The 68625-nt window shown below is 52.8% G+C and overlaps 4 protein-coding genes across 4 annotated transcripts; 3 read left to right on the top strand and 1 right to left on the bottom strand.

Moving 5' to 3' along the window:
• The first annotated feature begins 2867 nt into the window (after positions 1-2867).
• S100A11 (S100 calcium binding protein A11) lies at positions 2868-4781 on the top strand. Its single transcript, XM_059832175.1, has 3 exons — positions 2868-3001; positions 4122-4259; positions 4501-4781. Exons 1-3 carry the CDS (start codon positions 2999-3001, stop codon positions 4648-4650), a joined length of 291 nt encoding a protein of 96 aa, XP_059688158.1. The 5' UTR covers positions 2868-2998; the 3' UTR covers positions 4651-4781.
• Positions 4782-4791: 10 nt separating this feature from the next.
• Positions 4792-26212, bottom strand: COPA (COPI coat complex subunit alpha). The gene is made up of 33 exons (XM_059832174.1): positions 26157-26212; positions 25845-25958; positions 25284-25357; positions 24892-24972; positions 24513-24589; positions 23941-24050; positions 19886-19995; positions 19213-19312; positions 18484-18619; positions 17955-18037; positions 17205-17355; positions 16714-16780; positions 16531-16606; positions 14393-14475; positions 13263-13402; positions 12269-12354; positions 11712-11850; positions 11197-11359; positions 10952-11098; positions 10472-10661; positions 10245-10340; positions 9796-9884; positions 9430-9553; positions 9057-9146; positions 8857-8966; positions 8581-8658; positions 8311-8379; positions 7948-8084; positions 7178-7364; positions 6983-7093; positions 6608-6769; positions 6313-6507; positions 4792-5990 (listed from the first exon to the last, which is right to left on the bottom strand). The coding sequence occupies exons 1-33, from the start codon at positions 26194-26196 to the stop codon at positions 5931-5933; spliced, it is 3675 nt and encodes a 1224-aa protein (XP_059688157.1). The 5' UTR covers positions 26197-26212; the 3' UTR covers positions 4792-5930.
• Positions 26213-26388: 176 nt separating this feature from the next.
• Positions 26389-39506, top strand: NCSTN (nicastrin). The gene is made up of 17 exons (XM_059832086.1): positions 26389-26518; positions 26832-26936; positions 28172-28295; positions 28821-28939; positions 30006-30151; positions 30344-30494; positions 30960-31069; positions 31875-32027; positions 33427-33531; positions 33706-33783; positions 33929-34098; positions 35322-35424; positions 35701-35796; positions 36316-36403; positions 36541-36692; positions 37019-37231; positions 38779-39506. Exons 1-17 carry the CDS (start codon positions 26389-26391, stop codon positions 38899-38901), a joined length of 2166 nt encoding a protein of 721 aa, XP_059688069.1. The 3' UTR covers positions 38902-39506.
• A 15383-nt stretch (positions 39507-54889) lies between these two features.
• On the top strand, positions 54890-55294 carry NHLH1 (nescient helix-loop-helix 1). Its single transcript, XM_009809649.2, has one exon. The coding sequence runs from the start codon at positions 54890-54892 to the stop codon at positions 55292-55294; it is 405 nt and encodes a 134-aa protein (XP_009807951.2).
• Positions 55295-68625: the final 13331 nt, after the last annotated feature.

Consider the following 68625-nt stretch of genomic DNA (forward strand, 5'->3'; position numbering starts at 1 on the left):
CTCCCTCGCCTCGTGACTGGCTCCCCTCTTAGCTTCTGCTGTGCAACGCAAAAAAAAATTAAAAATCCCAGTAGCTCAATCATACTTATTCTGGGGCCTGAATATCCTCGAGGCTGGGAAAAAAACACCACTTTTGTAGACTCAGTGCTTTTGGTTACACCTTTCTGCTCCCCTAAAAGCTGAGCAGAATCCCACCTCCAGCTTCACAGAGGCTTTGAAGCAGCTGAGTTATGCTGTGGTTACTGCAGGGTAATGGTGTCGGGTGGGGAGTCTCTTTCTTCTTCACACTGATGTATTGCATGAAAAATCAGAATAAATAGCTGATGACTGCACTGATTGCTGCCATCCTTCATCCTTGCATTTAATTTCTACAAGGGCCTCACCTGGTGGGAGGGTGTCCCAGTTCAGATCACACATTCCGCCTAACCGCAGGCATTTAATCCAGACAGGAGCTGCTGAAAATCCCACCAGATCCCCCCTACTACATGTCTAGGAGCCCACATACCTCTAAAACTCTGGCCCTCACTACTGATCTGCATGATTTCAGAGGCTCCCATCACAGCCTGCACGTGCTGCAGTCTGAGACCCACACAGGGACATGCGGATGTGCCCGTATGCTCCAGCTTTCATGGCAGACGTGCGCTACAGGGAGAGCCAGCAGACCAAAGCCATCCAGATGCACATTTTCCTGGCCACATGTGCCCGTCTGCCTTTACCCCTGGGCTGCCCCGTACCTGGGACCACTCCTGGATCCTCGGGCAGGAGAGAGGCAGCAGCACGGTACGGAATATGCACCGGATTTCACACATGGTGCATGAGGCTGGAGATGGAGACAATCTATGACCCTCCCTGGAGAAAACCAGATTTTATTCCCTTTTCTTTCCCTTAAGCAAGAGAGAACCAATTCCCTCAGCAGCAGATGGGGCTGCGATGTTGCAAGAAGACAGAGAGAGAAGCGAGGACAACCCCAGCACCATCTGTGTCCTGCTCTGAAACACAACCAGAGCCCGCTGGCTGGTAACAGGGCTGGCCGGGAGGAACTTGGGTATCTCTGGTCCACCATAGCCTGATGCAGCCTCAGGGGCCAGCACCCAGGGCTTCTCGCACCTCTAGGCACAGCCACCATCCTGTGATCTTTAGAACCTGGTGCCAGAAGGACTCGGAAGGGTCCAGGGGCAGGTGGATGCACGGGGCGATGCTCTGAGCGATGCCCTCTTCGTGCACGTGACAGTCGTACGTCTTGGTGACAAACATATGGCAGCACAGATGGTCCGTCTGCAAACAGGGCCAACGCCTTGACTGCAAACACACACACAGCGGCCGCAAGAAACAGAAACCTCCTGAAATCTGCAACCGGGACAGGGCCGGGCCACGGCCCGCTCTGGGATTTGCTCTTGCAAAGGGGGGAATAACACTCGCCCCTTTGACCAGCTCATATTTTATTGTTAAGGGAGCACAAAGAGGAGTTTGCAAAACGCAGGTGGGAGTGCAAAATCCAAGAAGAGCAGCAGTTTTCCTGCCCTCAGCTCCCAGGTTTGGAAAAACCTTTTGATTTACATGGATTGGACTGTTTCCAGTTTGAGAGGGGTTGGACAGGTGGGGGGGAAGTGCTTTTTCCCCAAAACATGGGAAAAAATGAGAGCTTGGGGGCAGGAAATTAGGGCAAGAAAGGAAAATACATTGAGGATGGCTGTCTTGTCCCCCCGATTTGCTGCTTCCTTTCTCCTGCTCTATGCTGAGTCACAGTCTGCAGCAGGATTTCCCGAAGAGTCCCATCCCTGGAAGCTGTCCCAGATCCCAAAGCACATCCCGGCTCCCGCGCACCGTGGGGACAGCCCGCGTCACCCCAACCTCTCCGCTCCAGGATCCCCCCAAAGCTTTTGGGGAAACGCGGCAGCGCCCAGGGCTGGGAGTCACAGGGAAATCCAGCCTTGGGCGGACGGATTCTGCGTCAGCGCCGGTCGCAAAGGCGTGGAGACGGGTGCCGTAACCATGGGACGGCTGTGCAAACACGAGTAAACACCACGTGTCCGAGCAGCTTCCCTGGCTCCCGACGGATGGGGAGCGGCCGGGCTGCTGGTTTCTGAGCGGCACAAGCCCCGCAGCCCCCATCCTCCCGGCTCTGAGCGATTTGGGCACATCGCTTGCCTTTCCGGGTGCCTTTTGGGTGCCTCCTGTCCCTCCTCCACCTCCATGTCTCCCTGTTTTCAGCCCTCCAGGTTCTCTCGCTCCGCAGCAGGAGGGTGGCCAGCCCTGCTGAGGAGCTCAGACCAGCACCACTGGGGACAAATCCTGGCTGCAGCCAGCTCCCAGGGCAGCACCCCGACCCCATGGGGCTGCCTTCCCCCCTGTTACAACATGTTAAGGTTACAAGGGCTTATCAGCAAAGCTCAGCAGGTGGGACCGGTCGGGGCTGAAGGGGACAGGCAGCAAATGGTCCCCAGGGCAGGGGACAGGCAGCCCCGGCTGTGGTGGCAGGGGAATGCTGCCAGCTCTCCTGTGCCTGATCGGCCTTTGCCGGCCTCGTTAGCAAAGCTGGGGAAGCCCAAATCTCACCGTAGCAAGAGGAAACGCTGGGGATACTCCGAGTAGCAGCGAGGCAGCCCCAGGGGAGAACTGAGCCCTGACCCTGGGGAAGAAATGAAGGGACAAGTGGCAAAGGACCGAGGGGCGAAAACAGATAACAAAGAGAAAATGTGAGTGTAAAAAACTGTGAAGAATAAAACTCAGGAAGGAAAGGGACGGAGAGTCTAGAGGAGGGGCCCAGCACATTCCTGAGCCTGAGCAGGGGACCGCAGGGGACCGCAGGCACGTCCAGATCTGCCGTTAGAGCTGACGATTGCCCAACGCAGCCCAGGGGGCTGAGTCAGGGCTGGGCGCTGGCTGTGCCGGGAAGGGCGGTGGTTGGGGGGTGAGGCTCATAACCGCCCCGGCTCTTGCTTTGCCACATCGCACCGCAGCCGTGCTGAGGACCGAGCCCCCTCCTCGCACCCCAGCCATGGTGAGTGGGCTGGGACCCCGGGATGGGGAGGGAGAGGCGGCTCCGTAAGGGCAGGAGGGCGATGGCAGAGGAGCGTTTCCCGCAAGTGGCCCCAGAGTTGAAGGCGAGACGCACTTTGGCACGGGAAAGAGCAAACAGCGCCAAGGCCTGAGTGAAATCTCTACTGGGGATGGGGCGGGGGCACAGGAAGAGGGAGCAGAGCTAGAGAGGGAGGGCTGTAGGTGTGGGGGAGCAGGGGGGTGGTATTTGTGTTGTTCCCCCCCACCCCATTCCCTCCCCTCCTTTTTTCCCACTGATGCTTCCGACGCCCATCGCCAGACTGGGGGTTGCAGCTCTGCCTCCACCCTCCCGTCCCCCCCCAGCACTAGGGTAGGGGGGCACAGAGGAGCCAAGAGCTGAGGACCTGTGGCTGAGAGCGGAAGCAACTCAGCTCCTCTCACATTAACCAAAAAAGGCTGAATTGACCCGCAGGCAGGGCAGGATGTGGCAGGGACTCCCCAGGATGCTGAGGTTAGGCAGGGAAGGGCGGACCCCTCCCAGCTCTCCCCACACTGCCCTTCCCCAGAGACCGGAGCCATGGGGAGGGGAAAGAGCCCCACATCCCCCCTCACCTTGCCCTGTCTGTCCCCACTGAAGAAGCCCACAGGCCAGCCCAGCTGCAGTTTGGGGAAGCCAACTCTGCTCGCATTTTTCTCTCATGACTCAGAGTTTCTCCTCTGTCCAGACAGGGCAGGGGGAGAAAAAGGGGGAGACTGGCTTATCTTTCCAGAAAAGCAGCTCCAGCCAAGCTGGAGAGCATGGAAAAAAAATAGCACGCTTGCTGTGGTTGCAGCACACTCCTCCAATGGGAGCCAACATCTTCCCCAGGGGATTTTTCCGTGAACCACACCCCAGTCCTCTGGGTCCTTCCTGCACCACAGTGCTGTGCCAAGGCAGCAGAGAAATTAATACCAGAGAAAAATGCAGCCAGACAGGTTGGGCATAGGAGACTCCTCGATGAAGGCAGTTGCAGGAGGCCCCCCCCAGCCCAGCCTTCCTCCCGAAATAGAGGCAGGTTGCCTTTCTGCGAGCCCAGAGCTCCCTGCGATGCTCGCCTGAACTTGCTCTCTTGGTCCCGCAGCCCACGGAGACTGAACGCTGCATCGAGTCCCTGCTGGCCGTCTTCCAGCGGTACGCGGGGCGCGAAGGGGACAACTGCACGCTCTCCAAGAGGGAGTTCCTGGCCTTCATGAACACTGAGCTGGCTGCCTTCACAAAGGTGAGCAAAATCCAGGCTAAGAGAGTCCTGTAGCATGCTCTTCAGCCTCTGGGACAGCAATTAAGAGCTCGCTCCCACCAGAAGCCAGAGCATGGCCTGCCAAGAGTCAGCCTGACTGAATTCTGCTTCCCTCTGCCAATCCCTCCCCACTGGTGAACGCAGCTGCAGTTCCATACCTGGGGTAGGGGGGTACCTTTGCATCGAGGCAGACATCAATTCCCATCTCTTTGGTCTTTTGCAGAATCAGGACCCAGGTGTCGTGGACAGGATGATGAAGAAACTCGATTTGAATAGCGATGGGCAGCTAGACTTCCCGGAGTTCCTGAACCTCATTGGGGGCATTGCAGTGGCCTGTCACGATACCCTGGTTGTTAAGGCCCCCCACCCCTAGTCCTGGCTGCTGTGTCTCCCCCACCACTGTGAACATTCCTCAAACAGGACCGACGCAAAGCTGGAAGCAGTGCCCTTAAGATAGGGACATCCCCCATTCCTCATTTTTATGTATAAAATAAAAGGTTTAAAATCCTAGTGTAAGGCATGGTTTTATTTCAGCATCATGCGTGAGAAGAAAGCACTAGGAAAGCAGTCCAGCCCCAGAGGGAGCAGGATCTCTAGGTCCTACCCTCCGCTTCTCCACTGATGCAAGAACACACGTGTCCTCATCCTTGTCACTGCTGGAAACTACGATCCGCCTGGCTTTGGAGCTCCTCCAGCCTGTTAAGTACCATGAGGAAAGGTCCAGTAATACTAAAGGGTACAACTACGCAAGGTAAATGCAAAGACAGGAGCATTACCAATTAAGGATAATTTAAGCACTGGCAACAGCAATTACACACTAATAATTAGTGGAAGCAGCCCCTGCTGGCATGATAAATTATTTCAGGACTACAGCCTCCATTTTCTGGAAACTTCAAAACCCTCCAAGTTTGGTAGCTTAAGAGTGCAAAAAGAGGGTGGGGGGAAGGTGAAAAGAGGAAATTAATCTCTCTTCTATCTCAGTTAAGACCAACTGAGCTACAAAACAGGAAGATCAAAATGGTAAATTTACTTTATTCATGAGAGAAGCTGATTATTTTGAGAAACGTTGCTAGGACAACAAAACAAAAAGTCAACACTAGCATTTGAATGCTGAGCTGCTCTCCTGCCACTTCCGAGGGGAGCAGAGCCGCCCCTGAGCAGGGAGAGGCTCTGCGCCAGCCCCGGTTCCAGACAGTGCCGCGCTCCTGTGAGAGCCAGGCTCTGCTCTTCCTGCCATACAGGCTGCAGCAGGGTCTTTGAGCTCTTCCTTCAGGAGCTCAACACTAAAAGAAATAAAGAGGCAGTTGCTGCCTCTCAAACAGTTTCTACAGAGTGCACTGTGTGGTAACCAGGGCTCCGCAAGAGCCACCCTTCACCCTCTGGAAGAGATTTGCCTTCAGACAATGCTACACAGAAACTTCACATCAGCTGGATCAGGAAACAGAAGCGCAAGTTGCTACTATTGGAAGCAGCTAAGAGTCTCACTACAGCATTCCTGGGTGGGGAAGAGCAGGTAAGACACAGCACTGGCATGACTAGTACAGCTACGGTGAAGACTAGAAGCTGGAATGGTGGGAGGTGAAAGTTTCCACACTGTGCTGTGAAACGGGACCATTTCCCTTGGATCTCACACCTCCCCAGGACAGGCATGCCCTAGCGGAACTGGAGCGGGCTGATCCGCAGCCCGATGACATCTTTGCCAATCTCTGTCACCTGAGGAATAAAAGGGAGATGATTAATGCTTAAAAGCAGCTCAACAGCCCAACCCCATATAGAGCATTCAGAGCCTAAATGGTTCTCAAGAACACACGCTGCCGATGGCTGCAATGTTGGTCCCTGAAGGTAGCACTTGAACTACATGGTATTTCACAGTTTCCAAACTGTTTCACCTCACGTGCCAAGTCCTCCAACATTCAACTTGACCCAAAACCTACGCCAAGTTAGGGGTAAGCATGGGGGAAGCTGCCGGAGGGGATTCTCAAGGGAAACATCACGGGTTAGGAGTGGGTGGTAACAGACGTTGAGAGTCCCTTACTGTAGTGACACGGCAGATCTGCCCGTGGAACTCAGGACAGTAGCAGGCTCCGCTGAGCGGACACTTCTCCACGGGTTTGCCACGATAGATGGGTCGGTAAGAGGCGGCACAGATGTCAAAGGGGTTGTGCATGTCATAGTTGAGCTGGTAGGTGTCAGTGGGATTCTTCTCACATGCTGACAGTATCTTGCGAGTCTGCAAAAAGCAACCGCATTGACCAGAGGGGCAGCTAGGACGCAGTCCAAATAGGGTCTGCCGTAGCAGATATTTCTGGCCATGCACCTCACAGACATACCTGCTGGGCCACCTCAGGCTTTGGACCCAGCTCCAGCAGCCGACGGGCAAAAGTAGCAGCTGTCTTGAAGTTTTTGAGTTTGAAAAAGAGGTTGAGAGCAGTACGCAGCACCAAGATCATGTGGACAGGCTGCAGGTTGGAGTGGGTGAAATAGGCAGCCATCTGCGTTAGGGAGAAGGAGGGAAAGTAGGGATACAATCACTGCCAATAACGTGAATAATTGGATGCCCTGAAAATGCTGCAAGAAACATCTCCCAGGCAATCACTGCCACATCTGCTTTAAAGCAGGAAATGGCAGAATTCAGGATTCTCAATGCCTTTTCAAACCCAAAGGCTATTTCCCCCTCGTAGTGAGGAAATTCACAGTTTTTGTACCTCGCAGATTCGCTTCTGCTGCTCCAGGGTCTCCTTGGGCAGCTTCTTCCGCTCAATCTCCATTGAGAGTCCTACAATGTACTCCCGGCAAATGGCTATCAGCTGCTGGGCCTTTCAGAGAGGGAGACAGAGTCAGGCATTCAGCCTCCTGCCCCACACGCATGCATACAACAAACGGATGAGTCTGCCTCTCACCTCAGCAATCTCCTGCTTGTTGTCCACCACCAGCAAGGGCACGCTGAGCAAGATGGAGCGGAACTTCTCCACGGCCTCCTCAAATTTGCCAGCTGTAGTGAGCTGGTAACACAGCTGCAGGCGCTGGATCAGGTCATTGAGTTTCAGTCCAACGGCAGGGAGGGCATTCTTCAAGCCAGCTTCTTTCCTGGGGGCACCAAAGAGGGGTTGGGGGGTACAAACGGGACCGCTGCAACCAGCAAGAACACACACATTGTCAGCCCAACTGCAACTTGTCAGAAATGTTTTGACTGAGGGCCACGCTGTTTTTCTTTGCCATTAGCGTAGCACAAAAGACATCTGTGCTTCCATAATTCTGCCACCCACAATGCCCAGCTCTCTCTGCATTAGCACAGGCTGGCAAGTCTGGCTCATTTTTCTACAGTGGCTTCCACGCACCACTGTAAAAACACACCTGTGGTTCTCTAGATGCCTCAGACCAGCTTTGTCAGAGGCAGAGCATTAGTGCTAGAAAACACAGCATCCCAACTGCCTCACCCTGGTTTTAGCCTCTAAAAAAAAATGAAAGCAGTTCTTTAGCATCTTTACATTTAACAGCAGAAAAATCCCACTAAAGACAGAATGCTCCCTATTTATATCCAATAAAGAAGGAAGGTTCCTCCCTTCACAACAGAAGGAGGAGACATTTCCAGCTACAACTGTCAAGGAGTCTGGGAGGTATGTGGCACAAGGAAAAGAGCACAGAAAAAGGAGCTAACCCAACTGCTTACCAGTTGCGATGTGGGTATCCATACATGGTAGGAAGACACGGCAGGGCTTGGTAGGTTGTACGGCCACGAGCATAGGTCTGCAGGAACAGCTGCTTGTAGGGTCCGAAGTTTGTTACTCCTACCTGGTCATGGAGGAGCTGAAGGAGACACATTGATCTGCTGAGTAAAAGTTGTCCAGGGCTGTACAAAGGCCGCAGAGACATCACTCAGGCTCACAGCACCTCTTATTTTATACTCAGAGAAAACAACGCACAAAATTATTCACAAAAGGACACAAAACAAAGTTTCAGACTGGATCAGAGACAAAAAATACATGGGGACAAGGGCACTTTTTCCCCCCTAGAAACTCCAGGGGAAACTTACTCTCATTGCTGTCTCAAAGGAGCCTGCCAGAATGTGGTCAACAGGAAGCTGAGAGTTGTTACACCACACCTACGAGAACGGAAGAGAAACATACACAAGAGGAATTGTGTATATGCACACACTGGTCTAATACCCTCATCACCCCTAACTCCCCTTAAAATTCCTATGGTGTGCTCACAGATGAGTGTTAACAAAAAGGGCTGAACCTGAAAAAAGAAGTGCCAAAGTAGAAAGTTTCTGAGAAAGATATTCAAAGACTTGTGCCACTACCTGAGCTGGGCTGGTGCCCTTGGTGGGTGGCACAAAGAATCCATCCTCTGCTGCTCCTGTTGGACCAGCCGGAACATCCTGGGGGAACACACAGAGCAGTAATTAGCGTGGAAGTTTCCAGCACCCAGATGAAATCAGAGCTGGCCACAGCTGCAGTAACCAAGTCTCTGAAGAAGCCCAGAACACATTTCCCCCATCACTACCACCACAAGCCGTCACTGCCCTCCCAAGTAACTACAACTGGGCTACTTAAGACGCCTCCCAGAAGCCTCCTACCAGTTCAGGGGGAAGATCCAAATCTTCTTCGACTTCCCATCCACCTCCTTCTTCCTGTCCTTTACCTAGACCTTCCTCTCCAAAGCCCTCTCCAGCATCCACAAAGCCATCTGCATGGAGTGGGCAGGGGGGAAACAGTCAGAGCTCTTACACAGGCACACACTTACACTTCTGCAAGAAGAACTCTTGGATTCACCCACCTTCATCCAGCTGCAACTCTGCATCTTCTCCCCAGCCTTCGGTGCCAACAGTGTCAATATCAATATCAGCAGCCAAGGCACCCCCTTTGCCTACGAAAAGGGTACAATCCTTCATTTACTCATCTCTGAGTGGGTCAGGTGTTGAGCAAAGAATTACATTAGGCCAGCACCCTCCCCTCCAATTATCAAGTCCCATCTTGTGCTAAAAGGCTAAAGATTTGAGAGATTTGCCAGAGATGGTGTAAATGCCAAGTGGATTCCAACCCCTCCTAGTAACACACAAAGAATGAGATTAACAGCAACAGTTCAGGACCCACGGAGACAAATACTGCATATCCCAGCTTCATACAACTTTCCAAGTACAAAGCAATACCTTTGCTAGCAATTGTTCCTTCGAAGAACCCCTTGGAGACAGTCAGCAATGGCCAGTTGGTATCCAGAGGCATGACAGGAGCAGGAGGCTGCAGCAGCTTTGCATTGTGATCAATGTCTGGAATCTGAGCAGAGAGGAGCAGAGAACAGTTAAAGGCCACAGAAGGAAAATCCCCATTCTTTGACCCACCCACCGCCAAGCAGCACAGTCTCAAGCCTGATAAGTGGTGACGGGAATGGAGATGGTTCCTCCGTCCCAGAAAGCAGCTGCCTAGCCAGTCACACTAACACCAGATCCCACTGTAATCTTCTTCCCAAACTCTAGAGCTCTTGTAATGAAGTAGAAAGCATTAGTCACTTTGCTAACCGTTTCCTTTTCAGGATCAAATGTTTCCTTCAGGCTTTCAGCTTCCTCATCCAGACCGTGAGTTGCAGCCGTGAGATAGGCCAGGGACTCTGAAATGAGATATAACTAACATGAGTGCGTGTTCTTCATTGCCTAGAGAAAGGAAACGTCTCACATCAGCACGCGTGGCCACACTGTCACAAAGGAAAGATTAGCAGCATACCAAGGTGGAGAATCCCTGGATTTAGGACTAGAATGTGCAGGCAACAACTGACCATTTGAATATGCTCTACAGTTGATTCAGGTCTCCTAGATGGTATTCCAGCTCTTGGGTCACTTTCTGCTCATCTGACGCAGTTTTTCAGGTAAGGGATTATGCCAATCCGCCTCCAAAAATTACTGTTCATCCCTACCACCTCTCCAGCTTCTCCCCAGCCCACAGGGACATAAGTTAGTCTGATACTACTCACTTTGCCCACAGTTCTTCAGGATCCTCACTCTCTCTGCCACGTCTCCTAGATACAAGGCATTCTGATAGTGGCCGCTCATATCCTTACGGATCTCAGCTAAACCAAAAGAAAAAAAGTCACAATAGTTTTGCTGTTCTTGGCCTCCGCTGTGAAGCCACTCATTCCCTCTGGGAATGACACTCACATCCCTTTATCTCATTCTTCTTTGCCACCACCCTGGCACTCACCTATCTTCATCATCTTCCGAAGCTTCTCCAGATTGCCGGTGATGAGATAGAGGAAGGAGAGCCTATCAAAGTTCTTGGTGCGCTGGTAGCACATCTCCACAATCTGGTGATTTCCCTGCAGCAACGCCACTTCTCCCAGTTTCTCCCAGCAATTCTTGTCGTCCAGAGCTTTGGCTGCTTCCAGAGCAATCTAAGAAGAGAATTGACATGGTTACAAAGGCTTTGCAGAAAGCAGTTTTCTCTGCAAGCTTCTGTTGATAATGCCCGCGAAGAAAAGCACAGGATTACAAGGATCACTGCACTAAATCATGGCCCCAGCTGAAGGACTGCACCTTAGTAAGGCTGCTATTATCCTCAACTCTATCACTCTCAACTAATACTTCTTCTTCCCAATGCTCCTCCTCCTTGCAGCAAAAAGTAAGGTTTGCAAGCGATGCCCCAAAGGACACGCCTTTCTCACACCACCACCCGCCACCTCACCTCAATGTTGCCACACTCCAGTGCCAGGCTGAAACGGGTCTTCTCATCCTTGACAAAGTGCAGGGCCACCTCTGGGTAGCCCTTCTTCTGCAGGTAGGCAATGATGGACTGGCCCACAAGCTTAGCATTCCTCACCATGTGCAGCACCTGCAAAGGAAAGGCCCAAGCGTTGAAGCCATCAACAACTTCCCTTTACCCTCAGATATAGGTCAAGGAAGAGTGCAGGGCTTCTCATGTCTCCTTACCTCATCATACTTTCTGTTGATCAACGCCAGCTTGAATTTGAATTCTGTGGGATCAATGGTGAGGACCCTGGGGCGGCACTCTCTGTCCAGGCAGTACACGTTGTTCCCCTTCACGCGGGTAACGTAGATAGGCAGGTCCAGGGTGCGAATAATTCCATGATCCCTACACCAACACGAGGCACACGCGTGATGTGCATGCCAACACAAGACATATGTATGACTACATCCCCTACCTCAAAGGAGGCTCAACACTCTTCATGTTATTTTAGCCTGCGTTATAAAAGCAAGCCCCAGTCAGAGGAACAGTGCAGCCATCCAGCCCAGTGATAAAATACCAGTGCACAGGGAAAGCAACCAAACATGAGTATTTAGCTCTGTCTGTCTTTGGGTATGTCCATGCTGTAATAAAAGTGCCGTTTCACAAGCACCAGCTTCGGTGTCTGCCAAAAAAACCCCATGGTAGTCTGCATAAGGCCTGCCAGTTCAAGGCCCCAGTGCATGACTCCCAGACTCACCCTGTGGTGACAGCGTATTTGATGTGATTGCTGGTGGTGTAGATGAAAACACCACTTTCATCCCAGGCACCGCTCTTGACACGGATGTTTTCATGGATGTTACACAGCGACTCCAGCTTTCTGTTGCAGATCATGATGGCTGGAGAGGAAAGCCAAAAGAAGGAAGGCTAGGGAACGCACTACTGCTAAATATCTGCCTCTGAATTATGGCTTCTCTCTTCCACAGTCCCAGCAACAGGAACTATATTCAGAGTGTCAGACACTAAGGCAACTACAACTAAATTGTCACCATCTGCCTTTGTTTTATGAAAGAGATTAGCTGGATCATTTTGAGGAGCACAAGCAGCCCTCTGTTTTCAAGCTTACAGAAAGGTTTTGCTGAAGAGACGAAGTGGCAATGCCCACACTGTGAATGCCTTCAGCTGCACCTTCACTGCTAGCCATGGCACTGAACGGTTTCTCTAGCAGGCCATGCCAGCAGAGACCCTGCTCCCAATCAAGGAAGGAGCTAGTGTGCCCCAGGATCCAGGAGAAACATGTGCCCCACCACCACTTACCATGCTTAGCAAGCAGAGCTACATGGGACATGTCAGCTGACCAGATGACGTATTTCACCTTGGAGATCTTCACGGAGGCCAGAGTTCTGGGAAAGGACAGCACTGACATCAGAGAGCTGAACATTACCCCTCCACAGCAAGCTCCGTATGGTAACTACCAGTGCCCAATAGCCTGAACCCAATTTGCAGGTGCTCTGAAGCCCCTTTTTGCCATTCTGGACCTATAAAATTACGAGGGAGAACTGAGTGTCTCTGCAGTCCAGTACAGCAAAACAAGCCTCTCTCCATGCCTGTGCAATACAAATATATTTGAGTGACAACTGACTTCAAAACCTAGATTTCTGAGGGGGTTTTAGGGATAGATTCAACAGAACAAGGGAAATAAGATATTTCCAAGCTGCATTTGCATTGTTTAATTTACTTGTAACCTTCCCAACAATACTAGAAAGACAAAGGCATACAAATCAGGAAATGAGGCAAGTTCTGGGACATAAGCAGTCAACATACACCGTATCTATCTGTAGATAATCCAGAACCTTCTCAAGCCTACAAAGATGGCCAAAAGCACCAACTCCTTGCCTGTTCCTTTGTGGCTAGCAACACATATACCAGCACAAACGCGCTGCCAAAAGAGCATTTTGAGCAGATCTAAAACCTAAGGGACAAGGCATCAGGCAAGCTTAGCTTGATTGAGTTTGGGTTTTTTGATTTCTCTCCACTTTTATAGCACCCGATTCTGTAGTCACAGGATTTACAAGGATATGGCACACATCTCCCTGTGATCAATGGCACGATGCCTGCAGCATAAATTGCACCTTGGCTATGTTTACACTCTGCTCTTCGTAACAGTTGTTAGCCGTGGTTTGGATCGGTCTGACGCAGCCTGCAGCTGATGCTAAATTCTGGAGTGCATTAATAGCTATTACTTGTCCCCAGAGGGCATGCGCTAGCAGGATTACAATATTAAAACTTCTCCCGGCAGACTGGATCTTACCGCTTCTGCTGCACGTCAAAGAGGGTGATGGAGTCTGCATCTCTCAGTAACAGGTTCCCTGTGCCAGCATAGAAAATCTCATCACAGTTCGGCACCTGCACCTTCTTCGTGATCTCATTCTTCAGGTTTTTGATTAGGATCTGCCATTTGATGAGAGGGAATGTAACAGCATAGAACAGTTAGGCAGATTCTACAAAGAAATTCAGGATTATTTTAACTCAGAATTTTTGAATAGCTGAACCTCAGTGACAAGAGGCCAAAATAAGAGCTGCAGCCTTTCTCCAAGCAGGCTCAGACCTTCTCCTGCTAGAAAACCCAGCCACAAGTTCGCCAAGGTGCAGACACAGCATATCCTTTCTTTTCAGCCCCACTACTGTCATTACTAGCTGGCTGATACAGTTTGCAAGCCCCCTCTACAATGAGTATACGAACAAAGTAAGTACTAGGGAAAAGTGAGAGATAACAGTGTAGATAGAAAAAGCAAATGAGGAAGTTGAGAGGGGAGAATGGCAAGTGGAGAAGGGGAAGGCAGGGAGGAGTAACAGAATAGGCATGAAATAAACTTGAATTTACTGAGCTAAAAAGCACCCTGAATTAAAAAATAAATTAAAAATAAATAAAAAATACAATATCCTGCATGGGGCAAAGAGCAAGACTTTTCTTCCCCTTCACATCAAGTAAATTCAAGCAGGGAAAACTTTCCATGACTGTCTTTCCCCCTTCTTTTTCCTATTGCACTCCACAAGTGAGAAAAAAAGAGCTTTATTAAAAATCTAACCTGTATTTTCACCATTTCCCCATTACTTTCATGCTATGAAAGTGACCTGGGTGGCTTCACAGTCCTGTTCTGGTCAGCTTTCATTCCTGAACTCACCTGCTGTAGCAGGCTTCCAGCAACTGAGCTAAGATTTACTGTCAAAGAAGTTAAACAATATTTCAACTCATTACATTTTCACTTTATTATATTTCTTTGTGTATGTCAGTAGAGAGTGGGCTGCAGACAAGGCTTTGCCAGTCTACTTGGATCTCCAATAATTCTGTTAACCCAATCTCCTCGCGTTCCATTTGCATGCTTCCAAATGACAACATACCCCGTTAAAAAGATGACCCTATTAAGCTTGTCCCCTTACCGAATGCATGCGATCCAGGACTGCAAAGCGGTTACGAGCTACCCACACAGCTGTTAGCCCGGAGGAACGTTTCCCTTCAGGGGCTAGGGAAAGCAAAATGCAGGCAGTGAATAAAAACTCTGGCAGGCTCTGACGGCAACATATTAGTCAGTCTTGTTTGATCCCATCTTGGCTGTTGTAGCTGCTTCCTACTAATTCACGTTTAACCTGAGGCTATTCACAAGACTTGTTTCCTCCCCCCATGTCCTTTCGGATCTCAGCGTGGCCAGCGCCAGCCCTTCTCTCCAGCCAAGGCACAAGACAAGTGGCCGTCTGCACCGCCAACACCACTGCTTGGCGCTGAAGCAGGCCATCCTGGGCGACAGCACCGTCTGTCAAGCTAACGAGCAGAGCCTTGCTGGCCAAACGAACTAAGCAGCGAGGGTCCCGGCTTCACTGTAAGCCCCCCCCCCTCTCCCCCCTGCAAACTGATATAACGAGCTGGAGGAGAAAGGCTGCACTCTCCCCAGCACGCAGCTGTTCTCCCAGTTTTAAAATGCTAATCCAAACACAGCGCTCTACATGTCAGACAGCACAGAAAAAAACAGTACTGCAGGATGCGCTTCAGATGTGGGGAAGGCTTTTTGCAGCAGTGGAAGGGAACAGAGAAGTGAAGTGGGAGAGCTGCTGCTGTTTTGGTAAAATAAAATTTTCTTTAGTTCTCAGCCCCTTTTCTCACCAGCGCTGCTGCTCAACAGGAGAGTTTTTGGAGACTCACGCATGAGACCAAGTGCCATTTCAACAAGCATTTGTAGCAGATCTACATCCTAACGAATGATGATTTAAACCTGACTGCCTCGCCCCTCAGCCCTCATTTACTACCCAACACAGAAAGGCTTGTCTGAATTCAATTCCCAGCTTCACTTGGGGTTTTCTGATGGCAACTTCACCTGTTTTTCTGAATCTCCACAACTCAGCATTTTTACCGGCTTTAAGTCTTTAACACTGACTGTAGATCAGGCAGAAAATGATTGAAATATATTACCCAGCAGACTGTTAAAGAGTGATAAGAAAGCTTAGCTTCCCTTGCAGATCAGGTAAATAAGCTGAAGGACATGAAGATGACAACGCCAAGGCACATGTTCAATACCTGCATTATAGTCTTGGGACTATAGGTTGCATAAACAGCAGCTTGTTGGAGAAGATACTTATCAACCAGTAGAATTTTATGCTATTCTTGAAAATGCATTAAAAGCGCACAGTTTTCACGAGGCCTAGACATTTATTCCTCTGGAAGAATAACTAACCCCCTTCCTCATTTAAAGGATCACAAGCTGGGCATCCCCAGACAGGTCAGCTTTGAACGTCTCAATCCAACTAAATATTTGAAATATATTCAGTAAAATTTAATCTATATAAAGTTACTAAAAAGCTCCCTTTCTCTTTCTCTCTCCAAATACACCTGCTGATCGTACTTAAAGAAATCTCCCCTTCATTAGACCCGCAGAAATCAATAAATCTATGAACAAGTGAGCTGGATTCCAGTCTAACTCATTCATCACTCCCACTCATTTCAAAATCTTTACTGCCGTGACGACAGAGGCAGGAGGAACCAGCTGGAGTTTCAAATCCCAAATGGAATTCATAGTTAGGAGAAAGAATCGGGTTTTTTTCCTAAATCATGTATTGACTTGTAAATTGCACAAAACTGATCTGGAATTTGCCGAGAGGAAGAATGACTACTGGCACCCTGGCACTGTCACTTTTACAGCCACTTTTCAGAGTATAAAACCTCTTAGAACAAAACGTATCTGGTTAAAATCCATCTCTGTTGACAAGCCAGGAAGGCTGCCTGCTGCGTCAAAAGGGAAAACGGAAAGTTCCTAATAACAAAATTATAAAATATATATTTGTAGCAGTAAAAGTTTGGGATGAACATGAATTTTTCAAGTCAGTGTAGTGTGATATAGTGAGCAGGAAGCCTGCCAAATGATGTGTGCTGCAGGGGCACTGGGAAACACGGAAAAAGAGTCCAACAAGAGAGGCTTAGAAAAATGAAGGTTTTTTGTATATCACACACACAGTTGGAGAGCAGAGGAGGGGACAGCTACACAGTAATAAAGACTCATAAGGATTAATGGGAAATCAGAAATGCCTACCATCTGGATTCTGGGAGTCTGCATCCTTGGGAATGGTGTATAGGTCATAAGTACTGTTCTCTAAGTTGCTGGCTCTCTGCAGAGAGGAGGGAAAAAAACCATTTTGAGATAGGATTTCACAGAACTGACATTCACAGCCTCGTGGGAAGTTCTTTAGTACACCATGCAGCAAAACTGACTTACTGTGCAGAGAAGGACAGCGTTCTCAGCTGGGTTGTATGACATGTTGAACACAGGGAACTTGGAACCACTGAAGAAGAGTCATGAAGAAAAGAGAAAGTTAGAGTGGACCAAAATTATTTCTACCAAAGTCACCTTCTGATAAATGCTCTTCATTTTCTGAAATATACCGGGTACCAGAAAAGCTCAGTTTTGATGAATTTCCTGAATCAAAACCACTTGGAAACACTGTAAGAACATCAGTGTTTCATACATGAAAGAGCTGGCGTTTCAATTTGAAACTTAAAACTAGTTTTAAAAAAATTTCTATCTATGCAGAGATAAAAATTGACCTAAAAAACTTCTTGTAGACTTTTTAAGTTCATCTGACAGAAGAGTCAGTTGAAACTGCAGTACGTGAATACAACAATATGACCTATCTGCAAGCGAGAAACTATCAAGGGATCCAGGATACTGGCAGCACCTCTTGTAATATGATGAGCACCATCTCCTACCTTCGCAGCTGCATAACAGCAACATCTTTTGAGCTGTTGAAATCAAGCTGGCGGAGGAAACGGTCCTTCACATAATACAGCATGTTCCCATGCACAGCATAAGCAGGCCGCTCACGCTCCAGTTTGAACACGATCATGCCACCGTCATGGCCTGAGGAAAGGCATGCGAGAATTCAAACATATGAATTAAATCCTGCGGTTTTTTCTCATTATGAAGGTGACACTAGCAAGCCCTTCAAACCAAGAAAGAGCCAACAAAAATTATAACCAATGACTGCCAGCCACATCTGCTACTCCTCCGCCTGACTGAATTAAGTGATTCCATTTCTTTCCTAACGGCCCAGCCCCCTTTAGGTTTCCCAATAGATCTAAGACCTGACACGCTTCTAGAAACACCTTGCCTCACTGTCACGCATTTCTTTAAGCATTAATAGTCCAGCATGGGTTCCCATATGATCTGTCCCATCCCTTCTTAGCCTTAGAGCATTTAGCTTGTTAATACAGAGGCTCCCTTGTTCTAGCTTTGGACTGCAGCTGATACAATGAGATTGTGTTCTACTCACAGCTCTCAGATGCTGCAACAAGTTAAATAAGGATCTTTCCCCTACAATACATTTAATAAAAGTATCTGCAAGGCAGTGTGTTCTGCAAAAGGTGCTAAAGAAAAGCAAATCCTTTATAGATTTCCTATATGGAATACATTTTCTCTTCACCACAACCTGTCAGACACTGAATGGGTCCTTTTTTTACCTGCAGCAAAGAGGTTGAGGTTGGGATGAGCAGCCAATACCCAAAAGCGATCGTGATCACGCCGAAAGGTCTGGACACCCGTGCTAAACATGCAACAGAAGGAATAAGGAATATAAACAAAATTGAAACCTTGGCATAAATTTCAGTTCCCAAAAGGAAGATCCTAAGCTTTGCCATGCAGATCATCTCTAGCATTCAGCATGAGGAGTCCACTGGGAGTTCAAAACACTGTATTCAAAGTCATCTCTCAAATAATATATTCTCATTTAACATATTTTCAGCAGCACTATCACTAGACAGTCAGTCCTTTTCCACTTGCTTTCAGAAAATTACAAGCCTTGCTCTTAACACGCATCTCAAAGGGATAGAGAATGTGAAAAACGTAACTTCTTACTCATGAATTATCAAACACTAGCACTGATGTTTTAAGAACTGCTAGTGTTCAGTTTCTCTCAGAATAACTGTAGGTCTCTCATACATGTAAAAACTTTCATAATAAGACTGAGTCAGATGCTTGACAAGCACTAACCGTTTAGACATATCCCAGACACGGATGCTCTTGTCTTCCGAATTGCTGAGGATTAGTTCCTGACGCGGGTGAAAGACAGCGCACGAGACGTTGTTGTAATGCCCCCGGCAAGTGTCAACCTCCCATGCCTTCGATTCTACCCAGAAGTGGAAAAGAATGAGGAAAATAATGCTTAAACAGGTTAAGCTCTGCCATAGCAGAAGCAGAGCAAGCACTTTATTATAAAGCAAACTGCATCGGCCACTAGTTACTATACCACTCTCTGCAGCTGACATTTATGATCTCTCTCTAACCACTAGCACAGCTCACCTAAAAGAAACAGGTAAGTCAGATTACTAAAGAGGTGCTAAGAATTGTATATAGTTTAACTGGACTGAGCTGACAAAAGCACAACTGTTCCTGATGGAGGGCTTCTGGCTCTCAAATCATCTCCTTTTCTTATTCCATCGGTGCATATTCAAAAAACTTCAGAGTCGAGTTTTTCCTACTCCTACAAGCTTCTGCTCAGCAGTGTGTGCAAATCAAAAGAAGCTAGAAATGTTTGCCAGAGAACTGAGCTCTCCTCAGATTGCAAAAGCCAATGCTGCTTGGGATTATTTACCACTCTATCATACAGACGTGTTTGCAAAGTGTAAATTACCTCCAGGTTCAGCCCTACAGATGCTCAAACATAAATTTCAACTCTTAACCCCCTTCTCCCTGTGGGCTCCCCACAGAGAATCCTCTTACCATTCATCCGCCAGATCTTCACTTGCCGATCATCAGCTCCCGACACAATAAGTGGCATCGTGGGGTGGAAGGCAGCCCAGTTCACCCCACGATCATGACCCTACAGGCAAAAAGAAAACAAGTCACTTGAAGCAATTTGGTGACTGAAAGGGTGAAGAAACAAAGTCTGCAGACAGGCTTGCCAAGACACAGCTTTCACTATTTTTATTCACCACGCTGCTCATATGAAATGCTTACAGATAGTAAGATTATAGATGCCCACAATAACAAGCTTTGCGGATACCGTTCTTCACCAGTAGAGCAAAGCTGAAGCTCGGCAGCACAGCAGCGCCACTTCCTAGCTTTAACAAGCCGTTACAGAAGGCTGTCTCTAGCATAATCTTGTCTGTTGCTTCCAGTAACACAAGGTAATAACATCTGCTATTTAACTGAGCTTTTGGTTGTACAGAGAAAACCATATCTGTTTGGTTACAGTGCAAACATCTCCAGATTTCAAACTCAGAAAAAGTAATGCCATAATCTACAAGAGCATATAGCTCTATAGAGTCGATTCAGGTGTTTCAACTCTTCTTTCCTCTGCTATTTTTTTGGGCTTTTAGAGGATCATTTGTGTCACAGATTTCATTAAATACATCTGAAAAGCCTGTACTGCACACACACATTGACACTGTACCTCAAGAACGTGCTTCACAACCGCATCTGTTGTCCCAAATAAATCCACCCCCGTTATTCCCCTGACATCTGATTCCACAGCTCCAGGGGACAGGTTCTTCTTCCTTAGGCCTTGTAGAACAAAGAGGAAGGAGAAGCAGGGGCGGAGGAAGCAAAAATTACATTATCAAGACAATGTTTCTAATTTAACAAGTTGAGTGCTCTCCTGTGCTGTTTACATACATCTTTGGGGGGAAACTGGGAACTTGAAAGAGTGGAAGAGGGTGAGAAACATCCAGGACTCCCTTCCACTTCCTCCAAAAGCACAAGCTCGGATTAGATATACCAAAAGGAAAGTCTGCAACGCAGCAAATCGTACAAAGGATCACCTCAGCTCACTGGGATGCAGACAGGGGCACCTCAGCAAAGGACTGACACATTCCGATTTCTCCCCCTCTCACCCCTTTGCTAATCTGAGCTTGCACTTTTCAGGGGACTTTCACCCACGCCGCTTTGATGACCTCTTGGTTATGGATTTGGACAGTCTGCCTGGACACAAAATATCCTCAGGAGCTAAAATTATGTAAAATAAAGCCTGTTCCCGATTCTGAAGAAAACAAGTCATCCAAGTCAAAACAGAGCTATACGTGCTACCCTTCATTAAAACCCAAAAGAAAGGTTGGGAAAGTGAGAATCAAAAAAAAGCTTCTCCTCCAACAGTGCACAGGGAAAAGACTGTGCACATGACACTCTAAAACAAAACTTAGAAAACGTGGTTTTCCATTTGAAAGTACTTGGCCCAAGGAAGCTATCTTGAAATTTATCAAGGATAAGAAAAAAAACTGTCTAGGATAAAAGCAAAATTGCACTGGTATGGATGCCAACAGAGGGGGAAGTGTAAGAAGAAAACAAGCAATACTGAAGACAAAAATTATTATTTTCTCATTGCAATTCTGATTCCCAAACTCCTCACAGATTAATAGCTCAAAAACCTCTCTGGCAAAGTTAGTCTAATGAAACCAACGTGTTAAGCAGTGTCTCACGGCAAAGCACAAATGCTCAGCACATACTGAGTGAGGTCTGGGTAACAGTGAAGGACTTCAATGGCTGAGTAGATACCTCTACAAAGCTGACACAAGGTACCCCAGAAAGGAGGAATAAGACATACATAATCCAAGAAAGATGAGTGAAAAAACGTAAGACTTTTGGAAGAGAAAATACTTGAGCCTTTGACAAGCCAGTGAAACAGGACTGGGACACAAGTGGAAAATTTCTGGCGTAACTGCACAGATCGAGAGGAAAGGCAGGACACTCACAGAACACACCAGCCTCCTGTGTTGCTCTGGGGAGGGGGCGGGGACAGAAAAAGGACTTGTAGCAGAATGGCAGATATTAGGCATTCTGAGGATAGCTGTTAAAAAAAAAAAAAGAACCCTGAAGGGGAGGCTCAGCTCAACATGCACACGAGCACTCAGGAGAACAGGTATTAAAATAACTAGAGTAAAGGGGCAACATGCTAACTGAGAATGACAAGTTGCAAGTTAGGAGAGAGAAGCAAAATGACAAATGGTCCTTTGCAAATTCTTTTGCTCTATTCTCTTCTTCAATGGAAACTAAAGAGGGCTTTTGGGTACAGACCCTTCCGTTGCTGGGTGCAGGTTCCCTCCCGTCCCTGTAATCCATCTGCATTCAGCGGGCCATTACAGAAGTGCAGTGGAGGCTGAAGTTATACCAAAGGTTTTGCCAGCCATCAACATACATCCGCTGAGGGTGCTTTAGGAGAGGCAGTCTAGGTCTACAGATGCTATTTGAGGACTCTCAGCTCAGGTCCTCCCAGTCCCAGGGCTTCTCAACATTGCCAGCCCAAACCCTCAGGTGATCCTCACTTACGCTGGTCATCCAGATGGACTAAACAGAGCCCTGACAGAATAAGGGACTTTCCTGCCAAGCATCAGATATCAACATTTGCCAACCATGAGTCAGATTAAACAGGAGTTGGTGTGTGATGTTAGAGCACACACAAAAGCAGTCTGATCAGGGTAAGACCACTAACACCCTCCTCAGCAGTTAATACTTATAAAGAGACAGAGAAAAACAGAAGATTATTTTGTAGTTTCTGCAGGTTAATATCAGCATCATGAGCAAGGATTCATTCCACAGCACAGGTGAATAATACAACACAAAATGTTCATGCATTTTAATATATATAAACAAGATTATTCTGACTGCATTCACAAAGTCTCTCTCAGGAGATTATCAGGAAACAGACCATTTAACCTTGAGCATACTTATTTTGCACTGAAGACCCTTTATCAGCAGGTTTCAAAGCAAGGAGCACTATCTGTACAGGAATTCAAAACAACAGGGCCGTCTTCGCATTTTGGTGCCCAATCTGGGTCACACTCTTCATTCCTCACACTCTGTTGAGGCTGACAGTTCTGGGAGGAGGATTTTAGAATGTGACCTTTAAACTCATTTAACTGAGGGCATCAAAAGAACCAGTGCTCATAATCCCAAAACCTGCAGAAAAAAATTCCCACTGATGTCAGCAGAAGCTGCAAGTTAACAGCAGCACTCAGAAACAGAGTTAAAGCTCAACACCAAATGATGCTCTCTGTGACTAGGATTATGTGCACAACAGACATCAGACAAAATGGGGAAATAACCCTTCCCAGGAGACTGCTAGAGCCAGAACAGAATCCTGCTAAGGACAGAAGTCATTTTGGGGAAAAGTTGAGGAGTGGAATTGTATTTTAAATCCGTTTCTCATCTCTCTGTAGGTTTTTCCACACACTAGTATTCTCGCAGTGTCATGTCTGACTGGAGCGACAGCTGAGTCAATAATTCAGCATGTCTCTAAAACCCCTCATCACATATCAGCTGAGAAAAAAAGGCCTGTACCATCTCCAAACCAATTTGGCAGCTGGAACTCTGCTGAGAGAGAGTGTTTGTGGGAGAACGCAGCAGCAAAGCTTACTGGCAGAATAAATGTTAAACTGCCCATGCTGGCAGTACAGAGAGGGGGACAGGTTTTAAATAACCAGGATATCCTGTCCCCAGCCCCTACTGTTGACACAGCTGGCCACGTCTGAGCGTGTACTACAAATAACGCAGCATGCCCAACCAAAACTGCAATGGCGAGAGCGGCAGGTCGGATGAAGTCTGTCTCTAGAATAGTTTACGTTGTAACACCACCAGTCCTGCCCCTGCCTGCCTCCCACCAGTCCCTTATCTCCATCTAACATTTTCTCTATTTCTAGCTTTCATTCAGGGATGATTTTTCATTCCATGAAGTCGCCTCGTGGCCTAGGTATAACTAAGAAATAGCTAAGATATCAGCAAAGCGCTTCGGAGTTTTGACTTGCAACTCCTGCTCTGATCTTTAGGCCACGCTTCATTTTATGAAACAGACAAGCAGACTGAAAAATTTGAAAGAATTCCTAATAATATTATCTTCCTGTCACCACCCACAACTAAGCTACAAAAAAAAAACCAAACAAAACACCCAAAACCCTACCCTTTTTGCAATCCAGACAGAGGCGTTTTTATCTTTCTCTCAGAACAAATGACTTATTGCTGCCTCCAAGAGTTTTTCCAAGGGGATAAAGGCAATTCAGAAGTTTACAAAATCCTCCTACAAGTCTGGCTCATCTGCAAAGCTGATCAGTTGACAGCACTATGTCACTTCTGACAGCAATACTCATTGCCTATATTGGCTATAACATCAGACTGGGAGATTAGGTTGCAGAATCTCCATCTTTAGAGGTTTTCTGGGCTGCAAAAAGCTACAGCTCACCTCATTTACTGTCACAGAAGACTGGCTTCAAGCAAAATGGTGGACGGGATGATGCCCAGAGGTCCCTTCCAGCCAACATCCTACGACTTCATGGAAACTGAGGGGAATAGGTCCCCGTCAACAGAGAATTTTAAATTTTCTGCCCGAGGCTCCTGCAGCCAACAGGCTACTCTTCCTGCTCTCGGATCCAAACTGCTCTTTCCTGCTTCACTTGGCTTTCAGCGATTGCAGTTTTGAAGTGGGCTTTGCCACTGGATACCCCCTTGATCTGGGCAGCTCACCAGAAATATCCCAAACGCGCACAGTCTGATCCAAGCTGGCTGACACTACCAGGTCCTCAGAGGGGTGAAACTGGGCACACATCACATAGTGGTTGTGTCCTGTCAGCACACTACAACAAAAAGGACAGAAAATACCATTTAAACATAAGATAGATTAATATACATTCCAATTTGCACCAATAGCAATAAGCTCAGTCTCCAGAAGGTTGATGAGGAATATAGGATTGCTAAATGCCACTGAAGAGTTAGCAGGACTGAATACCGAGCACAGAGAGCATTCAAGGGTCGACTTTCTGACTGATATCAGTAACTTCACAGGCTTCAGCACTGACACGTGTTATTTTAACCTCAAAAAATTTTCAACCAAACAGCATGTGAATTTATGAATACAAGTCTAGTGGCATCAGAATAAACAAGCAAAAGACAAGACTGACGGAAATATTCATAACCGATCAGTTCTCTTTGCCAGTTCTATTCCTTCAACCAAGCACAGCTTCCGCCTGAAAACAACAAATGAAGAGAGCTCGCCCCCAAACCGTGCACTTATTTTTTAAAGCACTCGTTGATTTTACCAAACACAAGTTCTGGACTGCCAGTTCCAAACCCGAATGGTCTGGTCATCAGAAGCACTCAAGATCCAGGGATATTCCTAAAAAAACAAAGTATTCTGTATATGAAATAACACATGCCCCAGACATTCCCTCCCCGCATGGTATTTTCCAACTGCCCCCAGGAATGACTCTTTTTAAATCTTATTTAAGATGTTGCAAGCAGAATTTATGCCTCTTACAGCTCTACAGAAGGCCGCCGTATCTGGATCGCCCTCATCCCAGCAAGTCCAGCACAATTTCTTTAGTAAAGATCCCCATCCAGGGAAGCAAAAGACAGATTCCCCTTCACACACAAAAGGAGCAGACACCCATCACTGGGCTAAGTACACGAGGAGCTTACGTGGTGGAAGAAGGTAGTGCGAATATAATCCAAGTGCCCGAGCAGAGTGAAGAGACAACGGCGCAATTTGTAGTTCCAGACCTGCACAGCACAGAAGCAGAACAATGATGGTACATGCCACCGCCTGTGAAACTTTTTGTGTGCATTCTCACATTTCAGTTCACCTACAAGCCTCTCTCTTCCATTTTAAAATATTTTTATAATGCAAGCTACAACAGCACTTCAACTCTCTGCAGTTAACTCTAACATCCCTGCAACAGGAGAATCGCAATTTTCAAACTCTATTTCCCACCCACCTGCACTCTTTCTCATCTTTTAATTGCTTTCTTTACACATTCCCTTCCCCAGATGATGCCTTTTAGAGAACAAAAGTTAATGGGGTAAACTTTTACCTTTATTTTGTAATCATCACCTCCAGAAACAAACAGAGGCTGCTGTTTATGGAAATCAATACCTCGAACGGGTCCTACAAATAGGAAGAGCAGGTTGGACACAGCAAGATGGCTGACAGCTGGAGCAGTCCATTGTACCACTTAAAGACTACAATTTGCATTCCGCCTCACTCCGGTTGCTATCAATAAATTAAGAACTTCAAAGCACCAACAAAAAGTCATGAATAGAAATAAATAAGAAGTCTGAGATCCCACTGCCAAACCCGTTCCTCTCCATCAAGATGCCTGCAGCAACCCATCGCAAAACATCCAGGCCCTTCAGAGCTGTATTTACAGATTCATTTTCATACCAGAAACAAAGCTACTACCCCTCGTTATGCAGGGGCAAGCAACTTTCAGAGCCAGCAAACTGGCCACAAAGAAACATAGGCTAAAATAGAGAGGATTGGAAGTCAAACAGGCAGAAGACTCAGCAACACTTCAGCAAAGCCTCCCTTCCTCCTCTGCCACCCCAGCCTCCCTCCACAAGCAGGTCCCATCACCTCCCCCCAGCACACTGACCGTCGTGCTCATCGAATTTGTCGATAAGGGTGCACATCCGATAATCCCACAGCTGGATGACGCCATTGTGCAGGCTGGTGAGGATCCACGGCCGCTTGGGGTGAAAGCTGAGCCCTGCCGAGGCACAGAGAGACGTGACAGCGAGGCCTCCGCGCACTTGGGAGCCCAGAGGCCCGGAGCAGCCCTGGGGGAACCGTCCGCACCGCCCCCCCCCCCCCCGCCCGGGATCCCAGGGGCGGGCAGAACTCCCGGCACGGCCTCCCCGGGTCCCCAGGGGCTCCCGGCACGGCCCGAGGCCGGTCTCGCCATTACCTTTCACCCGGGCAGACTTAGTCTCGAACTTGGTCAGCATCGCCCCCCGCCGCGGCCCTCAGCACCGCCACCGCCCCGGCCCTCCACGTCGGCGCCCCGGAAGTGCCCCCAGCGGACTTCCGCTTCCGTCAGACCTCCCCGAGCATCGAGCGTTAGTCCTCCCCGCGGCGCAGAGCGGCTTCCGGTGGCGCCCGTGCGTGGCCGCGACGGAGGAAGCGGAAGGGCTGGGAAGATGGCGGCGGCGGCGGTGGGGAGAGCCTGGGGCAGCCGGGGGATGGAGGCCCCTGCGGGGAGCCGCCGGGTCCCGTTCCCGGCCTGGTGGGGGCTGCTCCGGGGGCTGCTTCTCGCCGTGCTGGCAGCGGGTGAGGCTGGCTGGGAGAGGGGCGGGGCAGGCCAGGCCAGGCCTCCCCCGGTTTGGGGCCGCTCCGCGGCTGAAGCGGAGGTAGGGAGGGCCTCGCCTGGCTCCTTTTGAGATGGCGGCCCTGGGAGCCCTCGCCCGTCCCCCTCTGAGTTGGGGAGCCCTCGCCCGTCCCCCTCTGAGTTGGGGAGCCCTCGCCCGTCCCCGTCTGAGTTGGGGAGGGCTCGTCTTTCCCCCCTGAGTTGGGGCGAGCCATTTGACATGCGGGGAGCCCCTGGTTTGGCTCCCTCTGAGGCGAGGCTGTGTCTTCTCCCCAGGCTCCTGCCAGGGGAACTCTGTTGAGAGGAAGATCTACATCCCCCTGAACAAAACGGCACCATGCGTTCGTCTCCTGAATGCTACCCACCAGATCGGCTGCCAGTGTGAGTACAGCTGCGGGGCCCCAGAGCTGCCCGTGGGGATGGTCATGCCGTCAGTGCACGGCCAGGACAAAACCAAGCCACAGCTTCTAGGGGTACGAGGCAAAGCTGTGAGCGCTGTAGAATGCATTGGGGTTAAGAAGGTACGAAAGAAAGGGAGCAGGGAGCGAAGAAGTGAAAAGGTGGCATCTGACAGGAGCGGAGGGTTTGGTTGAGCTGCTTGTGCAGTGCTTGTTAACTTTGTAAGGTTTTTTTGTCATATTGAAATGGGGAAGGTAGGACTGTTAAAAGATAGATAAGGGAACCCCATTCAGGCACTATTCTTGGCTGAAGTTAGTGTGAGTCAGTGTTTTGCTCACTTCCAATTCAGTTTTGCTTCCTCAGTGAGCCACTCCCTGCAGCGGAGGTTGTCAGCTGTCGCTACAGGGCAGTGCAGCTGCACTTGGTCTGTCAGATAACTGAGGGTACAAGGTTCTCTGACTCCTCTTCCACCCTCTGTGTCAGCCTAGTGTTAGGGCAGACAGCCGCACACAGTCCTGCCCTCCTGGTCACAGGCGGTTTCCAGCAATGACAGCAGTTCCTAACTGTGGGGGTTGACAAAGTGCTTGCTTTATCAGCAGCTTCTTATGCTTTGTCTATCATCTGTTTTCTTTCGGATGGGGCAAAATGACAAGCGATGGACCTGCTTTGTTGCTTGTCCCTTTTGCTGTCACAATCTTTGGCCCTTGTGTTCCTCCAGGCCTCGTGCTGAGCTGTTTTGGAGCTCTCAGCTTCTGAATTTGCAATCTTTACTCTTTACAGCCCTAAACTGCTTCTGTGACTGTGGTCCTTGAGGCAGGTCCTGTCTCCTCCAAGGGCCTTTCTGTCTCGGAGCCTGGCTTCTGCTGTCCTTCCTTATTCACTTGAGTCACAGGAGACTCACAGTGCTTAGTTAGCTGAAGGTCCTTAAGTGCTTTGATGTGCTTGAACAAAAGATGCTTTCAAAGCATGAGTGCTTATTTCTTAATCTATGCTGTTCGGCTTTTTTCTTTCCCTATTAAAAGCCACTGTTCCTTTTTCTGTCCTGCTCTAGCTAAATGCTGCCAGTTCACCAAATTGCTTCCTCCAGCCCTCAAATCCCATTAGCTGTTCTTCCCTAAAGCCCTTAGTAACATAGTGCCCTGCTATTCTGGGGTGGTTTGGGGGTGTGAAGGAAGTCGATGACTGTGAAACGTGAAGGGCGCACTCACTTTCCACAGCCTCCATCAGCGGAGACACGGGGGTGATCCATGTAGTTGAGAAGGAGGAGGACCTGAACTGGGTGCTTGCTGATGGCCCAGACCCCCCCTACATGATACTGCTAGATGGGAACCTCTTCAACAGGTCAGTCATCATCAGTTTTTATCTTCCCAGGGTGACTGGAGCCCAGAAGACCAATATGGGTCCCTAATCTGGTGACAAAAAAAGTCGTTTTTCAAGTGACAGATGGCAGAATCAGCCCTGACTGCACTGAAGTATAGTGAGGTTGAAACAGTTGCGGTTTTACTGTGGTTTAGTGCCTGAATTTGTTTATTCTTAAATGGGCTGCTTTGCTGTTAGAAAACCTCTGCTCTGTGTAAATTCTCATGCCGTGTTCATCACTGTAGCAGTTATTGAAGTTCATTAAACAATGTGATTAAGATTGGTCACATCTCTTCCTGGGCAGAGCAGGAAAGAAGTGGCTGAAGTTTTCTCCTTGTTGCTGTATGCATAATCTTGTGCAGTTCTGAGAAGATAAAGAAAAAGGGACATGTTGGTTATTTTGATCAAAAGCATCATCACATGCTCGACTGTAATGCATTAGCATGTGTCAGATTGTAACTCTTCATTAATGAATTCAGAATTTCACTTGTATTTTCTCTGTTTCAGGAGGGTAATGCTGCAGCTGAAGGGAACCTCACGAGTGTCAGGCCTTGCTGTGGCCGTTGCCAAACCTAGCCCTCCCCAGGGATTCTCTCCTGGTTTGAAGTGCCCCAATGATGGATTTGGTAAGGAAATGTTAAGTCTTTATCCTTCTTAAGAGGAAGAGAAATGGTGCCTTTACGTTGTACGATCGAAGCACGAAGTGCAAAGGGTGCCTGAAATTGCAGCTACACTTGAATGTCAAAATGGTGTTCAAGGTAACAGGCTCAATAAGTTTTTTCAAAGTAGTTGGTCTGAGCTGGAATCTGATTGTTTCTCAACAAGGGCTGGGACAAGTGTTTAGGGGAAGACTGTTAGATAAGCTGGCTAAAACAGCATTAAGTCACTAAAGTGTTAAACCTGACCAAGGGTTGTTGTGATTTCTTTTTCTTTAACATGTGAAACTTGCACTTTGTCCACACGTGATCATTAAAGCATCTTGTGTTTACATAGATTGAGCAGGGTGTCTCTTAACCTCTCTGTCTGGGCCAGTCGCTACTTTTTAAAATTACATTCTGCCTTCTTGAATTCCCCTTGTGATTTCAGTTAGGTTTTCATTTCACTGTTTTTTCATGCAACAAATTTACTGTATTGCACTCTGAGGGGAGAAATTGCGGCACCTTCTGTAGTTTGCGCAAAGCTTTCTGCTGTGAAGGATGCCACGTACACTCCTGAGATGAGTTTGGTGTGCTGGCATTTGTCGTGTCTCTGCCTTCGTGCTGTTTGCACAGTACCTAGGTGTTAAAATGATTGGCACGTTATGGATGCCTTAGGGGTACTTCCAGCACATGATGAGCTCAGAAAATGCGGGTTTGTATGTTCCTCCTTTTGAAGTATAATGTTTCTCTGTGTGCCTCCTCCACTCTCTCAGCATGTGATAAATGCTCACTGCGTGCTCATGCCAGCCTCCTGGCATGTGATGGCTTTGAGCATGCACGTCTCTCATTCTCTCTGCATGGCACAGCGCTCTGTCTCTGCCACTCTGCCGCATGCAGTGACCAACTCCATCTCTTCCAGCTTTTGTCAGCTGGTTCCTCAGCCCATAATGGTGCTCATTCCATATTTGCTGCTATTTTCTCAGCAGGCCCTACCTCTCCTGCAGTCTGTTATTCTCTTGCAGGCTGAGATTTGCCCATTTCTTTCTGTTTCCAGGTGTCTATTCCAAAGATTATGGCCCTCAGTTTGCACACTGCAATAAGACTGTGTGGAATCCTGTGGGGAGTGGGCTTTCGTATGAGGATTTTGACTTCCCTATTTTTCTCCTTGAAGATGCCAATGAGACTCAAGTTATTAAGCAGGTACTGCACTTCCTCAACGAGTGGGAGGGGGGAACTGCTGCACAGTTCAGGAAAAGGGGCAGAAGTTTTGTTTTCTCTCGGCTTAGATGTTGAAATCGACACTAAAAATGTATGGTCCAATTTTACAGGCAGTACACAATGCTATTACAGAAAGGCTAAGTTTTTTTTGTAATTATTTTTATTTCCATCCAGTGTTATCAAGACCATAATGTCCCTCGTGATGGATCTGGCCCTGAGTACCCTCTCTGTGCCATGCAGCTTTTTTCCCACATGCATGCTGTCACCAGCACCGTTACCTGCATGAGACGCAGCTCCCTCCAAAGCACCTTCAGCATCAATCCAGGTGAGCAGATTCCTCTTTCCTTGTCATGATGTGGGATAAGGCTGGTGATAAAAATCCCAGTTGTGCAAAAGAAAGAAAATTTTAGAGTTTCCCTAAGGGCTTGCTTGCCAACTGAGCCTTTTCAAAATAAACTATTCAAGTGGTAAGGAATTTTGGGCTCTGTTTGTCATCAGTTTAGAAAACAATATGTAGAAGAGGCTGAGAAAGGTACCTAATACCTGCGACATAGATCATCAAGAGTGGCTCTGAGATTACTGCTCCATTAGACCGTGTGTACATGAATTGAAATCCTGGTCCTTGTGAATGTTTTGCCAGTGACTTTCCTGGGGCCAGGACTTCAGCCCTGGTGAGCAGAAGTTTGCTCCTCTGATAGAACCAGTGGTGAGCTACAGCTGACCAGAAAGCTCATTTCTCACTTGTCTCTGCTGTAGTCTCAACTCAGGCAATGTTGTCTCTCCTTCCCAGAGGTCGTATGTGATCCTCTTCTTGATTATAATGTGTGGAGCACCTTGCAACCTATCAATTCCTCTGGAAAAGTCGATCCTGAGAAGGAAGTTATTATTGTCGCTACACGAGTAGGTACCTCTTAATCTTGCTTTGTAGAGCATGGACTGGAAGGATTCTGGGAAGATGTGGGCTTAGAGTCTCATGGGAATATACTCCTCTCATATATTTTCATTTATCCCCATGTTCCAAACCTTCTTTTAGATCAGACTGGCCTTTTGGTTGGTGGGCTTACCTGTTGTTTCAATATAAGCATATCTGCATTTTGTTTCTTTCTGTCTTGTTAACGCGAGACTTTTTTCAGCATTTTCTTCACTGGTGGAACCAGACAAGTAGAAATAGTTAGTGTGTCTGTTATGCTTTCCTAAGATATTTCACATCCTTAAAATGTGCTGCGGAGGGAGGCAGCATGGTTGGCTCATCTATATTTTTGGCGGGGGGAGGCTGAATCACATGGAGATTTTGTTGTGTGTCAAGCCGTGAGTCAGTCTCAGAGCTAAGAAAGAAGTTCACTTCCCCGTCTAGCAATCTGCTTTACACCCTCCAGAGATGCAAGTTCAAAACTCCGTTTTGTCACCATCTCAGAGGCCCATGGTGAACAGCGATGCTAGCCTTAAAATTATGGCACACTTGATAATCTCAATTTTCAGGTCAGGGCTGAGGGGTGGTGGCGGTGGCAGGGCTCTGAGGCCTCAGGACTGCCACAGCAATGGAATTGGTATTTTAAGTTTTTTAAGTTTCATTAGGCGGGGTGCTTTGGTTCTTCCCTTATCAGTAGGATGAGTGGCATAGGAGGGAGGTGATAGATTTGCTTTCCCAATACAGTATCCCTCTGTCTATGTGCACATTTCTTACACCTCCTGTTCATGCTTACAGATTGACAGCCATTCCTTCTTTTGGAACATTGCACCTGGGGCAGAGAGTGCTGTCTCTTCTTTTGTGACCCACTTGGCTGCTGCTGAAGCCCTTCACAAAGCGTCAGATGTTCATTTGCTGCAAAGGAATATAATGTTCACCTTCTTCCAAGGGGTAAGAGCAGCAGCGTCGCTCCACCATTTGGCTTGTTCTGAGATAGCAAATCAGCCCTTGGCTCCCTGCAAATGAACTTTTTCCCTACTCTTTGTGTGGAGTCATTTGTCTGCATCCCCACACCGTGGTTCTCTCCGCTCCCCCGGTGAGAACAGGATCTTAATTGCACTGGGATAACAACAGCAGATGGAGCTTCCACTGGGGCAACCCATATTCTGCCCCACAGTTCATTCTGGATGAATGACTCAAACTTTGCTTTCCTTCCTGTCTCCTCCCAGCGTGCCTGTCTGTATGTCTGTTCTCTGCCTCACCCCCGTTCAGGATGAACTGCAATGGCCAGGCTTTAAATTCTGAAACGAAGCCCAGAAAAGGCTAGATTAAAAATATATGTGTTGACAGCAGCGAAATGTAGCTCATTTCTGAGAGCCTAGCACTGGAGTTGGCAGCTGTGGAAAAGCAGAACAAGCATGTGGAGGAGGGACTGATGGCCAACAGCTGATGTTCCCCTCAAGGCATATACATTGATGGCTTCTTCTGTGCAGCTTTGTGAAACTGGCTCCCACAGCCCCATGCTGCGGCCGTGTGATTCCCTTCATTCACCCTCCTCAGCGCATATATCCCTGGTCAGAATTTCCCTGGGGGAGATGGGCCTACAGCGCTATGGAACGGACATTCTCTGTCGTGCTCCCAAGATGTAGGAGGAATTATAAGACTTGGCTGTAAATTAGTCAAGGGGGAGGTCTGGTGGCTGGCTGACTTCATTGCTCTTCTTTGTCACGGGGATTCTCTTCTTAGGGGCACCTATTCTTCCCCAGGCAATGCTCAGCTTCTTGCAGCTCCCTTGACAAACTCATTTCTGTCATCTAGCCTTCCCTCCCTTTTTTCCAGGGAAACAGACACCCCTCCTTTCAGGAAAGCTTCATACGTTTAATTCCTGGAGTGGAGAATTGCCCTTTTCCTTGACTTGCTGTCCTCCTTACCCAAAAACAAAGAGGATGACTTGTGCCAGAGTAAACGCTGTATTAATGCCTCTCTGCTGTTACTCACAGTATCTTTCTAGATAATGGTGCTCACTTAAGTCTGACTTTGCCTCTGTGCCTTTCTTGCTTGTGGAATTCAATAGCTGTTCCCTGGTTTTTTGCTCTTTGCCTTCCTTTTTGTTCTTTACTCCATCCATTCCTAGAATACTTTTGTCTTTGGAGCCAGCCACAATGTAATATTTTCTTTGGTCTTTTGGTATGTGCCAGGCTATAGCGAACTTTCAGAAACACTTGGTGCAGCGGTTGGCCCTTGAACTCGTGGTTTTGGTCCACCTCAGCCTCTCAAATATTGCTGTTAGTTGTGCCAGGCAGCTGTCCGTATGTGGTTCATGTATGATTTTTTTTTTTTCCTGTTGCAGGAGACCTTTGATTACATTGGCAGCTCACGAATGGTGTATGATATGGAAAAAGACAAGTTTCCTCTCCGCTTGGACAACATTCATTCATTTGTGGAGTTGAATCAGGTGTGGGATAAGTTAGGGGACCTTTTTATTCCCTCTTTCTCTGTGATCATTTAGCTGTGGTTTTCCCAGCCAGCTTTTCACGGGTTTTGATTTTTCCCTGGGCTGCACTTCCCTGCTCTGCGAGACTCAGTGATGTCCAATCATGTACTTACATTGGGGTTTTTTTTCTTGAAGGTGGCTCTAAGGAATGACTCAATTTTGTGGATGCATACAGACCCCGTCTCTCGGATGAATGAATCTGTGGAAGTGCAGGTAATAGAAAGCAATCTGTAGTCATTCGTCTAACCAAAATGCTGTGGCATCTTTAGCACACTGCAGATGATCAGGATGTTAACCTTCCCAGAGAAATTACACCTCCAAAAGAACAGCGGAACAGTGCTGTTTTCTCTTCTTTCAGGTTAGAAACTTGCTAGATATTCTCAGTAATAGCAGCATGGGAGCAAGCGTGGCTTTGCAGGAAGCTGGATTTTCGCAGCCTCTTCCTCCATCTTCCTTCCAGCGCTTCCTTCGGGCACGGCACATCCCCGGAGTGGTCCTAACTGACCACAAGACTGCCTTCCAGAACAGGTACTTCTCCGGGGTCGATGGGCACAGGCTGGCCCACGCCGAAGGCAGCGGAGCCGGCAGAGGGCATGTGAGCTCCTGCAACGCCTCTGCCGAGGGTGTGCTGCCTAACATACATGTAGAGCGGCAGTCCGGGGGGAGCGGAGGAGCAAACATGTGCCATGTAATTGAACAAGCGCAACATAATTATTCTGACAACCGAAAGAAATCCAGTTTTGTACAGAAAATGTTCCCCACAGCTGGCTGGAAGCCAGAGGTGAGCAAATGGCAACTGAGCGTGCCTAAGCCTCATCTGTTCTTCCAGAAGCTAGCTGCCTTTTTTTTTCCTTTTTTTTTTTTTTTTAATATAGCTTTCTATTTGTGATGGCAAAAAGCCCCAGGCATTGGAAAGGGCACTTTCATTCACCCCACATGACCCTACTGCAGCATGTTCCTTGGGGATCCCCTGCTCCTCTTCAACTTTGGAAGTAGAAATGTGGGGTAGAGGACAGACATATGCCTCTCCCCACTTCCCTAAACTCTTCTAATTGTCTCTTTCCCTTCATCTTCTATCCTTCTCTGCTGTTTCTGAGAATCTCTGTAGCAATCAAGGGGAAGTAGCTTCCCCTTCACCTCTAAATCTGCATTGCTCTAAAGGGGTAAGAAGAGCTGGGGTGGAGAAAAGCACAACTCGCTGCTGTGTGACCCATCTTCAGAGTGGGGGGATCAGTCCCAGGTTGGCTGGGAATGTCAGGTGCATAGACCATGCAGTGGGCTTTCAGCCCAATTTCCAGTTCAGCTGCCTGTGTTGCAGACGCCTTGGTGTAAATCTCTCATAGAGTTCACTTGGAATTCCTCGCCACCTTCAAGATAAGGCATTAATAAAATCCACTGGCACGACTTGCATCAAAAGCCCTCTTCCCAGGAGACCTTCTGCATGGATTGTCCTTGCCTCAGTTTCTCTACTCATTTAATAGATTGGGCTGTCGCCCACCTGAAAGCTAATCACAGCTTGTAAATTGCTTGGAGATCCTCAGATGGGAGAAGCTGTGGAAGGGCCAAGTTAATTATAAAGCCTCATTAAATGGTTTAAGGAGCGTGTGGCAGGGCAGTGCTTTGGCAGGGCTGTGTCTCTGCTCCCAGGAGACTGCTCCCACTGTTTGCTTTAGGCACACTCTGAATTGAATTCCATGCCCTGTGGTTTCTTTCTGCCCCTCCCCAACCTCTGTTTGCCTTCTTCTTTTCAGATACTACCAGAGCATGTACGACACTCCAGAGAACATCCGGATGCAATACCCTGAGGGCCTTAGCCCTGAGGAGACCCTGGAGTATGTCACAGACACAGCCAAGGTTCCTACATTGCATTTTCTGTAGCTGCTGTATCTGGGGTGGATGGGGCTTTGGGTAGGGGCAGATCGAAGCAGGGTCATGGGGAGTGGGGGCAAGCTGTTTCCAGAAAGGGCAGAAGGAAGGTGGGAGTGCTTTGTACAGTGACAAAGGCGATAGGCACTCAAATGCTAGCACGATGTGAGCGTTTTGATGGATGTGTAGATTCTGGCTTGCTCTCTTTGCTTGTTTTGCTGGATCTGCCTATCTTGATTAACACAGAGCGCTCTTCCTTTGCAGTCCCTGGCAGAAGTTGCCACCGTGGTCGCCCGTGCTCTCTACCGGCTTGCGGGGGGAGCCAACAACACCTCTGCTATTCAGGCAGATCCAAAAACGGTACGAGCAGATGGAATTGAGTCCTTGGCATCTCTGATGAGCCCTCACGTACTTCCCTTCTGTCTCTGTTTATATGTGTTTACACAGCATGCTGTCCTGTCTGTCTCCATGAGGGCTTTGCCTCCCCCCTTCTCTCTTTCCCCACCACAGCTGAATGAAAAACCTTTCACCCTTCTCTAGTTCCTTGCCTCTCCATCTCAGGGCAGACATTAAGCTTCATGAGCCCTCTACAAAACAGAGCTCCTTTAGCCTCATTCCACAAAGCAGAAGAAGAAGCTGAGGTGAAATGGCAACGTGTGCCACAGGGATCAGCTAAGGAGTCAGTGGAGTTGGAATCAAACCTGATTTTCACAGCTCGGTCCTGAATTATAGACAGTTCTGCCATACAGTCTCTCCTTTGCTGTGCTCTTGGCCCTTGTAGTGGGAAACATCTGTCAGCCAAATAATCTTGAGAGGTATAGCTCTTAAGATGCTATTTTTCTCTCCTCTTTGTATAAACAAATTTCCATCTCTTTCCAGGTCTCTCGAATGCTGTATGGGTTTCTGATTAAAATGAACAATTCCTGGTTTCAGTCCATCATTAAACCAGACATAAAAGGAATTCTCGGTAAGAGCAACATAGGGAAGAAAAACACAGGAGTGGGTTTGACCCCATATGTTACCTGGCAGCTTTCTAAAGTGCCATACCAGCATTGTCTGCTTCTGGCCATCTCCCTGCCAATCCCATTTCTCTGACTGTTCCAGGTGATGTTCCCCAACACTATGTCGCTGTTTCCAGCCCTGTGAACACTACCTACCTTGTGCAGTATGTTCTGGCCAACCTCACCGGCACTGTTGTTAACCTCACCAAGGAGGAGTGCCTGAACCCTGAAAAAACACCCAACAGTGAGAAAGAAGTAAGTATCCGTTAGAGTGGGATGATGGGTAAGGACAGATCTGCTGTCCAATTTGCTGGTTTCTGCTTTTAGGGAAAGCTGGTTAGGAATGCTTTCTATTGCTTATAATAACACACTGGAGTACTGGGAAACTCCTCCAACAAGGAGGCATCTTAAGGCCCAGGGGCAGGGGAGGAATGGGCAAAAGGATCCATTTACAGTGAGAACAGTCAGTAAAGCCCCTTCCTCTCTCCCCAGAGACAGAGGTGAGGTTCCAGAACAAGGGGATAGCCTGGTTATTTGCTAGTGGCCGTTTGCTGTCTCTTACTCTCCCATTTTCTTTGCAGATGTACGAATATGCCTGGGTGCAGGGTGCCCTGGACCCTAACTCAACATCACGAGTCCCCTACTGTGTTCGGTCAACTGTTCACCTAAGCAAAGCACTCTCTCCTGCCTTTGAGCTGAGGCAATGGGGATCTACAGAGTACTCCACGTGGACAGAGAGCCGGTGGAAAGAGATCCGTGCCCGAATATTTCTGGTAGCCAGCAAGGAGCTAGAGGTGAGTTTGTATGTGTCTGAAAAAGAAAGTAGGGGAAAAAATATGGCTAGCTTTTGGATGACATCTGCTGACAGCTGGAGAAGCAGTTCAGAGTTTGTTAGAAGACCTTGTGCCATCATCCTGCGTGAGCTCCCCAGTTAAGAACAGCCAGGCTTTGATCCTTGAAAATGAGGTAACCAAGAATGCATCTCTGGTGATAACCCTACCACCTCCAGTCATTTGTGGGTTAACCTTGTCGCTGAGGCTGAGACAGTGCAGGATAATCAAGAGTCCCATGAGCAGGCTGAGCTCTGTGAATAAAAGATAGAAGTGACAGGACTCTTAACCCCTTCCCCAAACACAGGAAGCCAAGCCAGTGAATCTGGCTGCAAAGGTGTTTTGCCTGATCTGCAAGCCAGATCTTCCTTCCTGCAGTTCGAATCCCCTCTCGACAGCGCAGAAAGTAACTTTTGCACAAATCTTCACAAACAAAAGCCGCTGTTGGTTCGGTGTCTCAAATTCTAAGCAGCCCGTAGCTGAGTGTGATGTGGCTTAAGTGCCAGCAGGATAAGGGTTAAGTGTACAGTCACTTTGGGACTCTGTGCCTGTCTTGATGCCCTCTGGTTGGCTGTTAATGATGTCATACATGTCAGGACAGACTCAGGAGTGCACAGCGCTGTCGTCATCATGTGCTAGCAGTAAGCCACCCAAAGGCCATGCAGGCCCAGGCAATTGTTGCCTCTTTCGGATGGTTATTTGAAACCTGAGCAATTTATTTGTGTGGCGCTGGGCCTTTTTAACACTGTCAGGCAAGCACAATGCCCTGCCTGTGTCTCTCAGCCTGTTACAGCTCAGTAGATACTGGTACCCTGGAGATGCACAGTTTGAGCTCAGCCATCCCTGAAGTGTTGACCCAATAGAAAACGTATTGAGAGAGTTGTAGTGGCGCATGAGTGTCTGGCCACTGCACGGGGACTGTTGTGAGATATCCAGGGGAGACTGGGAACAGTCCTACCATGCAAGGAGAAGGGTTGACAGGAAGGAATCTAAAGAGGCCTGAGACTGGTCTGGCACTTAGGCCTCAGGAAAGGTGCTGAGCAGGAGGTAATCTCAGTTTTGCAAAGTTTATTGACAGATGTTGATTCTGCCAGCAACTGTGCTTGTTGAAGGCGTTTACAGTTTCTTGCTGGAGGAGATGGCAGTTCATGCAGGAGTAGCCAAAGCGTCACATTAAATGCTTGCTAAAAATCTTTGCAAGCTGCATCGACCGCTCTGAAATGCGATACGTTCTTTATCAGTGGTACAACTTTCTTACCTTTTCTCTTAAACATCGGTTTGTGCACGCTGTTGATAACTACAGTGAAAGCTGACCTGATCCTGTTTGGCAGTCACTTTTGTCTAAGGCTGTAAGGTCTCAGAGTATCTTTTTTTTCAGTGTACATAGTGCCTCAGTAGTGAGCTGGTCTCCGGAGCTTTCTGACAGAGACCCCCATTTGATGCAACTTCTGTGAGGTGCTGCAGGTCTGTGTTTGTAACAGCAATGCTAAGTGTTTCTCATCCCTTCCTAGATAATCACTTTGGTTGTGGGCATTGCCATTCTGATCTTCTCTCTCCTCGCCACGTATTTTATCAACGCCAAAGCAGACATACTTTTTAGCATCCCGCGGGACCCTGGGGCTGTGGCTTACTGAAGATGCTCTCGGGGCTTGAGAAGTCTTAGCCCTTGGATTACAATTGTCGAAGATAAAACTACACTGGAATGCCCCTCTCTCTGGATAGGGATGCAAATGGTTCTCTCCAGAGCTTCCGTGCTCGGGTTCTGGGGACTGAGCCCTAAAACGTGAGAGACTTTCCCAGAAAACCGTGCCGACCAAGCCCTGAGGAAACCGTGGCTGAGAAGTTCCCAAAGCCTTTCTTTTTAATTTGTCCTTACTTCTGAGCAGCTTGAGAGGATTGGTCCTGAATGCCACTGAGACGACGATGTGAGATGGATGTGTTCCCTAAAGGAAGGCAAAGGTGGAAAGGGTAAAGGTATTTTCTCCGGGATGTATGTGGACCAGCAGATTTCCATGGTGTCTGACAGCACAGGTTGCCTGTTAATGTCCAACAGTTGCTGTGAATCTGTGTATGCTACAATGCAGGGAGGGCAAGGTGTGTTTAACAGATGATTAGAGGTAAAATGTCCTTTTTAATGGTGCAATATTTTCTGGGTTTTGTATATATATATATATAAAAAGAGTTCCGTTTAATTAAAAAAATCTCCACTTACAAATTAACCCATTGCCTGTTTTGTCTTAGTTGCTGCCAAAAGGACCAAAACCACTGGGTGTTGCAATATCTTTTGGTCTCAGGAGAAACAGAGTTTGTCTGATTTGTTTTTTGACTCGCGTTGAAATTTTGAATTCTTTCCACAGCTGGACAAAAGAAAGACCTTGTGCCCTCAGACAGGACAGGGAATTAACTGACTGTTGTTTAGACTGTAAGCTCTCCAAGGCAGGGATGGCTGATAACTGCAAACAGTGCTTTGTACGATAGTACCTTGATCTCAGTCGATCCCTAGGCACTGGTATAATAAATGTGTTTTTTAATAAGCATGCTCACACGCTTGGTTTCCTTCGACGCTATTGCTTAGTGCCCAGCAAGACTGGGCTCTCAGGGCTAGCGGTTGTGACTGACCAGGCACTTGGATATTCCTGGTTGTTTCTTTTGTATGAAAATTCACTTGTTCTTCAGCAATCAGGATTTAAAGGTGCGATAGTGCTGTTGTCCAAAGTAAGGAGCTCAAAAATAGGTAGAGAGGATTAATTCCAGAAATCAGAGCTGACAAGCCCTAAAGCAGACATCGCTTTCCCTTCCCTAGAGGACAGTGCGGGCTTATTGTGTTTAAGTCTTTTCTCAACTAGGTATACACTCTGGAGTTTTAAAGTAATTCAGACCTTGTACTTTCAGTGCTGCCCTGAGGGAGACTTTCTCCACTTGCTAATGCATCCTGCTATCAGGATACTGCTCCTGATACTTGGTGGAATGTTTCTGTGCCTGATTTCTTTTCATTTCTCCTAGCAATGCTGAAGAAACTCATATCTCAATTTACATGAAGATATCTTGTCTTTACAATAAGTATTTTCATAGCCTCTAACTCCTCATCTTTGAACTCATTCCAACTTTGTCAGAACAAAATCAGTTCCCCAAAATTACCCAAGTAGGCTATTTCTGTGCAGGAGAGGATTTTGGGTGAGACAGAGGACCTCAGGACAGCATGTGGTCTGGCAGAGAATTTTGTAGAGTATGTTTTTCCTTCCCTAAGGTAAGGGGTTTTTGGTTTTTTTTTATAACGTATCAAAATGCAAATGCTTAATTCATGATGGAGCAGCGCTGTGTGGAGAGATGGTTGGATCAGTGGTGGCTAATCAGCAAGTTGGGTCAATATGCACAGGGTTCTTGATAATTTTCAAATTAAAAATACATCCTTCCCATACTGTGCTCTCTCCCATCCTTCAAATCTAGATTCTGTGCTTGGGTTTGGGCTTTTTTTCTTTTTTCCCCTGAAGGCTTCTGGTTGGAATTTTTTTTTCCCCTCCTTGTTTTCCCCATACAAACAGAAATAAACCCTTTTACCACTCCCAGCCCCTTTTTCCACTCCCAGCTTTTTGTTCAGAGCCGCTCTCTGGCGAGGCGAACAAACAGCTGCCTCCGTTGTCTGTGCCTACGCCACTCCTTGGATGGCCAACAGGTCTCCCCTGTGGACCGTGCAATGAGCAACCCTCCTATCAGTGGCTGACAAAAGGAAGGGAGAAGCAAGGGGGCTAGGCTGGCAGGCACTGCAGCAGAGACACATTTTCCCTCCTGCTGCCAAGAGAACACCGCAAGTCTTTGCTTGACTGTCAGCCCAAAATTTACCCTGAGCTGGGGGTTTGCATGTCCCTCAAACTCTCTCGGTGCCAGCACTGTCGCTGCACAGAGGGGTAAAAAGAAAGGCAGTGGCCATCGGTGTTTCCAGCCCTCCTTGTTGCATTTTGCCATGGTCAGTAAATTCGTTTTGCTCAGCTGGCTTTTGATGATGAGGCTTGCGCCATGCAGATCTGAGCCCTCCCGCCTCTGGGGAATTGGGCCTGAGTGTTGGAGGAAAGGGGGTGGGGAAGAAATAGGATTGCGGGATTCGTCTGGGAAGTAAATGAGCTACAAGAGTGAGTCCTAGTCCCTGGGTTTCTCTTCCCTGTTCTTCCCCACACTGGCTGCGGCCGCTTCCCTTCCCCTTGCAGTGCCCTTCTCTTACCGGTGACACGGACCCTGCTGCTGCTCTGTTTCACAGGGGTGAGGGGATGCTCTTGAGACCTTGAGGTGAACAGTACTTGAAATACAAAGGTGTTTTGTTAAAGTAAAGCTAATGTTGGTGAAAGGAGATGCTTTTTGTGTCGTGGAGAATGAAATCCCATTTTATACGGAAACAAGACCATGCGGAAAGGTCTTAGGTTCACCTGCATCCCTCTCCAGGGATGGGGCAAGTTGGGAGGAATTGGGATCTCTGTGACCTATTCAGTTGTTTAGTCTCACTCCTGATCTTCAAACAAAGAGCTGACAGTGGATTTGGGAGTGCTCATTCCCCTCCGCTGGGACCAGGAAAGCCTTTGCTGCTTTTGTGTACGACTGCTAAATCACTGCCCCTTAGGGAGTTGCTGTCTGCTGCTTTAAGCCCAGAGTTAGTGTCTTAGCCCTGGAAAGGCTCACTCTTAAGCCAGCCTTTCCATGCCTTCAGTCTGAGTACAGTTATCTGCAGTAGATACATGTCCCCAGTTTAAAAATGAAACGGGCTTGGCCCCTTGTGTGTCTTCCTTTGTAATGTACAGTAGCTGCCTTTGGTTTGGGGCTGAGTTGTGTCTCTAGTTCCTCCTGCCCATCCTGGTATAACAGCAGCTGTCCTCAGCTGCGCAAACCTTGAAGTTGATAACTCCCCTGATACGCTTTTCTCCATCACTCCTGAGATTGTGTGCATTAATTAGAGCATCCCTAATGCTAATAAGCAATGGGGAATAAGTGCCTTCTCAGTACATTAATGTGGAAAGTAGTTTGAGTATTGGTATATATGATTTATTTTTATCTTTGCTATAGAAACAAAATTGTTGAGTTCTGAGGAGCAGCTAGGTGTGTTTTGATGCGTGCTGGCTAAATAAGGTAGAGTCTAAGTTGCACTGGGTGACAGCGCAAAGCTGGTGGCATGGCTTTCTTGGACATAGGCTGACATGAACGAGATAATTCCCCTGTTCAAAGCCCATTTGCTTTGATAATTAGAAAAGTTTGCATGGGAAATTATGCAAAACGTATGGAAAGCAAACAACTTCCCTGCTCCGTGTCTGGTCATCTTTGAAGCAGCGTCTCACAACAGAGTACCCCTGGCTGCCTCTTGGTCTAGGGAAGGGATGCAGCAAGTACCACTCGCGTCTGTCGTAGCTGGTCCAGGAGGATGTAGTCCAGCTGGGAAACTGTTCACAGGAACGCTCTAGAGATACCTAGCTGTTTTCTGGCTTCGACAGATTTCTCCTGGCAAACTTTGCTGCAGTGATTTAAGATGCTCTCCCAGCTGACAAAGGTTACCATCTCTCTAGCACAGTCAGCAGAGGAGACAAAAGCTAACTCCATTTCATTTCAGCATCACAGTCAAGTTCAGGTACTGGGAAAATGCTTTCTTCTGACTCTTAAGACTTTGGCTTGTTGCTCCAAAGCATGAGTACTTGAATTTCTTCCAGACCTACTGCGTTTTGAGGTTGTTTTACATCATTCCTGGTCTAACCAGTTCTTCCTGACGCTTACAGATGCTGGACAGCTTTGAGTTCTGCCCGAGCACTTGGCATCTTTTAGGCACTGAGTTCAACAGGTCAATTATTCTGCTGGTTTAGTGGGACGGGGGTTCTGCAAGCCTTCTCTCCTGCTCAAGATTTGTCCAAAGAAACAGGAAAGGAAGGAGAAAGCGGCTGAGCAGCCAAGGGCGAATTCACCCTCAAGAGATGGAGCCTGGAAGAAGCAAGTTCTGCAGCCCTCTGCCAGGGGAAAAAGAAGTGATGCAACTTCTAGCAAGTCTTGCTGAACTGCTCCTCAAAATAAACAGGCCCTTGACGCCAGCGAGGGCTGGGGCAGCTTCTCCCAGGGGCAGTTGCCTGTCTGCACCTTGCGCTGTGTTTGCTCTTGAAGGTAAAGGCTGCGGCTCTGCGCCTGTTCCCATCTCCTCCCTGCACCCAGCTCCAGTGAGTCTGGTGCTGGCAGGACAGCCGTGGAGATCAGCCGGACACTGGAACCATCTCCTCTTTATACTTGGAGAGAAGTAATTCACTACCTGCTGCCGGCTCTTTTGGCTACAAGGTGCCGAGCCAGGAGTAGAAACCCAGGGATCTCTCTGCCTCACTTTTCGCCTGACTGTCTGTGACTGTCCTCCAAAATTAGCTTCATCCCTGTACTTTGCCTTGCAAAGATCCGTGAGAAGTTCCGTCCTTACTTGATAACCCCCCAGACTTTCTGTGGAAATCCCACCCATGCTTGGATTACCCCAAACCACCTCCAGCTACATCAAAGCCCAGACTAGGTTTTTTGGGCAGCCCCGACTCCTCTTGCTGAGGAGGGCAGCTGGCACATGCTGTCTCTGCCGTCGAGCCCCCAGGCATCTTGCTGAGACACATGCTCCCCCCTTCATGCACACACATAATTTGCAAGCATCAATTTCCTCTCCTCTCTCCCCACGCAACTCTACCAGGGATTTCAGCACAAAAAGAAGATGCCACTGACTCTCTTGACCTCTGAACTCAGCTGCCTCCCGGGAGGCAGAGGGCTGGGGCTGAGCCCAGAGAGGAGGGTTTGCAGCTGCCCTTGTGCCCTGAAGGGGGGAGACATATGGGGGTGACAGTCAATGAGACAAGGAGAAAGGAGAGGAAATGTGTGTTTTCTTAGCGCCCGGCTTCCCAGCTCCTGGGAACTTTATGGCTCTGGAATATTAAGAGGCAGGAAAGTTAATTAATACCCAGAACAAAGCCAGAGCTGTTTGGCTTCTGGGAGAAGGAAACAGTGGAGACAGGAAGAAAAAATTGGTGTCGTCTTAAATAATTTGCTTTCTATGTTTTATCAGCAGCTAAAAGAGAGATGAAGCCCACTGGGGGGGTGAAGGGATTGATTTTTGGAGACCAGAAAGGCTTTCTGACAAAGGGCAGGAGGGTTTGTTGGGTGAGCTATGGGAACAGCTACCATTGCCTTATTCAAGCTGGGGACTGAGCTTGGGACAGTGCAGCGCAGAATTTGTAGTACCGTGCTCTCTGTCACTTCTCTTAAGAGTCACTATTTCTCTTACTTGAGATGACACTTCTGCTCCCCACGTAGCATCCTTCCTTTCCAGTCTGCCCAGCTTCTGCTGTCTCTCCTGTTCCCAGCACTGGAGCCCAGCATCTGTGCTTTGGGCAGCAGTGGCTGCAGCTGGCCAGAGTCGAGCTGTCCCACAGATGGCCTTGCTAGGACTGTCACTCACCCCCTTCGCTTCTCCCTGACGGTCAGCATTGCAGCGTGGCTGGGTTTGGTTCCCGGCTGGGCTATTGCCTGCCTGATATCTAGCTCAGGATTTAGAGAGCCTGAGGTGTTGCTCTACATACCGCTTTAAGGCATATACAGACAGCCAGACCCTGTTTTCACAAGTGACAATTGCTTAGGCATGGATTATTCAAGGGAGAGCATTTAGCTTTAACTCCCAAATAAATACGTGGAGAAAACCTGCTGCTTGCCATGAGAGCTACTCCTCTGCACGCCTTTGAAATTGCTCTAGATCTGTCTGTGCTGAATACTTTAAAGATTTCTGAGTTTTGTGTGCCCTGTGCCTCAAGTCTCTCTGAAGTGGGCCTGAGCCCACACTTTGCCTATGTAGACAGGCAGGTCTTTGGTCCGTGGACCAGTAAAGTGGATACAGACGTAACGGAGCCTTTGTGTGATGCCGCTGTCTAAAGGATACGTCAAGTCCTGTGTCCCAGTCCGGTGCTGTGTCCAGTAGCCTATGGTCACTTTCCAGTAGTCCTGCTGCCATGATCGTTGACAACTGCTTTGTGTCCTAGCCATGAGCAGCAACGAGGTCCAGCAGAAGGAGCAAAGGCAGCTTAGCTCAGGATAACTGTCACAGCAAGCAAGGGCTGGCACCCAGCAGGCATCTGAGTCCAACATGTGTTTAAAATCAGGGTCTGACTGCTACAAATAGGAGTGTAGGAATTGCCAGACTGGATCATGCCCAGGGTCCATCTCTGCCGCTGCCCTTGTCTCTGACGGAGACCAGCACCCGCTGCTGCTGGGAAAGGCATGGAAGACACTGGAGTGACCCCACGCCCCAAATCCTCAACACCCTGATGATACTGATGGTACCTGTGGCACCCAGTTCCCACAGTGGGTACCATTGCAGCCATCTGCCCTGGCTCTGCTCGACCTTGTCCTCTCTCTTTGTGCAGCGAGAACATCTGGTCAGATCTGGCCACCACCACGCCTGCGCGTCCATCCGTCCCTCTGTCTGTTGTCCATCCAGTCGTGTGCATTCCTGGAGAAAAATACCAGTGCTAGAGAAAAAGGAAGGTAGTTTGGGGAGATACTGATGCAAACTTGCTCTTTGCCAGCCTGCCTCGTGCAGCCCTGTGCTCCTGGGGCCGTGTCCTTTTATCTCCAGCCTCTTTCACCTGCGTGTCCAGCCTGAGCGCTTGCGTGTGCTGCAATTGCTCGGAGGACGTAGATGGTGAGGCAGGGATGGAGGATGCTGCTTAGGACCTACAGCTCTCTGCTACCCAGGTGATCTTTCCCCAGTGCCAGCACAGCTTTAACAGTGAGGTTTCTGGGGCTAATCAAGATCGACATACAAACAAAACAACATCTCTGCATCTCGCAGCCAGCAGAAAGGGAGAAGCAGATGGGCTGGAGGAGGCAGGGAGCTGCTGCTAAATGGATTGATGGAGAGGCCTTTAAGGGAGATAGATTGGAGAGGGAGCCGCTGGAGGAAAGGGCCGGGGCGGCCACGCTGCGAATGGGGCAGGGGCCCAGGGAGATGATGGGAAGGGAGAAAGGCCTGCAGATAACAGATGGATGGACACAAAGACTGGAAGGGAAGAGAGGGACAGATGGACAGGCAATAGAGAGAGTCAGGAGAAGAGAAGGATCTGAACGTAATTAGATTGGATCCGATTATGACAGACTCGATTAGAGCAATATTATGATCAGGAGCTTCTGTCGCTATTTGGCTTTTAGGGGGGAACAAAGCCAGAGAGCACGTGTGGAAGGGGGACAAGCAGAGGCGAAGGGAACCAGGAATGATGAAAGGAAAGGGACTCCTTGTGAAAGCTGTCAGTGGTGGTGGTGACAGATTGTCTAGTTATCGAGCACCGGGGCCGTCTGTCACCGACCGCTCACAAAACCTGCACTCAATAAAAGCCAGGGAGACAAAGGCGAGGAGAGGAGAGGGGCTATCGGAGCTGAGGGCTTCTGTCACTAGCCAGGCAAGCGTGCCCAGGGCGTGGGGAGAGCTGTGCAGATCAGGGGCCTTCTGTTATTAGCTAGGCACATGCACAAGTAAACATGGTTGTGTGCGCAGACACATGTGCTGAGGGGTGCTGGACCTTGCTCAGCCACCTACCCACACGCACGTCTACTCTGCAGCCCAAGTTTGCACGTGCACGCACACTTGTGCACACGTAGCCTGCACAGACAGCCTGCACGTGCACGCACATTGCCGGGTTCTGACATACTTGCCCAAAAAGGCCTTGAGCCCTGGCTTCACAGGGCATCATTGCCCTGAGTAAAGATTAACAAGCTGTCCGGGTGCTTCTCCAGCGTCGATCCAAACAGCTCTGCTTCCCGCTCAGTGTCTGTGAAGAGGCTGGTAGCTGGAGCATCACCTGGCTGAGCATCGCAGCGTGGTCGGTGAGGCCTTGCGCAAGTTTGTGTAGAGCGTCTGAACCTTCGCAGCCAGCCCGGGCTGCAGCCGTTGGTTGCAAGAGCATGCTGCAAACCAGATGCAATGGAGCTGGCAGCTGCCCCCTCCGCAAACTGCACTTGTGCATGTCTGGACAAAGTATAATGGCACCAACCGTGACACTGTGGATGCTACGGGATCTCTGATGGCTTGGCTGCAGGGAACGGTCCAAAAAGGCAGGTCTGCCAGAGAAGACTTTGCCATGAATGAGCAGCTGGGTGATCGCAGGAACACAGCGGAGCCCAGCACCATTTGTTCTGCAGAGGGTCCTTGCTGGAGAGATGGGGCACAGTCCCACCATGTGCATGAAGGTACTGGTTGATGGGCAGGAGCAGTAATAGCCCCCCCAGGGACTCTGTCTTTCCAGTGTCTATGAGTTGTGGCAGGGATCTCCTTCCAGGTCTCCCACCCGTTGTTTGGGTGGGCAGCCCCTCGCTCTATAAAAGTTACAAAACTCCGGCTGGATCTGCTCCAGCAGCACAAGGGTTAAAGCTGCCTGTTTTCCCTGACAAGCCCAGGCCAGTGTGGTCCCCAGTGGCTTTGTACAATATGTCGCCTCATCTCCTGCCAAATGCTGCCTCTTCTAGCCTCTTTTCATACCTCGCCGTGCCCTCCCTGCATGCACGCAGGAGGCCTGGAGCGGCGAGCCCGGCTCGGGTCCCCCCCGGCCCTGTGCCACAGCTCTTCTCTCTGCAGCTGATCCCTGCGCCTCGTGGGTCGAGGTGGGCAAGTCCTGGAGGGCTTCATCCCCTTGGATGGAAACACCACAACAAACCCACCTGGGTCTATCAACCTCACAGGTCAAGCCGAAGGTATCGAGAGATTTTTAAAAGTTGGCTGTGCTCCCACTGGTGTTCACCAGCCTCTTTCTTCTTGAACGCTGTGTTGAAAGGGAGGCCCAGGAATTCAGAGGGAATGAGGGGTTTCTGCAGGCTCCAGCTTGTGGGCTCCTGCAATTAAGAAACCTGGTTGGTTTTCACAAGGAATACCAGTTTCTGCCAGCCAGGAAGTTGGGAAACTCAGAAATGAAGAACAAAGCCAGAGGGTCTCTTGTTCTCCCTCTCCCAAATCTCATCAGCTTTTGGCCAGCCTTAGGATATTTGAAGCTCAGAAGTTCTTGCTGAGGAGGTAGAGAACAAGGCAGCAGCCAAAATCCCAGGGATCACAGCATCTCCCATGGGCTGCGGGCTCTGAGCAGGGACCGGGGAGGATTGCGGCCACAGGGGGAATATTGGCTTGGATTGCAGGAGAAAGGTCCTGAGTTTCTTGCTCTGCCGTCATCCTCCCGTGAGACCTGTGGCTGTGGCTACATCTTCCCCCGCTCCCCGGCACAGCCATGCCGGTGTTCATCTCGTCCTCTACGAGCCGGTTGGCTCTGCGAGACTTAGCGGGCTGTGTGCGCGCCGTGCAGCGCTCAGCATCGGAGCTACATCCCACCCATTGATGTTTCTCAGGTATAAAGAGCAACCGTTTTCCAAGCTGAGCGATGTCTCCAGATGAAATCCTCTCTCCCGGCAGTGCAAAATTCGGATGCTGACAGATGAAGGGGCCTTTGCAATCTCAGCTCTTACCTGTGGGAGGAGGAAGGCTGAGGGTCTGCGTCATCCCAGGGCAGAGTTAAGGTGACTGTGTTATGGGAAGGGGGCCTCGGCTGCTGGGGGCAGGCTCTGTGCTTGTGTTACAGCAGCCAAGCAGAGAGGGCTGTCCCCGGTTAGTGTCCCCTGCCTCGGGGGTGAGCCGGGCAGTCTGTGTCCTTGCAGAGCACTGTGCATCACTCCCCGGGAGAGCCGCAACGATCCGGGGTGGGAGAATGGATCTGCCAATGCCTCAACTTGAGAGAACAACTTGAGCTGGAGCCTGCTGAAGGGAACCGAAACCCACCCGCTCGCCTGGACGCTGCACGCTGCGATGGCCGCGAGGCCAACACAGATCGGGCCTGGCGTCCCCAGTGGGGAGGCTCCGGCAGCCAGCTCCGCTCCTTCCGTCCCCTCCTCCCCGAGCCCAGCGCGGCAGGATGCCCGGAGCAGCCCAGCATCAGCTGCGGAGAGAGGTGGGGGCCTGCTGGCGTCCTGGCAGGGGGAGAGGAGCTGGCCCTGGGGTCTCCTGGCGAGACGGGAACAGAGGAGGGACAGGGAGCGCAGAGCAAGAAATAAATACAAACAGCCCATCGGGCTCTCGAGGGAGATGGGGGGCCCAGGCAGAGCGCTGCAGCAAGGGAGGAGGGGGACGCGTGTGCACGGGGCTGGAAGGGGTTGGTGAAGGGTGTGCACACCCCTGTGGACATGGACATGCTGCTCGTGTGTCCGCGCGTGAGAGAGGAGCAATTTGTGCGTGTGAGAAGTGCGCGTGGGGCGTGCGTGTGATAGATGCATGACGTGCGTTGCATCCAGTGCATTATCCAGGCATGCTGTGCGTCGCGCGGGTGTTAGTCTCGGGGCGGATGTGGCTATTGCCACGAGCTCATTAGGCGAATATTGTTTTATAATCGGTGCCATAGCAATGGTGAGGCAGGCTTCTCGCTGCCACCTGATCCCTCTGCCTCGTCCGCCGCTCGCCCTGCAAACTCCGAGACCATCTGCTGATCCATGCCACGGGCTGGAGTCCGCCCAGGTGCGAATGCCCATCACCTGGGCTTCGCCTGCCCTGCAGGGGAGGGGGAACCAGCCCCGGGGGCCTGGGAGGGAGGCAAAGGGGGGCATAACCTCCAGCACTCGGAGGAGGGAGAGGAGGAAGGTGGGAGACTCCAGCAAACAAACTGCAGGGAGGTCTGGGAGGACACGCGCAGATCTGTATGCGTGGGATGGGGGACGCAGGGATTTCAGAGCCAGGGAGTTTACTGGTAACGAGGACAAACTAGAGCAGATTTTCTCGAGACAGTGTTTAACTGGAGAATTTGAAAACAGAGAAGGGTGAGAGGCAGAGACCAAGTCTAACCCCCAGAAGAGATCATTGTTTCACGGTTAAATAGCGGATCAGTGTTGCAAGGCAATACCTGTGTATTCTGGGTCCCTCTTCCTTTCACTTTCTTTCTCTTTCCTCACCAAACTTTACTGCAGGTGAATTTTACAGCAGCTCACAGGCCGGACCTGTGGGATAGTCGTTGCTGCCGGTAGACCCTGTCTGGGAGAGGCTGTCCGTGGTCCGGGCACCCACCAGTGCTCGCCCACCCCACACACACACCCGCAGACCCCTGCATCACACGGCTGCGTGCACACGGACACGCGTGCATGCCAGCACAGCGCGGACACGCAGCCCAGCTCACCCACGCACCCATGCCACGGCTGCGGGGGCTGCACACCGGTGGGAGCCACCGGGAAGGCTGTGCTGTCAGTCCCACTTCTGCAGACGCTGCTCCTCGTCCCACCCCAGCGCAGGGACTTGTCTGCCTGTCTCTCCCTCTCCCCTTTCCACGCTCGCTCCCATCTCTCTATTTCTCCTTTATGAAATATGCATGGAGAACAGATGTCGCCTTCTCCCGGAGCACCCCCACCCTCCTCCCTCCCTCCCTCCCAGCCCACCACCTCCATCCACCCTCCAGGACCACATCCAACCTCCACCTCCCTCCTCTCCCGGGGGCTCCAACCTCCCACACAGCCAATGGCATCCCCTCTCTTGACTTTAATATTTATGAGGGGGGGAGCACCGGAGCGGCCAATGAGGCAGCCGGGGTCGGCGCGGCGTGCGAGGCTGGGGTGTATATATAGCGTATGGGGCACATGCCTCCTTGGGGTGTCCATCTCAACGCGCGGTGGCCCGCTCGTACTCCGGCCCAAGGAGCAGCATGCCTGGGCCCCAAGGCTGCCGGGGCTCCCCCTGACCCCCCGGGTCCATCCCACGGAGCAGGACACCCTGTGCACCCGGGGAAACTTTCTGCCTCTTCAATGGACGGATGAGCCAAGCGGTTCCTCCCTCCCTGGATTACTTTGAGCTTCGTCCTGCTGGAAGAGAAAAGCTGGAGCCCGGGAATGGTCATCGGCTTGGGGGTAAGGCTGTCCTTGGGGATGGGTGAGCGGCGTTCCTGGATGTCGCTGCGAGGTTTGACGCTGCTGAAATGGAAGCGTGGCGGGCGGGGAGAGGGACAGCGGGATAAGCAGCGTGCTCTGTGTGGGAAGGTAGCCCTCCGCACAAAGCCGCAGGCTCTCTCGGGAAGGGGGCTTGACCTCGGTGCGAGGTTTAACGCACAAACCTGCGGGCGCATCCTTCGCTTCGGGCTTGGTGGTGGCACAGGGGGATTTCTGATCAGGAAAAAGAAAAGAAACCTCCATTTGGATGGCCTGAAAGTGGGTCCCGGATGCACTTTGCATGGCCAGGGAGTCTTCAAAAATTGCCACACCGCTGGTCTGGAGTGCAAGGAAAAGGGCAAGCGAGGTGGTGGGAAGCATTGCTTCCCATCGGGGGTTTAGTCATTACTGGGGTTTTGCTGAAGGCAGGGCTGGAGCAAGTGTAGGTTTAAAAGGGGTTCTTGCAATAGATGAATTTAGGAAGATGGCAGTTTATGGTTCATCTGAAGGAAAGAGTGAAAAAGAGCCACTCAGAGCACAAGTCACCCATGTGAAGGAAAAGCTTTTTGAGGACTGGACTAACCCAGCGACAGAGGAGTGGGATAAGGAGTTTATTTGGGTCCAGTACTGAAACTTGTCTTCACGCAAATGGTCCGGCGTCTCCTGCCGACACCCTTCTGCGACTGAGAACAGAGATCCCCATGCAGGACTCCTTAAATTCACTCGCAAGGACGCTGAGACAGCGACAGCAATGTGTCCCACAGCCTGTGCCCTCTGCGGACCGTGCTGGAGCGGTGAGTGGTTCCCAGGCTGTTCTTGGGCCAGGTTGCCATCCCCGTCCACCCAAGGAGAAGGAGGTTTTGCAGCCTCCCCTACTCCAGGATGAAGTGACACGCTCGTGCCTCGGTGCTGGTGTCCTAGGAGGAGACAGGAGCCAGTTGTTTGTCTCCTTCCCTGCCCTGTGCTGAAGCGATGGGGCCAGGAGGCAGCGGAGCCGCTCCGCAGTTTCTTGCCAGGGTGGCTCACCGCACGTGGACTGCACCTCCAGCACGGTCGGATGAGGCAGCACCTGAGTTTGCAGAGCAAGAGAACAGACCTGTTATTTTCAGAGCAGCAGCGCCGGGATAGGAGGGAGACAGAAGAGCGGTGAAGCTACTGCAAGAGATGAAATGCAGTTCCCCAGCCCCAAGAGCAGGGGGAAGAGTATTTAAAAAGAAGCTGCGCACGCGGGTGCGGAGCTGCACACGTGAGCATGATCCTGCACGTCCATGCACCGACTCCTCGCCACAGCCCAGGACCTGAAAGTGCAGAGCTGCAGTGGCACGTGTCCAACCCTAGAGCCGACCTTCCCTCCTTCTCCCAGCCCGGCTGCAGCCTCTCCAGCGCTTGCGCTCATGGCTGGAGCCTGCCCCACTGCCGGGAGCCGCCGCGGCTGGGAGCCATGCTCCAGGGATGGCTATTGGGAGCGGGACGGCACTGCCGGCACGCGGGGAAACACGGCCGTGGCGACAAGCCTCGAGCTGGCCATGAAGGGCTGCCGCTGCTCACCGGCCAGGCACAGGCTTGCTTTGGGTGGTGTCCACCCATGGACACGCTGCTCCCCAGGGCAGAGCAGCCGGCAGGGCAGGACTGCTCCCTCCGCCGCCGAGCACCAGAAAGGAGGTCCCAGGTCTGCAGGAAGGGGACGAGAGCGGAAGGAGAAAAGAAATTAAAGCGGGAGGGGAATGGAGAAGGTTAAGCAAGGTGCAGGAGTCACGGCTATAGTGGACGGCTACAGCAAACGTGGCTAATTTGGCAACTTGAGATACGCACTCCGGCGTTGGTCGTGGTTCTTGGTCCCTGGCTGGTTTGTCTCTGAAGCTGATCGCAGGGAGAGCAAGTTAAACACAAAACCAAACTCAGCCGTGCTCTAGGGGCAGTGCAGTTTGATTTAAGCTCAAAGCCTTGAGAGGGCATCGCCTTGGAACCCGAAAGCCACATTTCCATCAGCCCGTCCATCATCTCCAGGCTAAGGGCTTCACGAGAGTAACTTTGTGTTTAGGATTTGGATGACTTGCTTGTACTCTCGCGCATAGCTGAAAGGTTTTGTGTTATAGAAAAAAAAAGTCCAGGTTCATTTTTTTAGTGAAATCTGAATATCGCAGTGCCAGGGTGAGTGTGTGCACGCACAGAGGTGCCTGACTTGGGGTAGATTTACGAGCGTGGGTGTAAATTATTGTGTGTAAATGGATGTGGGATACTCGCAGAGGAGTTTGTGACCAGGAACGTTTGCACATAGGTTCTGGGTGACGTGTCTGCGTGTATATGTGTATGTGTCTGTGTACACGTGTGCTCGTGTAAGCATGCAAAGAAACAGCCACATACCTTTGGGGGGGCTCAGAGGGGCTGTGCAGACAGTTCTGTACATGCTTATGGGGTTCCTTGTGTTTCTTGGGCAGTGCTGCTGCAAACGCACATCAAAGGCTCTGCCCTCTGCCAGCCTTTTAAAACGGGATGTGGGCAATTTCTTCCCAGTCATCTCCTGTCCATATTCGTTTAGTTTTCATTTCTCAGTCGTATGGCTCATTACAAGCTTGTCAGGCCTGAGAGAGGTAATATGTTGTACATCTCTGCCTGGCTGCCTTCCCAGCCAGGCTGCCGTCTCTTCCAGCAGCAGCATTTCCCCATGTGAAGTTTGTTCCCCTTCCCCTGCTCCACCCCAGCCCTTTCCCTGCCCGGGGTGGGGGGAAGATGTGCCTTCGGCAAGACCTGTCTTTCCCAGACCTGCTCCCGGGGTGCCGGAGGCATCTGTGCCGGCCTGGGGCCCCCGTGCCGGAGCCACGCAGGGAAGGCGGCGGGGGGGAGGAGAAGGGAGAGGAGAGGCAGCTTTCCCGGCCGGCGGCGCAGTGTCCCGGAGGGAACGGGGAGCCAGCGTCTATTTGGACACATCAAGCAAAGCAGCTGTGTTGGGTTCCATATGTCGGGGGTGCCAGGATCCATGACATACGGGCTCATTTAGTATACAATAAGCCCCCCTTCCTCTCGCCCCCGCAGTCTGTTTTTCCCCTTCCCTCATCCACCACCTGTCATCCCTCCGGAGAGCCAGGAGAGATGGCTTCCACCTTCTCCCAGAGCCACCCCACCGGCTCCCTCTCCACCGCTCATGACTGGGAACCCGGAGCCCCAGCCCAGCGTCCCCGGACGTCCCCGGCTCCGGCTGGGGCCAACGCCGCAGGGCAGGCGGAGCAAACGGCCCTGCTCTCTTAGCTACGTCTCTCGTGTCCGCCGGGAGCTGGGCGGTACTGAGAGCCCCTGTGCTTCTGTTTTCTAGAGCACGCGGAAGGAGTTCGGCTCTGACACCTGACAGCTCCGAAACTGGGTCCTGCCACGGCTGCACGGAAGAGCCCGCGGTCTCTGTGCACGCGCAGAGGATATTTATTTATTTATTTTATTTATATGCATCCTGCCATCTTTCTTACATTATTTATTGTGAAAGCTGTCACCCGCCCAACGAGTTCTCCGGGGAAAAGGGAAAATTTTGAAATTCCCTTGCGGAGACTGTGTGTGATGAGGAGGAAGAGGAGGAGAATAACCAGGGGCTTGCTGTGATCCGGAGACCTTCTCTTTATAGCAGAGCAGTTTTGCTTCAACATTGTGCCCGGGTCAGTCTGTCCTCCTGACGTACCACATCTCTGAAGCATCCATCTGTCTGTCCACCCCTCTTCCGCAAAGATGATGCTCAATTCGGACCAGACAGAGATCGACCTACCCCCAACACACTCTGAGTCCGAGTCCGTCTTCAGTGACTGCGGCGGCGGCCGCACGGGCAGCGCGGAGGATGCTGGTGGCGTTGGCTTGTGCGCTCAGTCCCGGATAGCCGAGCCTGGCGAGGCTGTGAAGAAAGACCTGCAGCACCTGAGTCGGGAGGAGCGTCGACGCCGGCGGCGTGCCACGGCCAAATACCGGACAGCCCACGCCACGCGGGAGCGCATCCGCGTCGAAGCCTTCAACATGGCCTTTGCCGAGCTGCGGAAGCTGCTGCCCACCCTGCCGCCAGACAAGAAGCTCTCCAAGATTGAGATCCTCCGCCTGGCCATCTGCTACATCTCCTACCTGAACCACGTGCTGGATGTCTGAGCCACCCAGCCGGCGTCCGTCTGTCTGTCTGCCACATCTCCTACCTGAACACGTGCTGGGCATCTGAGCCAAGAGCTCAAGTCCGTCTGTCCATCTATGACCTGAACCACATGTTGGGCATCCAAAATGCTGTGCCTGTGTTCATCCGTCTGTTCAAATGGACCAAGTCCCCAGCTGTCTGCTCTACCCCCTATCCGAACTATGGTCTGTATTTCCCCACCACCAAGCCCACATCCGTCTGTCTTTCCATCCTGCCTGAGTCAGGCTGGATGGCTGGTCCATCAGCCATCTGTCTGTCCTGCTGGATCTGCTGCCTGAAGCCTGTGCTGACTGTGTATGCTCCCAACTTCTGTCCGTCCTTCTGCTGCGCATCCCACTGATACTGCCTACAGGTTCCTGAGCCCACATCCCTCAGCCTGTCCACCACATCCGCTCCCTGACCCACAGCGGGAGCCACTGAGCCCAAGTCTGGCTGTGCGTCACCTCTTTTATACGAGCCACAAAAAAATGGACCTGTGAAACACTGCAGCACCGAGCAGCCCCAGGGTCTTGTCTGTCTGTCTGTCTGCGCCACCGGCCACCCCACCAGCACGGCCAGTCTGGGCAATTTGTCTGTTTGCTGCTGTTCTGCCCCTGGCATCGTGCTGGGCACTTAAAGCCCCACGTCAGGACGCTCCTCTCCGCAGAGGGAGCACAGCCCAGGAGCAGCCTTGGGCACAGAGCAGCTCCTCTGTGTTTGCCCTGACTTTCCACACCCCAAAAGGAAGCACAAAGCGTGGTGCAGACCCGGCAGGACCCAGCCACGCTTTCCACGGACTACAGCGGCAGGTTCCCCTCCAGACGAAGCAGAGAGGCGTGCTCGCTCGCTGTGCTGCCCGCAAGGCGCCCAGAGCCGCGCTGGCCCCGCTCCCGTGCCAGGCTGGAGCAGCACCTGGGGTCTCCTCTCCAAGCCCCGCCGTTGCACATCTGGTCTCCCCGAAGCTCGGCGCTCTGCTCCCCAGACCCGTGCATCCCAGGCTTTGCTTCCCCACCCTCCTTTGCACTAGTGCACAACGAGTGTGAAGCCCCCCTGGCGCGGCCCCTTGCACCGACAGACATGACCACCCCGGGGCACCCGACCTCCCCATGCAGCACTTCATCCCTCCCCACTCTTCCTCTGTCTCCCCTTCGGTGTCCCCGGTGAAAAAGGCCTGAGTGGGGTCACAAGCGTGGCCCATGCCCCAGGACGGGGGGGACACCGATGCTCAGCTCCCCCAGCGCCGCGTCCCTCCTCTGCAGCGCAGCTGGTGCTGCCGGGGCTCACGTGCAAAGAGGCTTCACCCTGGGGTGCCACGGGCAACCCCCAGTTTATACCAGTACGGCACTGGTGCAGCGTGACCCTTCACAGCACACGCACTGCTGGGGTAAACTGCACTTTACCTGTGGCTTGCAGGGCAGCGGGGTTGGAGAGGGGAGGAAGCAGGCACGGCCCCTTTGCTCAACTTCCAGCAGCCGGGGCTCTCCCCGGCATCCCCTAACACGGATCAGCACTTTGGGAGAGGGAGGGGAGCGGGAAAGGAAAGCAGAGCCGAGCAGCCCCTTCTCCAGCAAGGGCAGGCTGAGGCTGGGGAAAGCTCATTGCAAGAGTGAATGTTTTGCCTTGTTTTATGGCTGTTTGTTTTAAGAGTTAATTTTGCACTGGCAGTGGCACGAGCACAAGCAGAGCCCAGGCGGGGGACCAGGACCACGCAGAAACCACTGGCTGTGCTTAGAGCCGACGCTCCGGGCTGGGAGCAGAGCCACAGCCTGGCCCGCGGGGAACGGGTCGGGGCTGCTCCTCGCTGATCCTCGCCACGGGACAGGCGGTGGTCCGGCCCGCAGGGTAGGTGCTGTGAGAGATGGACTTTGGCGTGCCAGAGATGAAATGTTCGTAGCGAGAGGGTCAGTGCCACGTCCTGCGAACACCAGCAAACCCCCAGAGCCGGAGCGGGGGCTCCCAGCAGCACTGGCCCCGCTCTGCCCTCCGGGGTCCCACCCTCTGCTTTTTGCCCATCCCGAGGTGTTGGCCGCTGCCCGTGCCGGGTGTCCGAGCCCTGCGAGCCCCAGCTGGGCTTCCCGGGACCTCACAGACCTCCCGGCTCCATCCCACCCCTGTCTCTGCCACCAGCTCCCAGCGACGCCTCGCTCTGTACCTCATTTTCCCCCTCCCCGTAAAAGCAGGGAGAACGATCGCTACCTCTGTCTCGCAAGGACTCACCAGGGAATGTGGGATCCCCGAGGGCCGGAGCAGCGGACCCCGCAGCCGGCTCCCCCGTCACCGCACCGCTCAGCGGGGCAGCGGCAGAGCAAAACAGAGCAGGGCAGCCCACCCTTCCCCTCCACTCACCAGCCACGTCTCTGTGCCACAAGGATATTTATTGAATTAATTTATTGATAAATGTTATTATTTATTTGCTGTGTTGTGCACTTTTGGGAAAGGAAAACTAGAAAACAAACAAACAAAAAAAAAAATCATGACCACGGCGGAAAACCAACCAACCCACCCTCGTACGCGGTGTGCCCCAGTGTGTGTTTGTCTTGGCTGTTCAGACTGTGCAAGGATTTATTATTTATGAGTTCACAAGGAAGTTGGGGAGGGGGAAATGAATTAAACTGCCAGCGAAAGAGAGATCTTGAACTTGGAGTGCCCGGCTTCCCTTTTTCTTTCTTTTTTTTTTTTCAATCCTGTTTTTAACCATCTCTTCCTTGCGCTGTTCGGTGGTGGTGGCAGATTCCCCGCCGCGGCCGTGCCTGTGAAAGGAGGTGGCGGGAGGGAGGCCATCACCCACCACTCCAGCCGAGGGCCCAGGACGTGTCCTCTTGGCACTCAAAGAGTCCGACCAGCGCCGGCCGGGCTCGGGCTTGCTCGGAGCCAGGCTGCACGCCGTGTCTTTGGCTTTCCCCAGGTCTGCAAGTCACCACTTGACCCCAGCTTGGGTTTGCTGGGACAAGCAGACCCCAAATGGCCCAGTCCCTTTGGTGACAGCAGAGGGATGAGGACACCTGGTCCAGACATCAGCATCTCCAAACACACCCAATAAACCACCTTCTCTCTCCTGCCTACCCCTGGGAAATCAGTGCGGCCCCGGCTCCAAAGTCACCCATCGCTTGACCGTGCACCTCTGCCTAGCAGAGCCCCCGCGCTCCCCTTCCCCACGCGCCCCCAGCCCTCTCCCCGCTCCTCAGCCCACCCCGAGCTCCGCAGGGAAGCAAGTTTGCGGCTCGTCTCCTTTGTCTGCGCCGATCCCGCGCGTCCCTGGGGGCAGGTTGCAGCTGTTCACCGACTTGCTCCAAATTTCTTCATATAATCAATTGGCCTCGGCTGCAGCTCGGCTCAGCGGAGATGCGTCAAAGGGGAAATAATAAACATGGGGGAGGGAGCAGGGGAAGCGAGTGGGGAGACTGCACCGGGCTGCAGGGGCAATAGCGGCTGGCAGGGCACGGGAAGGGACCTCGGCGCTCCCAAGGCCCCTTTTTGTCCCAGCTCCGGGATTTCTCCCCTTGGGATGCACCGTGTCCCTGCCGCCGGCATCCAGACCCAGCTCTGCTCCCAACCCCTCCGGCGCCAGCCTCCACGCAAGGGCGGTTCGTGCGGGGCGGCCGTCTCCATCCCACCCTCGACCGCGCGCTCTCCAGGAGGTGGTAATCGGGTTAGGGCAGCGCGAGCTCCGCGGCGGCGGCTCCCAAACCTCTGCGGGGCCCGTTGTTCCCGGCTGCCAGCCCCGGCCCTGACATATGGTCCTCATTGTGCCTCGCACAATGGAAACACTTCATGCTAATTTAGATGCTGGTTCTGGCCTTGCTGTCATCTCCGACAGATTGGGTCCCTTGCCTGCTCTTTGTGCTTGCGGGCAGGCAGGGGAACAGGCAGCTCGGCTTCTCCTCTACCTCCCTGAGCGTTTTCCTAAACACTTCCCAACTCTCTCTGTTCCCACAGCTATTTCCTTCTCTCTTCTTCCCCTCTCCATCCCTTCCCCAGCCTCCGGAGGACGCTGGTCCCGGCGCGCAGGTAGGTTTGCGCGTGAGGACTCTTTCGCAATGGCTTTTCGTTTGGGAAATACCCATGGCGAACAGTCCTGAAGGTGCAGATAAACAGACACGCACGAAACTGCTCAGCTGCTTCTGCCCAGCGGCGTTTCTGCGTCCCTGCCCTGGGGACAACGAGGAGGCGATGGCTGCTGGCCCCCTTCCACGTCCCTTCCTCCCCCAAAAAGGAGTAGCCGAGGCAGGACGTGATGCCCCGGGTTGGGAAGGGGGAAGGACACCCCTTCTTTCAGCCTGCTGCCCCAAGGCCAGCCTGCTTGCCTGTGCCCTGGTCCCCCAGGATGTCACCGTGGGCAGCAGCTGTGTCCCCAGCTCTGCTGCGCGAGGCGGCAGTGCCATCTGCTGGGACCCCGGGACGGGGCCCTGTGCGCTCACACCAGACCCCCGTCACCCCCCGCCAGGGCTGGGGACCCCCATCCCTGCCAGCCAGGCCCTGGAGCATCCCCGTTCCCTGCGAAGGGACCCACCGCTGCAGCTCTCAGGCAGGGCTGGGACCGGGACCGGTGCAAGGGACAAAGGCAAACAGCATCCGTGCGCGCACGCGGGACCTTCCCAAAAGCATCCTCCGTGACCCAGCGTTTTAAACGCTGGTTTCAGCCTTGGTTTAGAGCACAAGGGTCCCCCAAGGCCGCGATGCCGATCGGAGTGGGGCGGCTGGGAGGGACAGGCCCCAGCCCAAAAGGACCGACGGTCTGACCAGATAAAACGCGTATCTGATCCCTTCCTTCGAGACACAGAGCAGTAGCTGATGAGCCATCGGATGCCTTGCACCGGCCATCGCGTAGCGGAGGTGAAGAGTCCGTCTGGACGGAAACCAGAGTCGGCAGCGCGGCAAAAGCCGGCGCAAGGGTGTGCAGCGGGGACAGTTTGGGACCCCCGTGTCCCTCCCAGGCAGGGTCCCCAGCGCGTGGCACTGGGAGAGAGTGGGCCGAGGAGGGTCCGGTGTGCTGGCCGGCAGCCTGCCGCCCCAGGGCTTGCAGATGGGGCAAACAAACCCCTGCGGGGATGGGTTAGATGCTGCCAATCCTACCCGGGGCAGGGAGGGGCTAGCCACCCCGCACCCTGCTTTCTAGGGCTCCTAATGTCCGGAGTTATCCGCCCGGAGCCTCTGCCCCTCTCCCTGCGGAGCAGGAAACCCATCCGTCATGCCTCAGGACTGGTGGGCATTGGACCTGTCTGGGGTCTGGTTGTAGGCATAGGGTGGTGGGACAGCTCTGGGCAAGGAGAGGGGTCTGGCGGGTGCGAGGGGACACAACTGCCCCCCGCTCTGCTCAGGGAGGTGTACGAGGACTTTGCAAGGGCCCTGCGCCTTCCCTGCTCTGCAGAAGGTTATTTCCAAGAACAAGGCAAGAGAGAGCTGGGTCTGGGGACTCCTTCAGCCCCAGGAGATGGATGGGAAGCGCTCAGCACCCCATGCGCTGCCGATCCCAGGTGCTCGACATGGGACAGGGCTGGGCACCTTGCAGAGCCGGGCAGGCTCTTCTGTCCTGAGAGCAGGGCACGGAGGGAGGGGACCGTCCCTGTAAATCACAAGGTGGAACAATGCTGCCCTTCCCAGATGGCAGGGAGGCTCCAGCAACCCCAGCTGGCCAGGAACGAGCTCCCAGGGCCCATTAATCACTCCCGGAGCCGGAGCGGGAGCAAGAGGAGAGCCTGGGGCAGCTGGCTGCAGGGGGAAGGGAGAGCAGAGGGGGCCCACCCCCAGCAGCGATCCCCAAGCCCTGTGGGGTCACAAGGACCCAAACTTAGCCACAGCTCCTGCACCCCAAGGTTACACCTCAAGGGTGCTCCGGTGACTCACACAGCCCATTGAGCCCTGTGAAAAGGGGGGCGCAAGGACCCCCCCAGCTCTGTGCCAGGAGCCCAGCACAGGCTGGGATCCACCTCCCTCAAGTCTCCACAGCCGGTGCAGGACGAAGCGCAGTGTCTCCCTGCCATTTCGTAGGTGGAGGCAGAGAGGGATCTGGAGCAGCCCCGAGGCTGCTCAAGCCGCCCCAGGGAACAGGCTGGAGCTGGCCTTCCCGGTGACAAGGTGACAACGGCAGCGGAGCCCACTGAGAGGTAGGAAAATACACAGTGGGGTAAGCGTCACTGGCTGAGCCGCGTGGGGCACCCCACGGCAGGAGCCACAACGATGGCTCCTAGACAGGCTCCTCCATGAGGGCCAAGACTGTCTATAAACAAAAAGGAGGGATGAGCCGGCCCGGCCAGACTTGGGGGGGTCCTTCCCGAGGTGCCCCAAGCTCTGTCCTCCAGCTCACAGCTCTGGCTGCCCTTTCCCTCCCTTCTCGCTGACCCAGCGGCTCTCACCGAGCTCAGCCTGGGCCATACTGCGGAGAGGACGGTACCAGCCACCACCTGCCTGGTGCCTCGGCTTATGGGGCACACACTGGCAGGGAGGTGACCCAGAGGGACCCAAAAAACATGGGCTGAGCTGTGCCAGGGCTCAGACAGAGCAGGACCCCTCCAGCCCAGCCAGGGATGGGATGGGATGGGATGGGATAAGCCTAAGCCTAAGCCTTAACCTGCCCCTGCCCCTGCCCCTGCCCCTGCCCCTGCCCCTGCCCCTGCCCCTGCCCCTGCCCCTGCCCCTGCCCCTGCCCCTGCCCCTGCCCCTGCCCCTGCCCCTGCCCCTGCCCCATCGCTCCCTCCCACCCCAAACCCTCCTCCCCATTAAAGGAAAACAAGGCATTTAAATCCAGCCAATGGCGTGCGCCGGGAGGAGAGCGCCTCACGCCATTGGGCAGCGCGGGGGGGCGGGCCCGGCCCGTTCCCAGCCTCGCTCATTGATATAAAGCGCCCGCCGGCCCAGCCCGGCTGTTCCGGGCAGGCGACGCGCCCCCGCCGCGGGGTCCCCCACGCGTGGGGGTGTCCCACGCCTCCTGGCCTCGCCCAAGGGAGGGACTGGCTTTGCAGGGCGCTCTGCGGGGGGGTCCCTGGCCCCTGGGGGGTGAGGGGGGCCCCTCCCTCTGGAGCGGCTGGGGGTGCGCCCCCCCCCTCCCCGGCAGTGTCCCCCACGGCACCCCCGCGGCCGGGGTGCGGGTGGCCTGTGAGAGCGTGGGCTCCTTCCCACGGGCCCCGCTGGGTGAGGGGGTGGTGCTGCTCCAAAGCACTGGGCCCTGAGCCCCCCCCTCCCCTAAGGGACCCCCCCCACCCGGTGCTGGGACTTGCGTGGGGCACAGCTCCGTCCTTTCCAGGTCCCTCTCCGCAAACGGGTGGTCTGTGGGTGCGCGCTGAGCTGCTGTCCCCTGTCCCCTGTCCCCTGCCTGTGTGTCCCTTGTCCCGGGGGAGCCGGGGTGGGGGGAGCCGGGGTGGGGGTCTTCCAGGCGCTCCCACCCAGCCCAGTGTAGCTGGAGCGGAGGGGGGGGGCTCCCACGGGCCGTGACCTGTTCCCGGGACAGGCCGGGACACCTTTACCAGGAGGGTCATGGGTGGACTCTCCACGGGACAGAGCCAGCCCTGGGGACTCCCATGGGTGGGGGCATCCAGGGGCTCGTCCTCGCCCCCACCCCAAAACAGCCCGGCGTGGCACCAGGGTGCGAGCAGGGGCACGACCCGGGTGGGCTGTTACCCCCTCGGGGGCGCCCCTGAACGGGTGCGGGGGGGGCACGTGGGGGCACGGTGACCCCCCCCCCCGGGCACCGGGGGCACGGTGACCCCCCCGCGGGCACCAGGGCCTCGCGTGACCCCACCGAAGCCGGGGGAGACTCCAGCGGGGCTTAACCCTGCGCTCCACCGTGCCGCCCCCCCGCAGCAGCGGGGACCCCCCCCCGGGGCGACCCCCCCCCGGGGCACCCCCCCGCCATCCTCATCCCAAAAGCCCCGGCTGCAGGACCGGGGGAGCGGGCGGCCCCCCCCCCCCTCCCGGGGCCGGACCCCCCCGGTGTGCCCCCCCCGGGGCCGGCCCCCCCTCCCCACCCGCAGGTACGGGGGAAAGGCTGCCGGGGGTCGCCCCCCCCCCCCCCCCAGACAATGGCCCCGGAGGGGCGCCGGCAGCGCGGAGCGGAGACAATGGGCGGGCGCGGGGGGAGCGGCCGGGAACAGCGGCGGCGCGGGGGGGGGAGCGGCGGGGCCGGGGCCGGGCGCACGGCGGAGCGGCGGGGCTGGGGTGGGGGGGGCCGCTCCGCTGGGATTCGGGGTTTCCTCCGCCTCCTCCTCCTCTTCCTCCTCCTCCTCCTCCTCCGCCGCCGCCGCCGCAGCAGCAGCAGCCCCAGGATTTCGGTGCGGGGGGGGGGGGGGACGCGCACAAAGGTGCGGTGGCGATGGTGAGTGCGGGGGGGAACCGGGGCGGGGGGGGGGGGAGCGGGGAGGGGGGTGCGGAGCGGCCCCCGCTGCAGCGCGGGGAGGAGCGGGGCCGGGGCCGGGGCCGGGCTGGGCGCGACCCCGCGGAAGGGCCTGGGAAGCCGGGGACTTTCCTGGGCCGGCGGCCAGGCGGGGAGCGGCTGCTCGGCGAGCCCCGCTCCCGGGGGGGCCTCGCTGCGTGGCGGGGGGAGATGCGGGGCTGCCAGGGCTTCTGCCCCCCCCCCCCCCCAGCCCTAAAGCGGGGGCCGGGGTGGGGTGGGTGGGGGGGGGACCCTGGGTTGGGGGGTGCTGAGGGTGCACCCAGGGTGCTGGTTGCTCCCTTTTCGCAGGGCTCCGCTGGCCCTGGGGGTCCCCCCCGGTGGGGGATGCAGCGGGGCCGGGTCCCCCCCGGTGGGCGATGCAGCGGGGCCGGGTCCCCCCCGGTTGCATGCAGCCCGGCACCAGTGCCCGTGGCTTTCCCAGTCCGCAGCGGGCATGCTTATACTGGAGTTTACTGGCCAAGCTGCAGTCAACCAGCCCTTGGCCTCCGAGCCCTTTGTGCCCAGCATGGGTGTAAGCGCAGGGCTTCCTCCTTGCCTGCAACCCCTGCGAGCAACGGAGTGACCGCAGCAGCGGCCGGGGGACAAGGGTGGGCACCCACGGGGTGCCCACCCCGCTACCTGCCCCGCGCCGGGGCTGGCCGGCTGCTCTGCGGACGGGGAGGCGAAAAGGGCCGATGCTCCTGCCGGCTCTGCGGGACCCGCGAGGCAGGGTCTGCCCGCTGCGCCCGTCCCTGCCGGCACGCTCACCTGCTTCTGGGAGAGACCCGGCCGGATTCTGATCCGGTTTATCTTGGTCCCGTCCTGGCGCAGCGCCCTGAGCCAACAGGGAGTTCCCTCCGCTCTACGCCGGGCGCGAGCTCAGACATCGGCCCTGCTGCTCTGTCTGGGGTGAGAGGCTTTATTTCCTTGGGAGAGGGCGTAGAGGCTGTTCCCCCCCTCCAGGCCTTGGTACAATAACCGAGGCGGAGGTTTAAAACAAAAAACAAGAAAAAAAAAAGAAGAATTAAATATTATCTTCACGGAGCCTCTGGGGACGGCTCTTGCTTAATCACAGCAATTCGGGATTGTGTTGGGACCGAGCCGGGCTCCGAGGCAGCCTGAGTCAGATGCGATCTCCGCGCAGCCGGGCTTCTCCTGTGTATTTACGCTGTCTTTGTGCTGGGGGGGGAGCTCAGGATGAGGCCGGCTGATTTAATTAGCAGACGACTTCACTGGAGCCGGCGATGGCTCCTCGCCTGGCTGTTGGACCGCGGGGTGGTTGGTTTAGGGTTGCGGGTCGCGGGGTCCCATGGGCAGCCCCCATCCTGGAGGCATGGCCCCGAGGACGGGCACGGGGCTGGGGGCACCCGCTGCCTGTCCCCGCGCTCCTTCTGGGCTCCCTTCAGCCATTGGAACGATCAAATGTGGTTTCTTGTTTTCGTCAGCTCGCAGACAATGGGGCCGGAGGGGGCCTGGGGAAGGCAGGGAGCCCATCGCCCCGGCGCTGGGCAGGGCTGAAGCAGCCCCAGGTCTTTGGTCCTAGTTAATTTTAGATTTTGGTTCTGGTTTTTGACGGCCGGCGCGGCTGGCAGATGCTTTATGGCTTTATTGTCCGGCCAGGACGCTTGGGAAGGGGCCTCGGAGAAAACCACGGGCCTTCGCTGCCCTTCCCTGGCTGCCCCGGTGCGAGTGCCAGCGCTGGAGCAGCGAGTGCTTGGACCCGTGGGCATCGTGGCACCGGTGCTGCCGGGATCAGCTGCCACAGCCAGACCCCACGCGAGGGATTTTTTTTCCCTTGTGCCCTCCAAAGGTGTTCGCTGCCTCCGGCTGAGCGCGGCCCCACCTCGAGCGCTGCGGTCGGTGGGTGAATGCGGTCGCCTTGTCTGGACCCAGACAGATCCCGTCTCTACGCTGCTTTTCCAGGCTCTGAGACGCAGATAATGCTGTCTGCCCGCCCCAGCCTGGCAGGATTTAGTACGGTTAAGTATTAGGCACCCGGAGCTGGTGGAGCAGAGCTATAATCGATCTAAAAGCGCGGTCGTTTATGCTGCGGGTGTCCCTTTGGGGTAGGAACTGGCCTTTTGGGTGTCGCTGCAGCGCCTTGGGGACAGAGCTTCCGACGATGCTCTTGGAGTACGCGCTGAAATCAAAGTAAAGCCCGAACCACGCGTGCGAACACCTGCGCCTCCTCGGCTCGCCCTGTCCGAGCATCCCGCGGCACCGCTCGGATGCTCGCATCCACCGGAGAAGCAGCCTGGGACTCCGGCGTTTGCATCCTCCTGTGCCCCGGGGTGACCGTAGGTTTGTCACTTTGCGCTGGCATCCCACCCGGAGGTGCCACCGGTGTGGCTGGGAGCGGCGGCGGGAGCAGGAGGGGACAGGGAGATGTGATTTGGGCAGCGGGAGGGAGATCTGGCAGCTGCAGCACCTCGCCTGTCATGTGCTGGGCATCACCATGCCATCCCGGCACCAGAAACGAGGGCGAAGCTGCCGCTCGTCTTCCCGGGGAGCCCCGAGCGCTCCCCATGAGCTGGGACCGAGGCAGCCGGGGGCCGTGAGGACGCGGGGTGCGGGCCGAGCCCCTCCACTGGGTGCCGAGCCCCTCCGCTGAGTGCCGAGCCCCTCCGCTGGGTGCCGAGCGCTGGGAAGGGAGAGATGGAGCTGGTAAGCGGCCGGTGGGCGTCTGGGAGGGCAGCTGGGTGTAGGGCTGCAGTTAGGATCCCTTGGTGCCGGCACGTTTTGCAATGCAAATAGCTTTCTCTTCTCATGGAGCCCCGTTCTCATGCAAATCCCTGGTTTTTGTACATTTTTTCTCCCTCTGGTTCTAGATCTCGGTCATTTTTACCTGCGCGAAGGCAGCTAGCGCATCCCCGCCGCCCGATGCGGCTGCGACCTCCATCGCTCCCGGACACGCAGCGGGATCGAAATGCCGGGTGAAAGGCTGGGCTTTGTCCCGTAGTCGCGCAGCGGGATTTCCCCGCCGGAGGAAACTTGGTGGGGACCGAGCGCTCGAGGGACTGGACGTTCCTGTGGATATTGTAACAATCCCGAGTGATCGTAATTAAAGCTGGCAGTTTGGAAGGGATATTAAACCTTCTGCATCCAAGCTGACGCTGAGCAATTTGAGAGCAGAATGAGACCCCATGGGGGAGTTGGATTAAGCCACTCGGGCTTCCCATGGGCCTTTCCCGCGTCCCTCTGAAGCGCCCGGTCGTGCCAACGGACCGAAGAGCTGGAAGTTTGCGGATTCCTCCAGCGGCGGCATCTCCCGGGGCTGGGCCGGAGCGGCGGCGGGGCCGGGGCGGCCACTTTCCCGGCCCAACACGGGGTGCGGGGACTCGGCCGTGGCAGGGAGCGGAGCAGCCTCTGGGTTGAGGGACGTGCCGTGAGCTCGCTGTGAAGCCTCAGCTCCGCCAGCCGAGAGGAGGTGCGGGGCTGGATACGGCCCGGGGAGAAGGGAAGGAAAATTGTTGGTGTTTGTGCTTCTGGAGGGGGTGTGCAAACAGGGGAGGGCGGCAAATGGCTTTGGTGGCCTCTCCCCGGCTCCTCGGTAGATGGTGCACAGTCTGTGCTTGAATAGACGTGGGGGGGGGATCTGCTTTGACCCCCCCAGCTCCTGCCTGGGGAGCCCGTCTCCCCCCCATCCAAGCAGGAGCATCCATGGGGTTTTCCACCCACCTTCTGCTCTTTGTGGGTCACCCCTGGGCACCCGGCTCCCAATGCCGGCAGCCTCCTCCGTCTCCCAGCATTTGGTGCGTACGTGAAATACGGTCATTGCTCCGTCGTGTACCCCCCAGCCGCCTCCCGCTTCCCCGGCAGCGCGGGGCTCGGGGGGCCGGTGGCCGGCGGGGGAGCGCGGTGGTGGCCGGCCGGGGAAGGCGCCTATTGTGCGGAGGCAGCAAGGCGTGTTTGTGTAGCCAAGCAAGCAAATGTGCCGGGCGCTCGGCTTGGCAGACCCGTGTGCCGGGGCCGGGAGGTGCCTCCTGTTCCCAGGCCGGTTTCGGAGGCATGCCGGCGGCATCCCCACCGTGAGCATCGCTGCTCAGGGGTCCCTGGGCCAAGCTCCCCGGTGTTGGTGCGGTGAGGCAGGACAGCCCAAAAATTACGGTGTGAGGCAGGGCTGAGGCTCATGTTAGGTTTCCTCCCTTTCCATAAAGAGGCCATGCGGCTACGGACTCCGGCTTGTGGCGTGCCTCAGTTTCCCCATTTCTGTCATGGGCAGAGCCATGCTTCCAGCCCTCCCGGGCTTATTGGGAGGATGAACAGGGGTGGAGTCACGTACCAGGAATCCAGGACCCTGGGATCCTTCTGGCCTGCTCCGTGACTCAGTTTCCCAGTTGCTGCGATGCTTGTCGGGTCTAGCAGGAAAACACCTGCCCAGATGTGGCTGATGTTTCCTCCTGCTCCTGCTTGGCCCCGGCAGTGGGAAGCCAGCTCTCGCCGGTGTGCGAAGGGCCGCCTTCACACCCCTCTCGTAACCACGTTGGAGCATCCTGACTTAATGCTGGTATTTATTTAATTGATCTAGATATGCAGATGCTGGAAAAAGAGCACCGGTGGCATAAATCGCTGAGCTCTGGCGTGGGAGCGGGTGGACGCTCGCCGATCCGCTCCAGTGCGAAGGCAGCTGGTTCAGTCCCAACCCTCTTGGCCAGGAGAGGAGTTGTTCGGTCGCCGGTTTCTCCCTCTGCCCTTTGCTCAAAGTGGCCTTTTCTCCAGCAAATGCCCGGCTCTCGCGCGGTCGCAGTGCTGTATAAAGCAGGGAGAGAGCCACGCGGCGTGGGGTTGTGCTGCCCGGTCCCAGGGGCACGCTGCCTCACCGGGGATGGGAGGAGAGGATTTCTCTCTTGGGATTTGCCCCGGAGCTGTTTGAAATAAGAAAGCTTTCTCATCTAGAAACACTTGGATCTATTTTTTTGAGCATTTGAATGCAAAAGAGAGTTCGTG

The sequence above is a fragment of the Gavia stellata genome, chromosome 33 (genome assembly GCF_030936135.1).
Source record: "Gavia stellata isolate bGavSte3 chromosome 33, bGavSte3.hap2, whole genome shotgun sequence".
Taxonomy (NCBI): Eukaryota; Metazoa; Chordata; class Aves; order Gaviiformes; family Gaviidae; genus Gavia; species Gavia stellata.

Coding starts and splice junctions, on each gene's coding strand:
- S100A11 (XM_059832175.1), top strand. Junction 4,260..4,500: donor AGCTGGCTGCCTTCACAAAG/GTGAGCAAAATC, acceptor GGTCTTTTGCAG/AATCAGGACCCAGGTGTCGT.
- NCSTN (XM_059832086.1), top strand. CDS start 26,389: ATGGCGGCGGCGGCGGTGGGGAGAGCCTGGGGCAGCCGGGGGATGGAG. Junction 28,940..30,005: donor GTGCCCCAATGATGGATTTG/GTAAGGAAATGT, acceptor TTCTGTTTCCAG/GTGTCTATTCCAAAGATTAT. Junction 30,495..30,959: donor CACCTTCAGCATCAATCCAG/GTGAGCAGATTC, acceptor TCTCCTTCCCAG/AGGTCGTATGTGATCCTCTT.
- NHLH1 (XM_009809649.2), top strand. CDS start 54,890: ATGATGCTCAATTCGGACCAGACAGAGATCGACCTACCCCCAACACAC.
- COPA (XM_059832174.1), bottom strand. CDS start 26,196: ATGCTGACCAAGTTCGAGACTAAGTCTGCCCGGGTGAAAG. Junction 17,356..17,954: donor CCTCAACCTCTTTGCTGCAG/GTAAAAAAAGGA, acceptor GCCTTTCCTCAG/GCCATGACGGTGGCATGATC. Junction 11,851..12,268: donor AGCTCTGCTTGCTAAGCATG/GTAAGTGGTGGT, acceptor TTTCCTCTCCAG/CCATCATGATCTGCAACAGA.